This window comes from Mirounga leonina, unplaced genomic scaffold, assembly GCF_011800145.1.
Source record: "Mirounga leonina isolate KUSES-001 unplaced genomic scaffold, KU_Mleo_1.0 Mir_166, whole genome shotgun sequence".
NCBI classification, from domain to species: domain Eukaryota; kingdom Metazoa; phylum Chordata; class Mammalia; order Carnivora; family Phocidae; genus Mirounga; species Mirounga leonina.
Window position 1 is genome coordinate 26,677,353 of NW_023270418.1, and position 70,661 is coordinate 26,748,013.

Below are 70,661 nucleotides of genomic sequence, written 5' to 3' on the forward strand. Positions count from 1 at the left end.
CCTATCATTTAGGGGTTTTTATGGAGGCTCCATTACATAGGCACAATTGATTAAATCATTGACCCATTGGTAACTCAACTCAATCTCCAGTTCCTTTCCCCTCCCCAGAGGTTCAAGAGTGAGGCTGAAAGTTCTGACCTGCTAATCACATGGCTGGCTCCTCTGGCAACCAGCTACCTTCCCCTTCCTGAAGCTATCTAGGGACCCACCTAGGGTCACCTTATTAGCATAGACTCAGGTATGTTTGAAAGGGGTTTGTTGTGAATAACAATAGATTCTTCTGTTACCCCATTGCTTAAGAAATTCCAAAGGTTTTAGGAGCTCAGTGCCAGGAACTGGGGGGCTCAGTTGGTTAAGCGACTGCCTTTGGCTCAGGTCTTGATCCTGGAGTCCCAGGATGGAGTCCCGCATCCGGCTCCTTGCTAAGCAGGGAGTCTGCTTCTCCCTCTCACCTTCCCCCTGTTCATGCTCTCTCTCTCAGATAAATAAATAAAATCTTAAAAAACAAAACAAAACAAAGCAGAGCAAAATTAAAAGAAGTATTGTGTCTTTGATTTGAATTTCCCTGATGGCTAATGATGATGAACATTTTTTCATGTGTCTGTTAGCCATTTGTATGTCTTCTTTGGAGAAGTGTCTGTTCATGTCTTCTGCCCATTTCTTGACTGGATTATTTGTTTTTTGGGTGTTGAGTTTGATAAGTTTTTTTATAGACCTTGGATACTAGCCTTTTTATCTGATAAGTCATTTGCAAATATCTTCTCCCATTCCGTAGGTTGCCTTTTAGTTTTGTTGACTGTTTCTTTTGCTGTGCAGAATCTTTTTATGTTGATGAAGTCCCAATAAATTTTCTACAAAAATCACTAAGCTGAAGCTCTTAATGTAGACCTTGCCCTTTTAAAAAGCTGGAGGTGTGGATAAGTTTCTATTAGCTAGTATAGGAACCAGAGGCATTCAGTTTCTCCCTCTGGGTCAAAGGTTCAGAGAACTGGTTCTGCAAGTTTGGAATTCTGGTTGTATATCAGGGTTTGGATCCTGAGGCTACCATTTACCAGTTGTGTGTCTTTGGCCAGTTATCTAATCTCTCTATGCTTTAGTTTCCTCTTCTGTAGGTGGGGTTAATAATACTACCCACTGTTACTAGTTGTTGTTTTTTTTTTAATTAAATAGGCTAACATTAGTGAAATGCTTAGACAAGTTCCTGACGAATATAAAATATATATTGTGTTTCTTTTCTTTTTATTTTTTTAAAGATTTTATTTATTTATTTGAGAGAGAGAATGAGAGACAGAGAGCATGAGAGGGAAGAGGGCAGAGGGAGAAGCAGACCCCCTGCTAAGCAGGGAGTCCGATGTGGGACTCGATCCCTGGACTCCAGGATCATGACCTGAGCCAAAGGCAGTCGCTTAACCAACTGAGCCACCCAGGCGCCCTTTTTTTTTTTTTTAAAGATTTTATTTATTTGACAGAGAGAGATAGTGAGAGCAGGAACACAAGCAGGGGGAGTGGGAGAGGGAGAGGGAGAAGCAGGCTCTCCGCGGAGCAGGGGGATCGATGCGGGGCTCGATCCCAGGACCCTGGGATCATGACCTGAGCTGAAGGCAGACGCCCAACGACTGAGCCACCCAGGCGCCCCTATATTGTGTTTCTTAAGTGAAACAAAACAAAACAAAATTACCCTAATGTAGGTTAGGTTGCCTATGTAAATGTGTCTCTCAAAATACTGAGTGAAATACTTTTCCCTGTGGTTGGAGATCCAAACCCTTTTTGATATGATCATGCTAATAAAGAGAAAAATGATGCAACGAAGAGAAGAATGTAAAAAAGAGATGATATGTTGTCCTACAGCACAGTCCTACACAGCCCAGATAACTGCGTGTGTTTTTCCTGTTAAACATCCTCATCAAATTCCTCATCGGTGTTGACTCAAGGCAACTATTCTTAACCAGCTCATTATATGTAAGTGGAAATGTTCAAGTCACAAAGTTAGATAAACCTTTGCCTTAATTTGAGACTCCTGGTATTGAAGAAAAGCAAAATCATGTTAAAACATTATCCAAATGTAACCAGATATCTTAGCAGACATGAAGTAACTTGAAAACAGATAAAAGTATTGGAAGTTTGCTCCATCTCATAAGGGAACTAACTTAGAAGAGGAAGAAACCATTTGAAGTCAGGTAGGATTTTATTTCTCTTAGACTGGATTGTTCCAACTCACCTTTGGTGTTAATCCAGTGTGTTTGCAATGGCACAGATTCCTACCAGTTGGCCAAAGAAAATCCAAGCCTATTCTAGTACCCCTAACCCTGTGGGCTGAAGTACATGAGCTAATTTGATATTGCTATATGGCTTGACGAGTGCTACTTGTTATGAGAGACAATTGGAAGCACAGTAATAGATGACCACCTTGGGCTGTCCAGTTCCAGTTCTCAAGAGGTGTCTCATCAGCTAGCAGGTATAATTACAGGTGTACTTGACATTTTCCGACTCTTTGAAAGGACACATGGTCCACTGAGGGAGTTGGGGGAGAGATACACTGGAATGGCCTAAGATTCCCACAGTCCTGGCATGGCGTAAAAGAACGTGATTCCCTTAGAGGATAAGAAGACAAGAGACTTTCATGAGGTATGTTTAAATTGCTAATGCTGTGGGGTTTGCATATCTTGGTTTTACAATGAACAAACAGTTTCTGATTCTCAGGAATATTTTATATGTCCATTTTTACAGCACAAGGACATGTCCTTCTATATATTGTATGAAAAGAGTATAATTATTGGTAAGATTAATGTAACAGTACTGTACCATCTTTAAACTTCTTTCTGTGTCTAAGAATTTGGAACCTTGTATTACTTTGTTAGGATAACTCAAAGTTTCAAATGTTTGAGTCCTTGTGGGGGGCGCCTGGGTGGCTCAGTCAGTTAAGCGTCCCACTCCTAGTTTCAGCTCAGGTTGTGATCTCATGGGTTGTGGGATCAAATCCCACGTGGGGCTCTGTGCTCAGCGGGGTGTCTGCCTGCAGATTCTCTCCCTCTGCCACTACCCCCCTATTCACTCGCTCTCTCAAATAAATAAAACGCAAATGTTTGAGTCTTTGGGATCTGATTTGCAGTATTAATACCAAGAAAATACCTCTGAAAGCTCACAAAAAGCTAGTATGACCGAGTGTTGGAGTGATTCATGTGGTTAAGATTGAGTGGTAATATTTGATAAGTTTTATCAAATTTGGTCAATTCTTGTCAACAAAACTTTACAAAAGTGTTGTTCCTGCAAACATTCCATGAATGTTTATCAATAGTATCTTTCTAATCTTTCTAAAGCCTAGTTGTTGACCAGAATATCATTGTTCAAAATTAAGTTCAATAGTATCAGTTGAATATATGTCCATTATTTGTGGGGTTTTCCCCAGGAGCGGCCATGTGTAGAAATTCTTTAAGTTGACTGCATTAGCAATAGCTTGAAAGAAATAAATTATAGAATTAAGATGGAACTGTCCTTAGAACCTAAACAAGTTGGGGTGCCTGGGTGGCTCAGTTGGTTAAGTGTCGGACTCTTGATTTTGATTCAGGTCTCGATCTCGAGCCCTACCTTGGGCTCCGGACTGGGCTGGAGCCTGCTTAAGATTCTCTCTCTCTTTGTCCTTCTGCTCCTCTCCCCCTGTGTTCTCTCTCTCTCTCTCAAAACAAAAAAAAGAACCTAAAGAAGTTAGTCAGCAGTTAAGGGGGATATTTGATAGAAAATCAGAATTGGATAACCTTAAGCTGGAAAAAAGGATAATACAGTCAAAAATCAAAACAAGAAAGGATATAAACATGTGAAGGAGAATGGGACTCTTAGTAAAATCTTGTTTCTGTGGTCTTTAGTGGAAGCTGAGAAATTTATCTGGATTTCTGGTTTTGTTTTTGTTTTTGTTTTGCTTGTTTTCAGGCAGTCATCTTCTGTGTACTATCTGCTTTCAGCGGTTCCCTGGAAAAACTGCTTTTACAACTTTTAATGGGTTAATTCTTCCAATTCTTATCATCTGGGGATAAGTCTTTGTGTAAGCTTACAGCTATATTGGCTATCAGGAAAACCCGATAGACTCTCTCACAGTGAGGGCCCAGGGCAGTCTTTTTTAGATTTCTTTTTCCAGAATCACCTGCTTTTTTTTTTTTTTTCATTTTTGTTTAATTGACTGGAGGTGACACATCATGTTACGTTAGTTTCAGATGTACAGGATAGTGGTTCAACATCTCTATACCTTATGCTGTGCTCATCACAAGTGTAGCTACCATCTGTCACCATTCAGCACTATTACAGTATCATTGACAATATTCCCTAGGAGGTACCTTTTATTCCCATGACCTAGTCATTCCCTACCAGAAGCCTGACTACAAAAAATCCTTCAGGTCAGATTTCCAACAGCCCAGGTAAATGGTCATGCTGGGCAACTCTTAGCACCCAAAGGTCTGTGTTTTTCCACGGAACAGTGTTCAATAGCTGAAGATACTCTTTTCCTTTATTAAAAAATCATTCTCGGGGCGCCTGGGTGGCTCAGTTGGTTAAGCAACTGCCTTCGGCTCAGGTCATGATCCTGGAGTCCCAGGATCGAGTCCCGCATCGGGCTCCCTGCTCGGCGGGGAGTCTGCTTCTCCCTCTGACCCTCCTCCCTCTCATGCTCTCTGTCTCTCATTCTGTCTCAAATAAATAAATAAAATCTTTTAAAAAAATCATTCTCTAGTGAGCAGGTTTTATGGGGAAGTAGTGAAAGTATAGTGTGGTGTCTGCCTATTGCACTGTTTAATGACAATGTTTTAGAAGCTTTAGCAATTTATTTTTATTTCTTTATTATGTTATGTTAATCATACATTACATCATTAGTTTTTGATGTAGTGTTCCATGATTCATTGTTTGCGTATAACACCCAGTGCTCATTGCAACACGTGCCCTCCTTAATAATGAAATAATATTATCAATTCGAATGTAAATTTACATTATACCTACAAAAGTAAAACAATATGCCTAAGTAGTGTGCAATATGAATTTTCAACTATGGCTCTAGGACATAATCTGTTCTATTATTTCTCTAAACCAGTGGTTCTCAAAGTCTGGTTCGTGGACCAGCAGCATCAGGATCACCTGGAAACTTGTTAGAAATTTAAATTCTGGGGCTCTACCCAAAATCTACTGAATCAGAAACCTACGAGTTAGGCTACAGTCTGTGTTTTAACAGGCCTGACAGTTAAATCACAGTCTGTGATTCTGATGCAGGCTCAAGTTTGAGAATCCTTTATCTAGACTGGTGTCTCTCAGTCACAGGTACTTTGCCTGCAGTGCACACTTATCGATACCTGGAGACATTTTTAGTTGTCATAACTAGGATGGAGGATGCTCCTGGCATCAGTGGGTAGAGCCAGGGGTCCTGCTAAGCATTCTACAAAAGCACAGGACAGTCCCTACCCCACAACAGAGAATTGTCCAGCCTAAAATATCCACTGTGCCAAAGTTGAGAAACATTGACTGGCCAAGAAATTAAACCTCAGTCAATTTCTGTGTGGGTGGGTGGGTGGGGCATTTCATCCCCCATTCCATAGCCTAATGCCAGGCTTGGGTGGACCAGAAGGAAACAGGTTCTTAATCCAGGTGATTTGCTGGGGCAAAGGAATCCTCCCAGCTCATGTGTCCCTACCAGGAAGAATAACCTGCCACACTCCCAACCAGATTCTCCCATGAACTTCATAGAATTCAGGCATCCTGAAATAACATACTGAGGGCAAGTGGGGCAATACATATCCATACCCTCCCTATCATCTTCTGTCTCTTCTCAATAAACATCCACTCCCTGGTTGCTCCCACTTCCCTCTCTCCATAAACTCACCCATACTCTCCCCATCATGAACCGCTTCATTTCACCTTATGCAGTAAAACACAAAATCTCTTTATTGTTTGGGGTTCAGGTGGGTTTAGGGAAGTGTGGGAGTGAGGAGAGGACAGGCTAACATATGTCTTTTTCTTATTAACTCTCTCTGCTATATCATGTGTACTATGTTTAACCTAACATCTCATATATATTTGTATGTATTTAATGTACTTCTAAAGCAGCAATCAGAAGATAAGATAATCTCTACAAACCTAATGAGCAGAACACACTAGCTGATAACTAAGGAAACAGCCGTAGAAAGGAGGAGAAATAAATCATAATGCCCAGAAAATATTACCCCTCCCCGGAAAATTTGTCAGGGCTCTACTAATATAATCCATGTCCTAGGAATTCCAGGAGGAGCGATTTGGGGCAACATGGAGCTGATGAAGGAGTGTCACAGAGATCCCAGAAGTGTGGGGGGCTCAATTATGTGGGGGCCACATCGGGAATACCTGGGGCTGCTTCCTACTGATAAATCTAAAGAAGCCCACCAGCAATTTTTGTGCAGGGACCAGGGTGGTTATGTTGACCCATCATGCTGCTTCCCCAGAGCCCAAGTAGTGCCATTCCCTTAGTGATGGTTACATTTACAGTTTCTTATTTCCCTCTGTCCACCCAGGCGCAGGCCCCTCTGACATGGTCTTGTGTTCAGGGCTGCTTCACAGGGGCACACAGTGCCACTGGTTCCAGTCACAGGGCATGGGGACGTAATGCAGCCTGTAACACATCTTCTGCATGATTCTGTTATTCTTGTCTGTGTGAGAATACAGGGGGAAGCCAAGTTTGTCTAGAGCCTGGGTCTGGGAATAGACGATGTGAGAGATAAGGCCTTGGTCCCGGTACTCAGGCACGGTCCCCGCCATCCGCATCTCTCCTGTCTGGTCCATCAGGTCCCAGGACACAGGGGTCCCCTGGGGCCCCAGCAGGCAGAAGGTGGGGAAGGTCCGGATGCAGCGCTCGATGAATCTCTGGCTCCTCTCATTGCCACCGAAATGCCAGAATTTATTCACCAAGGGAGCGTGGGTAGCGTCCAGGGAGGAGAGTTTAAACATCTCTTGGTTGCTATTGGAGGTCCAGGAGAAAAACAAAGTCCATGAGTATGGAGGTTTGTGTTTGTTCTTACCTCTATTGTCTCGAGAGACAGAGTAGTCAGGGGAAATAGCAGATGCAAAGTCCCTGAGTGTCGGTGAGCTTGCGGTGACAGAAGGACAGAAAAAGGCCACTGTTGTTGGAGCAAGCTCTCAGGAAGGACAGGATAGATCAAAGAAGTGGGCAGAAGTTTGATAGATTCCAGATGAGAGAGGACATGGTGGAGTATTTTCAGCAGAGGAGGAACATGGTCTGAATTACATTTTTTTTTTTTTTTAATTACTCTGGCCACATTGAAGAATACTGATTGCAGATGGGCCAGAGTGGAAGCAGGGAGCGAAAACGGGAGGCTACATCACAGTGGGAGTTGTGAGTAATGCCGAGTGACTTGTAGCAAACTCACATGGCCTTGGGTTTGCCACCGCTGGGTGATAACTTCTTTACGTCCAGCAGGGAAGGAACCAGTTTCTTTACTGCTTTAGCCATCATATAGAGAAAGCACCGTGTTTGCTTGACTTGGACAGATTTAGTGGCTGCCAGGTTTTGTATCACCTCATTTAGGCTGGGCTGTGAACCTGGATGGGATTATAAGGAGAGACGGTGGCTTAAGTACATTCTGTGGAGAAGCACTCCAGTGGAGTAGGAAGTGTCTGGGATTTACAGAGAACCTAGGCTCAGTGCTGCTGCAGGATTTGGGCAATTTTCCCCATTTTCCGTACGTGAACATGGGCCCAGAAATTCATTAAGCCATTAGTGGCAAAGCAAGACTGGAACCAAGTTTTCTGGACTTCATAATCACGTAGTTTTGATAATGAAAGGAGAGGAGTGTTTTAGAAAAATAGTAGCCCATATCCATTGTGCACTTACTGTGTCCTCAGTGTAGTAGATTGTTGCAGGAATGGCCTACAATCGCCCACATGTCCTTGTATCCATTCCCTGGAGGAGTCATCTCCTGCACTGCATCAAACCTTGGCCACATGATTTGCTCTTGCCAGTGGGGAAGAATAAATTTGAGGCAGGGGAAAAACTTAAAAATGCTTGACCACTGGGGCTAGCCCTCTCCTTGTGATCTCGATTACCTTGAAACCAATACCATATGAATAGGCCTCGGCTAGCCTGCGGAGGTCACGGGCTCCTAACATGCCATCACCATGGCAGCCAACCCTGACAGCCAGAACCATGATTCCAACATGTGCCTGGGCTGTGCTGTGGCAGTTGGCCCATAGTCCACCCACCGACTGACTGTAACTGCATGAGTAAACCCAAGTGAGACCAGCCCAAACTGTTGATTCGCAGAATTATGCGGCTTGCTACACGGCAAAAGTTAACAGACCCATCCAGGTGTTGTAGTAAGAAATTCCTATTCAAGATTTCATTTAATCTTTCCAATGCCCCTGTGTTCTAGAAACTATCACTATCCTCATTTTTGTACATGAAAGTCATAGTCTCAGAGAGGTTAAGTCATGTGACTAGAATCACGTAGCAAGTAACAGGCAGATGCCATTCTAGGGAGTCTGACTCTGGGGGCATGTCCACAACCATGACAGTTGCCCTTCGTGATATGGGAGGTACTTTATAGCACAAGTTGTCATTCCTATTCCAGGAATGGAAGGCCCTAGGGGAAGCTCTGCTTTGGTATCCAGTCATTCAAAGGGATCCTGGATATGTCTGCAAAATATGCCATAAATCCTTGGCTATCAAGAAATTATATTATGGTTCTTTATAAAACCCATTCTTTGCAAGCTTTGAGGGTATTTTTTCCTCCCTTTATGAGTGAGTTAAAAATTTGGCAGCAGGCTGAGGGTCTAGAGCTCAGGGGGTAGGAGATGACTCATAGGGAAAATTGTTCGGGACAGAGAAGTGAGTCTGCACGCATCCCATTTTTCTTACTTTGGATCTGCAAATGCTGTTTCCAGTTGATGACTTCCGGCGAGCCAAGGAATTCCTGACAGTTGTCGAGGTCCTTGGAGTAGATTTGGTAAGTATTGGTGTAGTGATCAAAATCATCTATCATCTCCTATTGTCATTGGGAAAAGGGGAATAAAACAAATTCTTAATATTTCATGATTGCAGTACTTTTTTCTAAATTCCACTCTACAGGAGCGCCTGGGTGGCTCAGTCGGTTAAGCGACTGCCTTCGGCTCAGGTCATGATCCTGGAGTCCTGGGATCAAGTCCCGCATTGGGCTCCCTGCTCAGCAGGGAGTCTGCTTCTCCCTCTGACCCTCCCCCCTCTCATGCTCTCTGTCTCTCATTCTCTCTCTCTCAAATAAATAAAAATCTTTAAAAAAAAAAATAAATTCCACTCTACTGTGAGTTTTTAAAATTGAAGTATAGTTGACACACAATGTTACATTAGTTTCAGGTGTACAACATAGTGATCCAACAAGTCTATAGTCTATGCTGTCCTCACCACAGGTATAGCTACCGTCTCTCACATACAACGCCATGACACCACCACTGACTGTATTCCCTACGCTGTAGCTTTTATTCCCATGACCTACTCATGCCGTAACAGGAAGCCTGTACAAAAGGGAATCATCAGTTCTCCGTATTTATGGATTTGTTTCTGATTTTTTTTTTAAAGATTTTTATTTATTTTTGACAGAGAGCGTGTATAAGCAGGGAAAGCAGCAGGCAGAGGCAGAGGGAGAAGCAGGCTCCCACTCGGCAAGGAGCCCAACTCAGGGGCTCCATCCCAGGACCCTGGGATCATGACCTGAGCCGAAGACAGATGCTTAACTGACTGAGCCACCCAGGTGCCCCTTGTTTCTGATTTTTGTTTTTTGCTTGTTTGTTTTTTAGATTCCACATATGAGGGAAATCATACAGTATTTGTCTTTCTCTGTCTGACTTATTTCACTTAGCATTATACACTTAAGGTCCATCCATGTTGTCACAAATGGCAAGATATCATTCTTTTTATGGCTGAGTAGTAACTCCACAAACACTAAATTTTTTTAATCCATTCTTCTATTGATGGACACTTGGGTTGCTTCCCTATCTTGGCTATTATAAATAATGCTGCTATAGACATCAGGGTGCATCTATCTTTTCATATTTGTGTTTTCATTTTCTTTGGGTAAATACCCAGTAATGCAATTATTGAATCATATGGTATTTCTATATTTAGTTTTTTGAGGAACGTCCTTACTGTTTTCCACAGTGACTGTACCAGTTTACATTTCCACCAACAGTGCATGAGGGTCCTTTTTCTCCATATCCACACCAACGCTTGTTATTTCTTATCTTTTTGATTGTAGCCTTTCTGACAGCTGTAAGGTGATATCTCATTGTGGTTTTGATTTGTGTTTCCCTGATGATGAGTGATGTTGAGCATTTTTTCATGTGTCTATAAGCCATGTGTATGTCTTCTTTGGAAAAGTATCTAATTCAGGTCCTCTGCCCACTTTTAAATTGGATTATTTGTTTTTTGGTATTGAGTTGTGTAAATTCTTTATGGATTTTGGATATTAAGCCCTTATGGTGAAAAACTGAGAACTTTTCCTCTAAAGTCGGGAAGAAGACAAGGATGTCCAATCTTGCCATTTTTTTTTCTAAAGATTTATCTATTTATTTCAGAAAGAGAGAGCACATGAGTGGGAGGGGCAGAAGGAGAGGAAAAGAGAATCTCAAGCAGACTCCACACCGAGTGCTGAGCCGGATGCAGGGCTGGATCCCATGACTATGGGATCACAACCTGAGCCAAAACCAAGAGTCGGACACTTAACCGACTGCACCACCCAGGTGCCCCCCACTCTTGCCACTTTTATTCAACATAGTACTAGAAGTCCTAACCACAGCAATCTAACAAGAAAAAGAAATAAAATTCATCCAAATTGTTAAAGAAGTTAAACTGTCACTATTTGCAGAAGACATGATACTGTACATAGAAAGCCCTAAGACTCCATTCAAAATTTTTTTTTTTAAGATTTTATTTATTTATTTGAGACAGAGAGAATGAGATACAGAGAGCATGAGAGGGAGGAGGGTCAGAGGGAGAAGCAGACTCCCCGCCGAGCAGGGAGCCCGATGCGGGACTCGATCCCGGGACTCCAGGACCATGACCTGAGCCGAAGGCAGTCGCTTAACCAACTGAGCCACCCAGGCGCCCTCCATTCAAAAATTTTTAAAAGTAATAAATAAATTCAGTATAGTTGCAGGATACAAAATTAATACAAAGAAATTGGTTGTTTCTATACACTTATAATGAAGTAATAGAGAAATTAAGAAAACAATTCCATTTACAATTGCATCAGCAAGAATAAAATACGTAGGAATAAACTTAACCTATGAACTGAAAGACCTGTACTCTGAAAACTACAAAACACTGATGAAAGAAATTGAAGATGACACAAACAAAGGGAAAGATATTTCATGCTCATGGGGTGGAAGAATTAATATTGTCAAAATGTCCATACTACTCAAAGTACAGATTCAGTGAAAACCCTATCAAAATACCAACAGCATTTTTCACAGATCTAGGACAAATAACATTAAAATTTGTATGGAACCACCAAGACCCTGGATAGCAAAAGCAATCTTGAGAAAGAAAAATAAAGACGGAGATATCACAATTCCAGATTTCAAGATATATTACAAAGCTGTAGTAGTCAAAACAATACGATATTGGCACAAAAATTAATACGCAAATCAATGAAACAGAATAGAGAGCCAGAAATAAACTCCTGTTTATATAGTCCATTATTCTATGACAAGAGAACAGGAAAGAATATCCATGGAAAAAAGACTCTCTTCAATAAATGGTGTTGGAAAAACTGGACAGCTACATGGAAAAGAATGAAACTGGACCACTTTCTACACCATACATGGAATACATTCAAAATATACTAAGGACCAAAATGTGAGATATACTGTGATATTTTTAAGTACTAAATTGTTGGTATTTTTATTGGTGCATTACAATTATTCCTAAACATTTAAATAATGAGATCAAGAGGAGAGAGTCAAGTATTCAATTTATGATAGAAAATTGTATAACAATATACTCTCTACCCACATATTGCATTAAAATTTCAAATCAAGCAAAGACAATTTAGAAAGCATTCTTCTATACTTCTGTTATTCTCAGTGGGAAGAAGAGGAAAACAACTGATAAGGAAAAGTGTTGCAAGAATAAATTTTACTACAGTTCAAATACTTGCAGAACACACCATTTATGAATGTGACAGTATTAAATTTGGTTGTAGCTAGTTCTGGATTAAAATTGCCACATATACTTAAGCCAAAGAAGATGAAAATTAGAAATGCTTTCTTAAAACAATGCTAGAGTTAAACAAAAGTGTAGTTCCAAAAAGAAAGAAACCACTTATTTAGGAAGATCATCTCAAATTATTAAATAACAGATGAGATTATTATTTATTTATTTATTTATTTTTTAAAGATTTTATTTATTTATTTATTTGAGAGAGAGAATGAGAGAGAGAGAGAGCGAGCACATGAGAGGGGGGAGGGTCAGAGGGAGAAGCAGACTCCCTGCCGAGCAGGGAGCCCGATGCGGGACTCGATCCAGGGACTCCAGGATCATGACCTGAGCTGAAGGCAGTCGCTTAACCAACTGAGCCACCAAGGCACCAGAGATTATTATTTTTTTTTATTTGCTTTCTATTTTTTATTTTTTTTAATTATTCTTAAAAATTTTTTTTTTTACTTAAATTCAATTTGGTTAACATGTAGTGTATTTTTAGTTCCAGGGGTAGAATTTAGTGATTCATCAGTTGCATGTAACACCAAGTGCTCATTACCTCAAGTGCCCTCCTTAATGCTCATCACCCAGTTACCCCATCCCTCCACTCCCCTCCCCTCCAGCTACAGTCAGTTGCTTCCCTATTGTTAAAGAGTCTCTTGTGGTTTGCCCCCCTCTGTTTTTATCTTTTTTTCCCCTTCCCTTTCCCTATGTTCATCTGTTTTATTTTTAAATTACACATATGAGTGAAATCATATGGTATTTGTCTTTCTCTAACTGACTTATTTCGCTTAGCATAATATCCTCTAGTTCCATCCATGTTATTGCAAATGGCAAGATTTCATTCTTTTTGATGACTCATATTCCATTGTATATATATAAACCACATCTTCTTTATCAATTCATCTGTCAGTGGACATCTGGGCTCTTTCCATATTTTGGCTACTGTAGACGTTGCTGCTATAAACATTGGGGTGCAGGTGCCCCTTCAAATCACTGTTTGTATTCTTTGGATAAATACCTAGTAGTGCAATTGCTGAGTTGCAGGGTAACTCTATTTTTAACTTTTTTTAAGAACCTCCATACTGTTTTCCAGAGTGGCTACACCAGTTTGCATTCCCACCAACAGTGTAAGAGGGTTCCCCTTTCTCAGCATCCTCACCAACATATGTTGTTTCCTGCATTGTTAAGTTTAGCCATTCCGACTGGTGTGGGTGGTATCTCATTGTGCTTTTGATTTGTATTTCCCTGATACCAAGTGATGTGGAACATTTTTTAATGTGTCTGTTGGCCATTTGTATGTGTTCTGTGGAGAAATGTCTGTTAATGTCTTCTGCCCATTTCTTTCTTTTTCTTTCTTTCTTTCTTTTTTCTTTCTTTCTTTCTTTTTTAAGATTTTATTTATTTAACAGAGAGAGAGAAAAAGGGCACAAGCAAGGGGAGGGGCAGAGGGAGAAGCAGGCTCCCTGCTGAGCAGGAATTCTGCCCATTTCTTGACTGGATTTTTTGTTTTTTGGGTGTTGAGTTTGTGCTTAGTTCTTCATAGATTTTGGATACTAGCCTGTTACCAGATATGTCATTTGTGAATATCTTCTCCCATCCTGTAGGTTGCCTTTTAGTTTTATTGATTGTTTCCTTTGCTGTGCAAAAGCTTTTTATCCCGATGAAGTCCCAATAGTTCATTTTTGCTTTTGTTTCCCTTGCCTTTGGAGATGTGTCTAGCCAGAAGTTGCTGTGGCAGAGGTCAAAGAGGTTGCTGCCTGTGTTCTCCTCTAGGATTTGGATGGATTCCTGTCTCACATTGAGGTCTTTCATCTATTTTAAGTTTATTTTTGTGTATGGTGTAAGAAATTGGTCCAGTTTCATTCTTCTCCATGTGACTGTCCAATTTTCCCAGCACAATTTATTGAACAGACTGTCTTTTTTTCATTAGATATTCTTTCCTGCTTTGCTGAAGTTTACTTGACCATAGAGTTGAGGGTCCATTTCTGGGTTCTCTATTCTGTTCCCCTTTCCCCCTCTCTTCTTCTGGGACTACTGTAATACAGATATTATTTTGTTCTGTGGAATTGCTGAGTTCCCTAAGTCTACCTTCATGATCTAATAGTTTTCTTTCTCTCTCTTTTCAGCTTCCTTATTTTCCATCATTTCATCTTCTATATCACTGATTCTTTCTTTTGCTTCATTCATACTCATTTTTATGGCCTACACTTGGGGCTGCATCTCGGTAATAGCAGTTTTAATTTTGGCCTGACTAGATTTTAGTTCTTTTATCTCTATAGTAAGGGATTCTTTAGTGTCTTCTATGCTTTTTTCAAGCCCACATAGTTTCTTTATAATCGTTGTTTTAAATTCTAGTTTGGACATCTTACTTACATCCATATTGATTAAATCCCTGGCTGTGAGTACTACCTCCTGTTCTTTCTTTTGGGGTGAATTTTTCTGTCTTATCATTTTGTTCAGAAAAGAATAGAAGAAAGAAACAACAACAACAATGAAAAGACCCCCTAGGTCCTGGGTGTGTTTTGGTCTGCTTGTTAAAAAAAAACTAGATCCCAAAATAAGAAAGAAAGAAAATATATATGTATATAATATACATACATATATGTGTATATATATAAAACACAATACAATGATATATATATATAATGTGTATATATATAAAATACAATACAATGAAAGGAAACAAAAAATGAAACAATAAAGATATAAAGTATGTATAAAAATAAAAATAAAAAGAATAAAAAATAATTGAAAAAATAAGGAAATAACTGAAAAAATAATACTAAAAGACTAAAAGATAAAAATACAAAGAATGCTATATACTGTTTTCCCCAACAGCTGAAGCTTTGCAGGCCTCTATGATCAGTTAACTTGATGTGAACGGGTTGTTTGCGCTGGTGGGAGGCACCAGTTTTGCTGCTTCTTAGGTGGACTCCCCCAGTGTGCAGAGGCCGAGCTCAGTGTAAGCAGCTCCAGACTCCACTAGGTGGTGCTGTTTTGCTCCCTGAAGGCTTTCAGCACTGAAGCGGGGGTTGAAAATGGGGGAGCCAGGCTCTCTAGCCCTGGAGCTGAAAATTCTCGGCGCCCACTCATCAGTGAGCCCTCAGAGAAAAGCAATCAATCACTTTTGTCTCCTTGGCTTTTGTCAGGATTCTGTGTTCACCCTACATGTATCCAAGCATTTTTATCTCAGGCACATGACTGAGTTTCAAAACTCCAAAATTTTAGGGACTCCTGTGGTGGGGACCCGGGCTGTTCCTCCCAGGGAGGGTCTCAATATGCTTCTGCTTTTTGTTGGACCTGTTTGCAAGAAAGCTTCACACAACCACGCAGCCATTTGCAGTTTATAGCAACACAGAGCAGAAAGCCAGCAGCTACACTCCCTGTTCTCAGCTGTCTTCCCCATTCCTACACCTGGAAACTCTGCCGCACTTAGGCACCACCCTTTCTTCTTGCAACCCAGGGGATCCTGAGACCATGCTGTCACACCTGGGATTCTGCCCCGATTAGCCACCTGAGCCGCTTCGCCACCTGAACACCTTTAAGCCGGGCACATCCCCCACTGTAGCAGACTACTAAAAGTTCCAATTCTGCACTCCACTGCTTATAATACTTCGCAGTAGTCTCCTTAAGTAGGCTCCCTCCCTGCCTCTGTATCCTCAACTGTATCACCCCAGATTCAAGTCTCTGTACCTCTTACCTTCCAAACAGTGGTTGCTTTTCCACTTGTAGACTTGTATTTGTTTTTTCAGACCTTGGATTGGTTTCTTGGGTATTTAGAATGATTTGATAACTATCTAGTTGTTTTGGAGGGATGAGACAAACTTAGGGTCCCCCTACTCCTCCATCATCTTAACTCCTTCCGATAACAGATGAGATTATTGGGCAAAGGGGGGCACGGGAAAATATTACCACAGCTCAGGGCAGAATTAGAAAGCTTCTTAAAAAATAATTGGAAAATATGCCCAAAAATACACTGACAAGTCAGCAAGGATACCCACTAATACATTTTGGCCTTAAGATCACATTTAACATAAAAGATTAAATAATTTTATTTCAGTTCAGTTTTTATTACTAATACAAATTTCTTTATATATTATTTAATTTAGTGATTTTCAAATAATTTTATTTCTATGAAAGATATAATATTTGCATTTTTATAAATTTATGATTTTACTGGGTGTTTAAAGATAAGCTTAGGAATTTTTGTCTGAAATGTATTAACTGTTTAGTTTCTCTAGTTTTTAAGTATTTCTCCAAAATGTGGGCACCTGGGTGGTACAGTTGGTTAAGTGTCCAACTCTTGGTTTTGGCTCAGGTCATGATCTCAGTGTTATAAGATCTAGCCCTGCATCAGGTTCCACGCTCAGTGCGGAGTCAGCTTGAGATTCTCTCCCTCTCCCTCTGCTCCTCCCCCGACTTATGCTCTCTCTCTCTTTCTATCTCTAAAATAAAAATAAACAAATCTTTAAATGTTTCCCCCAAATGCATATGGAAATTATAGTTTTATAAATTTACTTTTTATAATCATTCTATTCATCGTTCTCTCACACCTTCCTATCTTGGCCCTTGGCATTTTCTCTGGTTAGAATGGCCTCTTTTTCTTGTCAGCCTAACACTATCTACAAAATATGCACAAAATCCAGTGCAGATGAAACCTCTTATCAGGAAGTGTCTCTGGCCTTATCCTGTAACCTCCATCTCCAACCTTCATAGTTGAATCAGCTTTCATCTGGGCTATTTCTGTGTTGTACATCTTCTGTTCTTGCATACTTCACACTGTTGTTTTATTTGCTTATTGATTTTTTCTTCTAGGCTGTGAGTTCCTTGAAGACAGAGACTTGCCCACCATCACACAATTCATTTCTGTATCCCCTGGGGCTGCCACACTACCAGCCCCTTGGCAGGCACACGGCAAAAATGAACACAGAGGCATATTCATTCCACATCTGGCACCTTACCTCCTCCTGAGGGCGGATAACCACAGTTGTAAAATCAGGCCACTTGTCCACCAGGGCCTTCAGCTTGAATGGATTTCCCTGGTTCATGTGGAAAACAGTCCCGTAAACCTACAGCATCCCAAGTAAGGGAGAGAGGGTTGGCTTGTTAGGAAGGGACAGTAAAGTGCCTTCTTTGATCCAGACAAGGATTATTTCTATGAAATCATGGAATTTCATATTAGAATAAAGCCAAATAGGGCATCTAGGTCAAACAATCTCCATGTACTACATTTTTTTTTTAACCCTCTAATAAGGAGAGCTTTTCCTCCCCATCCAATATAAATCACACATGCATACAGTAAAATGTTTGGACAGATAAAATTTGATGATTTTAAGAATACCACTTCATTTTAGGATTTAAAATGATCTCTTCCAAGACTTTCTTCTATCCATACACATAGAAATACACAATTTTGCAAACATAAAATGATCTGCTATATCGTGTTTTTCCCCACTGAATGCATTGTGGGCATATTTCTGTGTTCGTAAACAGAAAAATTTTCAATTATTTTATAATGGCTGCATAGGATTCCATCGTATGGCTGTATCACAGTTCAATTTATTTGTGTATTGGTGGTAATTTTAGCAATTTCCAACTTTTCACTTTGACAAATAATTCTTCACAGAACGTGCTTGCACAGAAATCCTTGTGTGGACACCTATTTTCTTAGAATATCCAGCAGAGTAGTTGCTGGATCAAAGATTTTGCACATGTTTAAAACTCCTTAACATAAATGACCACATTATTCTCTGGAGAGATTAAATGAACCTCCTCCAACAAGCAGAGGCTACAGCAAAGTGCTCAAGAGAATAGGCTGTGAGGTCCCATGGCTTGGGGTCCAGTCTTGGATCCCCACCCTCATCCTGTTGTATGAGCTGTTCAGAGAGTAGGAGGAGGAGAGAATGAATGAGACCTAACCTGTTGACACTGTGTTTTTGTGGTTTGGGGGTTGGGGAATGCAGCTGTGGGTACCAGCATGGACCTCATGGCACCTGTAAACATGAAGCCTCTGCAGATAGCAGCATGGAAATATGCCAATGCCCAAGGTCAAAAAGATGGTGTATACTTTAATAATTTCCACCATGGATAGATGATGACCAAGGACCATACCAGTATCATTCCCCCCTGCTCTCCACCCCACATAAACTATTGATGTTAGACCAGGGAGAAAGAGAAGGGAAAAAAACTCCATTGAGGGGTGCCTGGGTGGCTCAGTCAGTTAAGCACGCGACTCTTGGTTTTGGCTCAGGTCATGATCTTAGGGTCATGGGATCAAGCCCTGCATCAGGCTCTGCACTTAGTGGGGAGTCTTCTTCTCTGTCTCTCCCTCTCCCTCTCCCTCTGTTCCTGCCCCTGCTTGAGCATGCTCTCTCTCTCTCTAAAATAAATAAATAAATCTTTTTAAAAAGTCTCAGTTGACTGAGTTTATCTAAATTTATTTTGCTTTTAACCATAAATGGAGTCTTGATATAGAAATTCAGTATAGTTTGGCAAAATATAGATGTTATCTTTTTACACATTTGCATTTGGGGCCTGTAAAGTTGATTTGCACTACAATATTATCCATTATGGGATCTGAAAACATGTAGAACCCTTACTCTTTGTTATTCCATGGCCTAATTAATTAAAAATTTTTTTTTCTTGGGGTGCCTGGGTGGCTCAGTCGTTGGGCATCTGCCTTCGGCTCGGGTCATGATCCCAGGGTCCTGGGATCGAGCTCCGCATCGGGCTCCCTGCTCAGCCAGGAGCCTGCTTCTCCCTCTCCCACTCCCCCTGCTTGTGTTCCCTCTCTAGCTGTCTCTCTCTCTCTGTCAAATAAATAAAATCTTTAAAAAAAAAAAATTTTTTTTTCTTTTTTCCTGCTGAACTCAGAACATACCTGGCAGCTACTCTAAGTTGACTCAACTGGAGTTGACACAAGCACTACAATATATTTAATATCTAACACTTAGAGGAATGGCTGGACTTTTTCTCAACCGAGACTCAAGTAAGTTTTGAGTTTTAGGTTATACATCCGTTAAAAGTACCTGGCATACAAATATTCTAGATTTCAGTTAGGGGGAAATGTATATCTTTAATATGCAACCAAAGGAGAATGCTAATCCTTCATGAAAATTGAGGCAGTAAGAGGGCCACCTTATCCTACCACAGAGATATTCCAAGAAAGGACACTTGGGATGCACCAAGAGTTTTCTCAAAATAAATGGGGTCCATTTAACAGGAGAGGTAAAGAGAAATTAAAATGACAAAATTCTACACTAAAGCACAAAGAAAAACTTGTGACCTGAAGAATTTATAAAATAGCTACTCACCATAAAAATATCTTAGGCAACTGTTGGTAGAGTGTCTGACAAATGCAACATCCTCCCCCAAAATTGACTGTCTCTCTGCAAGGTTGCCCGAATCTTAAGGATTACCAAGGGAAAGGAGTCAAATATTAGGTAAAGAGATTAATGATAGTGAGAAACTACAAAAGTGGGTGACTTTAGTTTTGGATCACAGTTAGTCCTTGAACAACATGGGGGTTAGGGACACTGATTCCCCGCATGGTGGAAAACTGTGTATAACTTTTAATTCCCCCCAAACTTAACTATGAGTAACCTACAATTGACCAGAAGCCCTACCAATGATATGAATAGTCGATTAAGAGTCGATTAAGATGCACTTTGTATGTTATATATTGTATTGTTACAATAAAGTAAGTTAGAAGAAAATGTTATTAATAAAATTACAAGGAAGAGAAAATACATTTACAGTAGTGTACTGTATTTATTGAAAAAAATCCACATAGAAGTGAACTCATATAGTTCAAACCCATGTTCTTCAAGGGTCAGCTGTGGCTCAAAGTCATTTTTTTTGTAGTAATTAAAGAATAGTGAAACTTGTTTCATGAGTCTGTTTCTAATAATTAAAAATTAAGCCATGTGATCTCCAAATAAAGTAATGCTAATATTTTTCTCCTTTATACTGAAAGAAGGGAGTAACAGACCTGTGAGGGAGTGAGGGAGGCAAATGCATTTATCTTATCTAAAATGTATGCATCTTATAGGGATGTCTTATAACAGTAAAAATCTAATTTCTATGTCTATAGAAATTTCTTTTTCAGGGAAAAACAATTGTCCTCTAAACACACATACACAATACGCAAAAATACACGGTTGTATTTTGGTTCCACTGGAGTGCACCCTATCCCTTTGGTGCTAAAGAAAAACACAAGCTGGGGCACCTGGGTGGCTCAGTCATTAAGTGTCTGCCTTCGGCTCAGGTCATGATCCCAGGGTCCTGGGATCGAGCCCCAAGTCGGGCTCCCTGCTCGGTGGGAAGCCTGCTTCTCCCTCTCAAACTCCCTCTGCTTGTGTTCCTGCTCTTGCTATCTCTCTCTCTGTCAAATAAATAAATAAAATCTTTAAATGAAGGGGGGGAAGTCAGAGGGAGAGACGAACAAACTGAGGGTTCTAGAGGGGAGGAGGGAGGGGGGATGGGTTAGCCTGGTGATGGGTATTAAGGAGGGCATGTACTGCATGGAGCACTGGGTGTTATATACAAACAATGAATCATGGAACACTACATCAAAAACTAATGATGTAATGTATGGTGACTAACATAACAAAATAAAATTAAAAAAGAAAAAAAGAGATTAGTAGAAAAAAAAATCTTAAAAAAAAAAAGAGTCCAGAGCATCAACCGAGCATGTCATTAGAGCTGCTCTTGCGCAGTTCTGGATGTAGGTATTTATGTGTACATCTTACTTAATCCTGAGATTTCTGATCAGTTGTACTAGGTTAAGGGAGATACTGGGAGTCAGTCACAAAATAGCCTGATATGCAGTCAGTTCAGTGAAACTGAGAAATTTAATTCAAAATAGGAACTGACTTCTTATGAATTTTAGAGGGGACATGATGGTTAACCTCTCACCTGGGAAGTGTTCTTCTCAGGAGAATAATTTAAACATTAATATGTAGTCTCAGTGAACTTTGGAAGAGAACTCTGGACAAAATTCCAATCTTATTACAGAATGGTTTTTTTGGAAAGGAGTAAGGGAGCACTTTTTAAAAAAATCTGTTTATCTGAGAGAGCGACAGAGAGAGTGAGAACATGAGCAGGGGGAGGGGCAGAGAGAGAAGCATACTCCCCACTGAGCAGGGAGCCTGACATGGGCCTGATCCCAGGACGCTGGGATCATGACCTGAGCCAAAGGCAGACGCTTAACCGACTGGGCCACCAAGGCGCCCTGGGGAACACTTTTGTAATTACAGAGCACAAAGCAAAAGGCAGTTAGGTTCCAAGCATACCTATGTTCATAACATAGCACTGAACTTACTATTTATGTTATATTAGGTAAATCACCTGAGCTCCATCTTCTCATCATTGACACAGACATGATAGCAAATATCTTGTCGAGAGGTAATGCAAACTCAGTGAGAGAAAACACCACTAGCAACTGTCACAGACCAGATGCTCTTTTCTTGTTTCACAGGAAGTTTCTATTCCTTACCTACCCCCCCCCCCCCCAATTTTCCACTATCACCTTTAAAGATTCAGGAAGGCTCTTCCTCAGGGCTTTCTCCAGTGTCTGCAGCATCTGGGCACCTTGCAATGGGAACATCGTGGAAGATACTTTAACCTAGAGGGAGAACCAAGAAACAGCAGGAATGAGAAGAAGCTGGAGGCAATTCAGAAAGATGAGTAGTAAGTTCTCTTCCAATGGCCAGGTCCCCCTTCAGTGTCTCTTTATCCGTGGGACCTTCACTAAAATCTTCACCAACTCCAAGGAAGAATCAGACTGGTAGAAAGCACAGGACGCGCTTTCTACATTTTTTAGTTCACTTGCTTACACTCCAGTGTATTCCAGCTATCAGTTTCACTTTAGATTAACAAGCACATTTTTAAGTATAAATAATATCTTTTGAAATTCATTTGCCATTAGTGATTCTCCTGACTCCACCAGGAAAAAGCTGTGTAACACTGGGGAATTTACTTACTCTTTCTGGGCCTTGGTTTCCTCTGTTAACCTAAAAAATAGAACTCTATTTTACTATCAAAAATGGCTTACTTGGGAATAGCAAGGAATTGCAATCCAGGATAAGGAAACTATAGAAAATTGTAGGCAAGTCTGAAGAACAAAGGAGAGGAACACTCTTTTATAGAAGGAACAGAGAAGTTGGGAAGGCTGTTCTAAACAAAAAGCCCATTGGCGGAAAGGAAGGGTTCCAAGTCTGGAGGCTTTTTATTGGCTGAGTTGTGATCATTGCTCATTGTCTGGCTGTTGCCAAGGGAGAAGGAAACCTTTCTTCCTGCTGCCTGTCCAGGTAGGAGCTAGAGTTAAGATGGACTTAGAAGGTGCTTACTTTTTTTTAAAAATTTAATTTAATTTTATTATATGATGTTAGTCACCATACAATACATCATTAGTTTTTGATGTAGTGTTCCACGATACATTGTTTTCATATAACACCCAGTGCTCCATGCAGTACGTGCCCTCCTTAATACCCATCACTGGGCTAACCCATCCCCCTACTCCCCTCCCCTCTAAAACCCTCAGTTTGTTTCTCAGAGTCCATAGTCCCTCATGGTTCATCTCTCCCTCCGATTTCCCCCCCCTTCATTTTTCCCTTCCTTCTCCTAATGTCCTCCATGCTATTCCTTATATTCCACAAATAAGTGACACCATATGATAATTGACTTTCTCTGCTTGACTTATTTCACTTAGCATAATCTCCTCCAGTCCCATCCATGTTGATGTAAAAGTTGGGTATTCATCCTTTCTAATGGCTGAGTAATATTCCATTGTATATATATGGACCACATCTTCTTTATCCATTCATCTGTTGAAGGGCATCTTGGCTCTTTCCACAGTTTGGCTATTGCAGGCATTGCTGCTATGAACATTGGGGTGCATATGGCCCTTCCTTTCACTACATCTGTGTCTTTGTGGTAAGTACCCAGTAGTGCAATTGCTGGGTCATAGGGTAGCTCTATTTATAATTTTTTGAGGAACCTCCACACTGTTTTCCAAAGTGGCTGTACCACCTTGCATTCCCACCAACGAGGTAAGAGGGTTCCCCTTTCTCCACAACCTCTCCAACATTTGTTGTTTATTGTCTTGTAAATTTTTGCCCTTCTCACAGGTGTAAGGTGGTATCTCAGTGTGGTTTTGATTTTAATTTCCCTGATGGCTAATGATGATGAACATTTTTTCATGTGTCTGCTAGCCATTTGTATATCTTCTTTGGAGAAGTGTCTGTTCATGTCTTCTGCCCATTTTTTGACTTGATTATTTGTTTTTTTTCTAGTCCTCTGTCTCTCTCCACCCCCTCTGGGATTCCAATAATTCTGACATTGGAACGCTTCATGGTGTCACTTATTTCTCTGATTCTATTTTCATGGATTCTGTGTTGTTTTTCCCTGGCCTCCTCTTTTCCCTTTTTATCTATTAAATTGTCTTCCAGGTCACCAATTCTTTCTTCTGCCTCACTTACCTTAGCTGTTAGATTATCTAGATTAGATTGGATCTCATTGATAGCATTTTTAAGTTCTGCCAATTCAGCTTTCATTTCTGCCCTTAGAGACTCTATGTTGCCATTAATTGATTTCTCCATTCTAGCTATTGTCTTCACAATTGCCAGCCTGAATTCCATCTCCAACATCTTGGTTCTATCTGCATCCATTTATAAATCTGTGGCATAAGTCATAATCTCTGAGTCTTTCCTATTTTGGGGGTTCCTCCTCCTAGTCATTCTGTTGATTGGTGGTTGAGGGAATGTACAGAGTCCAAATTATTGACCACAACCCAAGCAAGACGCACCTGTTTTCTAGGGACCTTAGGGTTGCTGGCCTCTTGTTTTCCCAGCCTGTCTTTTGGGGGAGTGGTCTATTGCGCTGTTACTCAGGCAGCCCTGTTTGGGCAGAGTTGCCCTGCCCCCCTGTGGCAGGGGATGGGCTCACTATGAACTGCTTTTTGGGGCTTTTGTTCTCTGGTGGCTTTCCCTGGCAGCTTTTTGTGTCTCTTCCAAGAGTTAGAGCAGAAGAGATAGTTTACAACCCTCTGCCTCAGAGCAGAGAGATCGCAATCTGTTCTTCAGTGAGCTCTCCAGGCCACAGTCTCTCTGTTTCTGTCTGTGCTGCTATAAACTGCAGTCCTGGGTTGTGCGCTCCTCTACAGTGTTCCCAGCCCTGCCTCCAGGTCAGGGCACATCTCTGCCCTTCGTGCTTCTAAAACCGCCAGCCGCCCCCAGTTTGCACGCATGGCCCCACTGCTCCAGTTTCCGTCTAAAGTCCTTTCCCTGCTGCTACTGGTCTGCAAGTCTGTGCCCTGTCCCCAGAGCAGGAGGCTGTCACTCACTGGCGGTGTAGGATCCCCACAGCCAGTCTCCCTCCCACTGCTGTTTATCCTCTGATATCTGCCCGCGGAATCACGGCTCCCCGCTTCGTACCTCGAAACCAGCTGCCGGCGATCTTCTGTTTGTAGAGATCCAGCTCTATCTTCTTACATCTCAGGCTGATTTCTTGGGTTCTCAGAGTGGTCTGGTAGATATCTAGCTCAATTCTGGGGACCAGTTGGTACAGGGTCCCCTACTCATCCGCCATCTTTTCCCCTCCACATGTGATGCTGTTTGACAGCATTTTACCCACAGTAGAACTTTTTTTGGAAATTGGAGTCAATCCTCAGAAACCCCGCCTCTGTTCCATCAGTGAAGCTTATGTAATATTCATAAAATCGGGCAAGGAGCCTGATGCAGGACTCCATCCCAGGACCCGGGGATCATGACTGAGACAAAGGCAGATGCTTAACTGACTGAGCCATCCCGGCATCCCAAAGATTTTATTTATTTGTCAGAGAGAGAGAGCATGAGGATGTTAGAGCACAAGCAGGGGGAGCAGCAGGCAGAGGGAGAAGCAAGTTCCCTGCTGAGCAAGGAGCCTGATATGGGGCTTGGTCCCAGGATCCTGGGATCGTGACCTGAGCTGAAGGCAGATGCTTAACTGACTGAGCCACCCAGACGTCCTGATTTACCATAATTCTTAAGGGCCCTAGGATTTTCAGAATGTAAATGAACACTGGCTTTAACTTAAAGTCACCAGCTACATTAGTTCCTAACAGGAGAGTCAGCCTGTCCTTTGAAGCTTTGAAGCCAGGCATTGACTTCTCTCTAGCCATGAAATTCCTAGACAGCATCTTCTTTCAATAGAAGGCTGTTTCATCTACATTGAAAATCTGTTGTTTAGTGAGGCCACCGTCATTAACATCATAGCTAGATCTTGTGAATAACTTGCTGCAGATTCTCTCTCAGCACTTGCTGCCTCCCCCTGCACTTTGATGTTATGGAGACATTTTCTTTCCTCAAACCTCATTAACCAACCTCTGCTAGCTTCAGACTTTTCTTCTGAAGCTTCTTCACCTCTATCAGCCTTCATAGAATTGAAGAGAGGCCTTGCTCTGGATTAGGCTTTGATTTAAGGGAATGTTGTGGCTGGTTTAATCTTCTGTCCGGACAACTAAAATTTTCTATATCAGCAATGAGGTTGTTTTGCTTTCTTATTATTCTTATTATTGTTGTGTCTCAGGGAATAGAGAGGCCCGAGGAGAAGGAGAGAGACATCAGAAGGACAGTCAGAACACACAGCATTTAGTGATGAAGTTCATCATCTTATATGTGCACAGTTTGTGGCATCCCCCCAAAATTACAAATGTAACACCAAAGATCACTGATCACAGAGCACCGTAACAAATATAATAATAATGAAAAAGTTTGAAATACTGTAAGAATTACCAAAATGTGACACAGAGACACAAAGGAAACAAATGCTGTTGGAAAATGGTGCCCATAGACTTGCTTGATGTGGGTCACCTCAAACCTTCAATTTGAAAAAACACAATATCTGCAAAGCACAACATAGTGAAGCTCAGTCAGACAAGGCACACTTGTATTCATCTACTTCTTTCTTTTCTGACTTTAAGTATAGCAACCTTCTTAAGAGTCACATGCAGGGAAAAAAAACTACCTCCCTTGTAATATAACCAGAAGGATTAAATATGATATGTGCAGTCCCCACACATTAAGGGTTCCATTTACCCCCTGCTTCCAGAAAGTGTCCAATCTTTCCTCATTCATTTATTCGTTCAGATCAGAGACCTGCAAGAATTTTTCATATTACATAACAAGTTACCCTTCACAAACTAAGTGCCAGATACATGTTTCTTAAGTTATTCCTTTTCCTTAAGTATATTTGCCCTCATAGTCTGATCACATTTTGATTTGTCTCACTTAAGTGGAGATGAGGTCATAAAGCAATGGTTATCTTTTTTTTTTTTTTTTTAAGTATGAGTCCCCACCTGGAAAATTGTCTCCACACCAATCCTTGCAGGTGTCCCCAGGAACAAATGAAGAAGAGCAGACTCCTAGAGGATGAAATTTCCCTCTGATGCTGTCAGTTCGGCAGGGTTTTGCAGACTGCGTTTAGGTTTGTCTCCTTCAGAAATTACTGAGCAGAGGCCATATAGTGGACCTTGCATGTAAGCAAAAAAATCTGAGTGTCAGCTCTTGTGAAATGCAGCCCTTCTTCTCTGGAACTCTTGTTGAGGGAGCTAGCTCTGCTAGAGTGAGAGGCTGGCCATGTGCCATGTGAATTTCTTTTTCCAAAACACCAGGTTGCTCTTTGCCCCAACCAGCCCTGCCATAATTCTGCAATCCTAAAGCTGTGTGATACCAAAAGACCAGGTACCAGGAGGGGCATGTTGCGTTCCCATTCTCAAGTACCTGCAATGAGGGCAAGGTGATAGGAAAGATAGGGATGAGGTCTGATTTGCAGAATCTGGTGTCTTTTCTTACACATACACAGAAAAGAAAATATTTGCATGGAGTGACTAGAGTTGTTAGGATCCTCCTTTTTAAGGATAAGCTGTGCCCTCTCCCTTGCCCATTTTGAAGGTGTGGTTAAACATCCCAGTGACTCAATGTGGGCACTTCTTAGTCTCACTATTATGGAGGAGGACACTGAGGCTCAGTGTGGCTGAATTAGATAGAATTTAAACCCAGAGTCTTTTCACTCTGAAGTGCCCACTACCCCAACATTATCACAGTCTTAGCACTTGCTTTCCCATTCTCAGGAAAGAAAGGATGGTTCATAGAAAAGATACTTTGAGTCTTAGCTCCTCTGTGTAAAACAACCAAGAAGGGAAGCTTGACACTCTCTGGGTCCTTGTCCTCATCACATTCATCCTTATTCACTGGGTTAGTGGTTGGTTTCATTATAATGGGAAGAAGAGTCATTCCCATCAGAGGAGCAGGGACAGAAGTGACTAGTGTTGAGAGAGGAAGTTGAAAAAGCTTGTGTGCTCCTTCAGTCTATGGACCAGCAGAGCACAGGTCTGCACATATTTCTCTCTGTCCTTTCTAGGAGTCTTGATTCCTAGAATACTAATTCTTAATTTTATCTCCTAAGGTTGAAATCATTACAATCATTCCTTATTCTTTCTCCAAGGCCAAAGGCCACTGAAACTGCTCTGTCCCTATCAGCAGAGTGGGCACCTTGGTCCCTGTAGAGTCCACATCTCACAAAGGCTGACTATAACAAAAGAGTAGTGTCCCCTGTGCCCCAGCCCCCAACACCAGAACCCTGATTCTCTGTCTCCTTCAGCCTTAACACTCAGTCAAGATTTGTGTCTCTACCACCTGTATCTTAAACTAGTCTTTTAACCTCTCTGGGTGGTTTCCTCAGCTGACAAAAATGTTGTATCAGGTAACCAAACATTTTTCATGCTCTTCCTTGACTCTGTGGTTATTATCCTTGCTCTGTTATATGAAATAACAGTTATAAATCTTCTCACACACTTTGGGGTCAAATACAAGGAGAAAGGTTCCAGAGCAGTGGCATTAGTTCTATCTATGTGTTTTCCTCTGGGTGCTGGGTGCAGGTCCAGGTAATGATGATAGAAGCTGCATTGCATAGTGGCTCAGAGGGAGGATGATGGGGCCAAACCAACAGGGTCGAGATCCTGACTGCACCACTTTCCTACTAGATGACCTAGGACAAATTATTTCCTCTTTCCATGGTTCTGTTCTTGTATCTAGAGAGAGGAGTAAATAATGGCACTTACTTGGCAGGGTTTTGAGGAAATATTAAGTCCTTCCCCTGTTCTGCCATAAGTGAGTCTGTGTTTCCTTTCTTACCGAAGAGGTGCCCTTCCTTAATTGGAATTCCAGCTGGTGGGTTGCCTTGTGCCTGCAGATCCTTAATGAGTTCCAGAAGAAGTATGATTTTAGTTTATCCAGCCTTCTCTTATCATTAGTGTGGGAACAATGCTTTTTCCAGCTTTCCAAACCCTAAATATAAGCAGAAATGAGATTACATCTTTCCTTCATTTAGATATACATAATTATAATGGCTTAGACAATAATTGCTCAAAGAAGTTCCTGATACATGGTAAGCATATATAAATGCTTTATTAAATAAAGAAAGGATAATTGAATATAATGCATTATGCATGTACAGATATTTAGTGGAAATAATTCTTTTCTGGTGTTCTAGGTTTAGTACTTTTCCATAAGGCTCATATTGATGAAATGACAGAGAGAAACATTTCTTTAAAAGTTTCCACTGGGGGGAGAGGGGAGGAGCAAGATGGCAGAGGAGTAGGAGACCTAAATTTCCTCTGGTCCCAGGAATTCAGCTAGATAGGAATCAAACCATTCTGAACATCTACGAACTCAACAGGAGATTGAGGAAAAGAATAGCAGCAACTCTCTGAACAGAAAAGCGACCACTTTCTGGAAGGTAGGACGTACAGAGAAGTGAATCTGAGGTGATATTCAGGAAGATAGCGTGGGCCTCCATCAGCCGCTACCAGCAAGTGATAGAGCAGCAGAGCACAAAATCGGAACTTTTAGTAGTCGGCTTTGCTGAGGGACGTCGCTCCAGTGGCTAAGTGGGGGTTGGAACACTCGCTGGGACAGTGTGGTCTCAGGACCCTCGGGGTCACAGAAAGACTGGGGGTGCCTGAGTGTGGCAAAGCTCCCAGGTATCGAAGCAGGGAAGCCAGCTGCAGAGACAGAGCCAAGGAGTGGGCTCTCAGCTCGGGGTTGCCATAAACTGTGATCCGCGGCACAGTCGGGCCACTGCTCCTCCAGCAGGGACCCAACAAGCGGCAGATCCGGGGAGACTCCCCTGCCTTAAAAAAAAAAAAGAAGTGAAACTCATAGAAACAGGGAATAGAAAAGTGGTTGCCAGGAGCTGTGGGGTAGGGGAAATAGGGAGACGTTGGTAAAAGGATACAAACATTCAGCTATCGGATGAGTAAGATCTGAGGAACTAATGTAAAACATGGTGACTGTAGTTAACAGTATTATGTAATTGAAATTTGCTGAGGGAGTAGAACTTAAATGTTCACACACACGTGATAAATATGTGAGGTGTTGGGTATGTTCATTAACTAGATAGTAGGAGCTCTTTCACAGTGTGGGTATCAAGTCACCATTATATACACTTTAAATATCTTAAAACTTTGCCAATTATACTTCAGTCGAGCTGGAAAAAAGAAAATTACAAACCTACAGAAAAATTGCAAGATGATATAATTAGAACTTGTCTATTCTTCACCTGGATTTATCTATTAAGATTTGGACACATTTGCTTTATATACAATTACATGTATAATTACTTTTAATATTTTTTGTTATATCTTTTTAAAAATATTTTATTTATTTATTTGACAGAGAGAGAGCGAGAGCAGGAACACAAGCAGGGGGAGTGGGAGAGGGAGAAGCAGGCCTCCCGCCTGTCAGGGAGCCCGATGCGGGGCTCCATCCCAGGACCCCGGGATCATGACCCGAGCTGAAGGCAGATGCCTAACGACTGAGCCACCCAGGTGCCCCTTTTTGCTATATCTTTTAAAAGTAATACATTTCACAGCTTTTTCCCCTTAAATATTTCAGGGTGGTCAAATAAATAAATAAAATCTTTAAAAAAATATTTCAGGGTCTATATTTTATGTTTTTTAAAATTATTTTTTAAAAAGATTTTTATTTATTTGACAGAGAGAGAGCGCACACAAGCAGGGGGGAGCAGGAGGCAGAGGGAGAGGGAGAAGCAGGCTTCCCACAGAGCAGGGAGCCCGATGTGGGGCTTGATCCCAGGAGCCTGGGATCATGACCTGAGCCAAAGGCAGATGCTTAACGACTGAGGCACCCAGGCGCCTCTATAAATAACTTTTAAATGAAACAATAATATTCACAAGGAGACTAAGTAAATAAAGAATGTCAGTAAATCCCAGAAGAACTGCATTAAGATGAGGACAGAAAACCCTGGGGTTTGTGGTTTAGATGGCAAATACCATCAAGCTATTATATACAGTAGGAGAACCTTCTCTTTCCTCTCCAGACCATGTCCATCTCCCTTAAATGTTTTCTACAGTGATGGTGAGCAAGACCATCTACACAAAAACATAGGATAGCCTAATGAATAATATAGAAGAATAAATGTGTAGATTATATATCTACAGAGGGAACATTATAAGGAAACCAACCTCTATAATAAAACAGTGCTGCATGTCATGGTTAAAGAAAAAAGACTCAGTAAAACTGAGGAAGAACTTAACATTACTTTTAAATAGCCTTTGTAAAGTTAGGTAACTTATGAAGACAGCATCCATATTCCCCTTCCTGCTGCACACCAGGAGGCAGTGTCTCAATCTCATGCATGACATGTAATCCTGTCTTTCCAACTGGTATCATGAGGAATCTTCTTCTCTCTCTGAGTGTCATGAGGTCTCCTATAACTACTTTAGTGACACAGTATCCCTCCTCCCTTGTTGACCACAGGGATGTCTTAGAGAGGGATCTTAGCTTGTACACCTATGGATGTGATGGCTTGTTAGTTTGGTGTGTTAAGGAAATAGACTGTGATGGTCTACAATCTTGGTATGGAGAGCTCTTCCCCTCTTCCTTCTGGCAATTCAGATATACTAAAAAGTCTTAAATTCCAAGTCTCTTGTTTTTTCATGCCTTCCCAAAACAGTATCTTTGGGTATCTGGATTCAGCTAGATAGTAGGTCCAGAAAAAGGATATAAAACACAATCTTTTCTATTATTGTTGCAGGCATCATAAATGAGAGAAAGAGGCAGAAAGAAAACTTGGGCCCCCAGTTTGGGTCTCAGAGGTTTCTAATATTTAAGGACAGGCTAGGACACATATCCTCTCACTGTGGAACATCTAGCCAGCTCTAACATTTGATAATAGGACCAAGATTGCAGAATTGGTTAATGTCGATGTTAATTTCAGGGACTTTGGGGGTGCCTTAAAAATGGTTCAAGATGAGAAGTGCAGCAACTGTGCCATTGCTGAGTGGTGGAGATGGAGGATGTGATTCTAAATATGGGGCCACAAAGGACAGAAAGGTAGGTGGCAGTGTGGGGAAAATGATCTTTCAGGTAGAATTTCAAATAACTCTGGTGAATGTCCTTGCCAGGCATTTCTTGGTTTATGTCTTTCTGTGTTATTACATATCCTAGCTGAAAATATTCTTTCCTTTGCTATAAACCAATTTGGCTTTCAATAGTCAGCATGTTTAATAGGGATCATGAAAAGGGGTAATTTGTGTCTGCCTAGTAATTCAACTGGTGTCCATACTGGGACTCTAGCCAATAAAAATGTATATTTCCTTTTCCTGCCACTGACATTTCTGGCACAAGGACTACTGAACTTATATACGTGGTAAGTGCTAGATTTGTACCCAATTATTTTGAATCCAATTTATAAATTATACTCTGGACATCTTATAGCTTGGTCTCACCCAATTTGCTAACCATTCCCTGCCCGCCCCTCCCCCCCACCTTATAAAGATAATCTTCAGTCCATATTGCACCTATCCTGGTGCTTAATACTAAAACTTACAACTTATGTTTTTGGAGTGCTTAATATGTGCCAGACATTTTCCCAATTTGTTTATATTTTCTCATTCATTTGATTTGTGCAATACACCTATAATTTGGGAACTGTCATTTTCCCTCATTTTAAAGATGAGAATTCTGTGACACAGAGATCTTAAATAATTTCCCCCACTTTATAGAGCCAACAAAAGGCAGATCTGCGATTTTCATTCAGAGTCCAGCTCCACAGTATGTACTTTTAATCACTACACTACACTGCTCCACCCCCAGTGTTTATATAATATTATTGATGTGTTTTGTTTTATATTAATAGGTGATTACTAGAATGTAAGCTTCTCAAGGGATCTATGTTTCATTCAGTATGTGTCCAAATTCCTAGAATAGTCCCTGGCACACAGTAGGAACTTTAGTATTCCATATTAAGTAAAGGTTGTGTAAATGTGATATATTAGCACAATTGAATATTTGTCATTTGATATACATTGATCTCTTTATATATTGATCTATAAATATACACACACACATATAGAGATCTATAAAGATATTCACAAATATATATATAGATTCATCTATTATCTATAGACCTATAGACAGACTGTTTGTGCCCACTATCCCCTCTCAATGTCTTCCAACTGATGGACCCTCTAGTTTAACTTCCACAATCAAACACAAAATTTGTTTATAGCAGGGTGATTATCAGGATGGAAATTGACCCTTTTCAAGAAAGATAACACTGTTCTCACTCTCTTGGGGTTTCTGTGAGGAAAAATGTTACCACTAGTCAGTCTTTCTCTTAAGAACACCCTGAGGATCATATACACCTGATATCATATATTTATGTGCATAATATGTTAACATGATTATTAAACAGAGATCAAAGGGCTACTAGTGAAAGATTCACTTCACAACACCTACTGAAGAGATAGGACACACTTTGGTCAGTAAATAAAGGGGGTCAGGAGTGATGTCACCAAGATGGTGGGATGTGAGGCTCTTGACTTTCTCTCCTCCCAGGGACACGCTCAGAGGGGGCATTTCCCTCTGAGAGAAATCCAGAAACTTGTAGAGCAACTTGTACACATTAGGTGAATGAGAAGAGAGTCACAATGGAATGGATAGGAAGGGCTAAGATATGCTTGCCATAAACTCCACCCCAGCACAGCACCTTACAATTGGTAGGGAACCCCCAACTCCCAGTTTCTTCCTGAGAAGCAAAGGGTTAGACCACATATATAGTACCCAGTTTTAAGGCTACCACCCAAGGGATGGGCCCCCAAATCACCTTTCTCTGAGAGCCAGTGTGGCTTGACATACATGAATCTCACAGGGCCACATCAAACAAAGAAGCAGTTTTAAAATGGGTGCATGAGCACTTTTTTTGCAGCTATCCCTTCCAGGCTCAGCACAGAAGTAGCAGGCAAAATGCCATCTCCCAGTTTCTCCCTGGAAAGGATTTGACCGTATACTTTCCCAGCTGCTGCCTTAGGTTCTGGCTTCTAATCAACTCACATGTGGGAGCTCACTGGGATATTCCCAGCAACCTAAAAGAGCTGGTGGATATATCTTCTGCTTTCTCTCCTGGGATAGCTGCAGTAATAAAACAAAGGCTCCAGCTTCTTCCTGAAAGGAGTTTGTCTACAAATCTACTACCTCATCATCTTCTCTCTATCCTTTTTTTTTTTTTTTAACACCTCATCTTCTAGGGCTGTCCTTTGAGGGACTGACTTCTAAATTACCTACCTTTGCGAACCAGTGAGGTTCAGCATTCATGAATCCCTCAGGAACACACAAAATAAAGAGGTAGCTTTTACAAAAGCTTTCCCAGAGGCTATCCCCTCTGGCTTAGCACAGAGTAAGTAGGCAAAAACACCCAGTTCCCAGTTTCTCTCTGATAGGGGCTAGATTGTAATATCTTGACTTTTCCAGGTGCTGCCTGGATGTTGGGCTTCTAATTAGCTTGCATTGGAAGCTGAAGGGGCTGGCACATAATGGCTCTCTGGGAGCCTAAACAGGCATGTGGGTAATTCCCATGCTGTTGGGACACCAACAGATCTTGACATACCCTAATCTCCTGGGAACCACAAAAAGCAAAGACAGTGGTTTGTGCAAACACAGAGGCTTGAGGAAAATAAAGGCTCAGGTCAAGCTTATTGACAAAGATTATTTCCTACATGAGGCAAGTCTGTCAAGATTGGGAGACATGGCTGTTTTATCTAATGTGCAAAAACCAGTACAGAGAGTTAAGGAAAATAAAGAACAGAGGAATATGTTCCAAACAAACAAACAAACAAAAAAACCAATCTTAATGAAACATAGATAAGTAATTTACCTGACAGAAAGTTTCAAATAATGGTCATAAAGATGCTCACCAAGGTCAGGAAAGCAGTGCATGAACAAAGTGAGCATTTCAATAAAAAGACAGAATATATTTTAAAAGTACCAAACAAATCACAATAACTAAACTGAAAAATTCAATAGAGTGGTTCAACAATAGTCAAGATCAGATGGAGAAAAGGATCAGCAAACTCAAAGATAGGTCAGTGGAAATAATCTAATCAGAGGAGCAAAAATAAAAAAATAAAAAGAGTGAAAATAGCTTAACCAATTTATGGAACACAATCAAGTGGACCAATATACCTATTATAGATGTCCCAGAAGGAGAAAAGAGAGAGAATAGCACAGAAATGTGTTCAAAATAATAATGGCTAAAAACTTCCCAAACTTGGGGAAAGAAATAGACACTAAAATCCAGGAAACCCAAAGAGAACCAAAAAAAAAATTTTTTTTAATCCAAAGAGACCCACACCAAGACACATTATAATTTAATTGTTAAAGAAAAAGTTACTTTTACATAGAAGGAAGCCCTAATAAGACTACAAGCAGATTTTTTTCAGCAGAAACCTTGCATGCTTGAAGGGAGTGGAATGATATATTCAAAGTGCTGAAAGAAAAACAACTGCCAGCCAAGAACTGCTTTACCCATGAAAGTTTCCTTCAGAACTTGAGGGGAGATAGATTTTCCCAGGCAAACAAAAGCTGAAGGAGTTCATTACCACTAGAGCAGCCTTACAACAAATGTTAAAAGAATTTCCTCAAGTTGAAAGATATTCAGTACAAATGGAAACCAAAAGAGAGTAGGAGTAGTTTTACTTATATCAGGCCAAATAGACTTTTAGTCAAAACTATAGCAAGAAAGAAAGGTCATTATATAATGATAAAAAGGTCAATTTATTCAAAGAATATAACACTTAAAAATGTATATGTACCAAACAGTGGAGTGCCTAAATATATAAAGCAGATATTGACAGATCTGAAATGAGAGATAGAAAACAATAAAAATAATAGTAAGGGACTTCAATATTCCACTTTCAACAATGAATAGATCACCCAGGCAGACAATCAGGAAAGAAACATTGGATTGTAGCTACCTATTAGACCAAATGGACCTAACAGATACATACACACATTCCATGATACAGTAACTGAGTACACATTTTTCTTAAGGGCACATGGAACATTCTCCAGGATAGGTTATATATTAGACCACAAAACAAGTCTTAACAAATTTTAAAAGATTGGAATCATACCCAGCATCTTCTCTGACCACAGTGACATACAACTAGAAATCAGTAACAAAGACAAAAACTGGAAAATACACAAGTATTTGGAGATTAAATAATATGTTCCTGAACAACAGTGAGTCAAAAAATTAATTAAAAATTTTTTCAGACAAATGAAAAAGGAAACACTATATGCCAAAATGTATACAATGCAGCAAAAGCAATTCAAAGATAAAAGTTTATGATGATAAATGCTTAACTTAAGAGAAAAAGATCTCAATCTAATCTCACACCTCAAAAAATTAAAAAAGAAGAAATAGGCACAAAATTAGTAAAAAGAAGAAAACTACTTGAGCATAAATATATAAAATAGAGACTTAAAAATAATAGAAAAGATAAAAGAGACTAAGGGATTTAAAAAAAATTTTTTTATTGTTATGTTAATCCCCATACATTACATCATTAGTTTTAGATGTAGTGTTCCATGATTCATTGTTTGTGCATAACACCCAGTGCTCCATGCAGAACGTGCCCTCCTCAATACCCATCACCAGGCTAACCCATCCTCCCACCCCCCTCCCCTCTAGAACCCTCAGTTTGTTTTTCAGAGTGAGACTAAGGGATTTTTTAAGGATAAACAAAATTGATTAACTTTTAGGTAGACCAACTAAGAAAAAAAGAGAAAAGACTCAAATGAATAAGACCAGACATGAAAGAAGAGAGATTACAAATGATGACACAAAAATGAGAAGAATCACAAGAGACCACTATGAACAATTATTAACCAACAAATAGGATAACCTAGAAGAGATTGATAAATTCTTAGAAACATGGGGCACCTGGGTGGCTCAGTCATTAAGTGTCTGCCATCAGCTCAGGTCATAGTCTCAGGGACCTGGGATCGAGCCCCACATCGGGCTCCCTGCTCAGCGGGGAGCCTGCTTCTCCCTCTCCCACTCCCCGTGCTTGTGTTCCATCTCTCGCTGTGTCTCTCTCTGTCAAATAAATAAAATCTTAAAAAAAAATTCTTAGAAACATGGAACCTATAAAAACTAAATTATAAAGAAGTATAAAATCTGATCAAACCAATTACTAGTAAGGAAGCTGAATAATCAAAAACTCCCAACAAAGAAAAGCTCAGGACCAGAGGACTTCATTGGTGAATTCTACCAAACATTTAAAGAAGAATTAATGCAAACCTTTCTCAAACCCTTCGAAAAAATTAAAGAGGAGGGTACACTTCCAAACTCATTTTATATGGCCGACATCACCCTGATACCAAAGTTAGACAAGGACACACAAGAAAACTAAAGATCAGTGTCCCTGATGAACATAGATGCAAAAATACTCAACAAAATACTAGCAAGCCACATTCAACAACACTTTAGAAGAATCATACACCATGAGCAAGTGGATTTTATCCCTGTATATTAGCCCACAGCTAACATCATACTCAATGGTGAAAAGCTGAAAACTTTTCCTCTAAGATTAGGAAAAAGAGATGTCTACTCTTGCCACTTATCTTCAACATAGCACTGCAGGTTGGGAAAAGAGATAAAAGCCATCCAAGTAAGAAAGAAGTGAAATTGTGTCTACTGGTGACATTATCTTATGTATAGAAAACCCTAAAGATTCTACCCCCCCCCCAAAAAAACCCTACTAAAACTAAGAAACAAATCAGTAGAGTTGCAGAATACAAAGTCAGGACACAAAAATGAGTTGATTTCTAGACTCTAACGATGAATTATCAGAAAGAGAAATTAAGAAAGTCCCATTTATAGTAACAACAAAAAGAATAAAATGCTTAGGAATAGTTTTAAACAGGGAGGTCAAAGATCTGTACACTGAAAACTATAAAACATTAATGAAAGAAATTTAAGAAGACACACATAAATGGAAAAGGATTCTGTGTTCATGGACTGAAAAAATTAATATCGTGCAGATGTCCATTCTACGAAAAGCAATCCTTATCAAGGCAATCCTTATCAAAATTCCAATAGAAATAGAAAAAACAATCCTAAAATTTGTATGGAACCACGAAAGACCCCAAATAGCCAAAAAGATTCTGGGAAAGAAGAAGAAAGCAGGAGACCTTATACTTCCTGACTTCTATGTTAGAAAACTATAATAATCAAAACAGTGTAATATTGGCATAAAAGCAGACACATAGATTACTGGAAGAGAATAGAGAGCCCAGAAATAAACCCATGCATATATGGTCAGGTAATTTTCAACAAAAGTTCCAGAAATACATAATAAAGAAATGACAGTCTCTTCAATATATGGTGTTGGGGAACCTGGATATCCACATGCAAAAGAGTGAAATTAGACCACTACCTTACACTATACACAAAATCAACTCAAAATGAATTAAAGACATACACATAAGACCAGAAACCATAAAACTCCCAGAAGAAGACTTAGGGGAAAAACTCCTTGACATTGGTGTTGGTAACAATTTTTTGGATTTGACACCAAAAGCAAACACAGTAAAAACAAAAATTAATGAGTGGGACTACATCAAACTCAAAAGTTTCTGCACAGCAAAGGAAACCATCAACAAAATAAAAAGGCATAGTATGAAATGGGAGAAAATATTTGAAAACTATATATCTAATGAGAGATTAATATCCAAAATATATAAGGAACTCATATAGCTCAAGAGCAAAATAAAACAAAACCCCATATAATCCAACCAAAAAATGAGCAGAGGACCTGAAAAGACATTTTTTCTGAAGAAGACACACAAATGGCCAATAGGTACATGAAAAGATGCTCATCACTAATCATCAGGATAGGTAAATCAAAACCACAGTGAGATATTACCTTCACCTGTCAGGGTTTGTGTTACCAAAAAGACAAGAGATAACGAGGCTAGCAAGGATGTGGAGAAAAGGGAACCTTTGTGCACTGTTGGTAGGAATGTAAATCATTACAGCCACTATAGAAAACAGTGTGGAGGTTCTTCAAGAAATTAAAAATAGAACTTCAATATGACTCAGCAATCCTACTTCTGGGTATATAGATCCAAAGGAAATGAAATCACTACCTAGGAAAGATTTCTGCATTCCCACATTCACCACATTGTTCACAACAGCCAACTCATGGAAACAAGCTAAGTGTCCATTGACAGATGAATGGATAAAAATGATGTGATGCAAACACACACACACACACACAATGGAATATTATTCATCCATAAAATAACAAGGAAATCCTGCCATTTGTGACAACATGGATGAATCTGGAGGGCATTATATTAGTGAAATGAGCCAGACAGATAAAGACAAATACTATGGTATCACTTATATGTGGAACCTCAAAAAAAAAAAAAAAAGTCGAACTCATAGAAATATGAGTGGTTTCTATGAGTTCGAAAAATGGTGGTTGCCAGGGGCTGGGATGTGGATGGCATAGGGAGAGGCTGGTAAAAGTGTTCAAACTTTCAGTCTTAAGATGAGTTAAGTGCTTAGGACCTAATATATAGCATGGTGATTATTGTTGATAATTCTGTGTCACTAAAATTTGCTAAGAGATTAGATCTTTTTAAAAAATTTTTATTGTTATGTTAATCACTTATACATTACATCATTAGTTTTTGATGTAATGTTCCATGACTCATTGTTTGTGTATAGCACCCAGTGCTCCATGCAGAACGTGCCCTCTTTAATACCCATCACCAGGCTAACACATCCTCCCACTCCCCTCCCCTCTAGAACCCTCAGTTTGTTTTTTAGAGTCCATCATCGCTAAGAGATTAGATCTTAAGTGTTCTCTCTCACACACACAAAAGTAAGTATATGAAATAATGAAAGTATTAACTTGGTTGCGGGAGGCCTTTCACAATGTATATGTGTATATATGTATATATTACCACGTTTTGTACTTTAAATATATTACAATTTCATTTGACGATTATACCTCAGTGAAGCTAGTTGAGGGTGGGAGGGGGAGAGGGAGGGTAAAGAAAAGAGAGAGGATAATTACACTATACCCTTAAGATAATGCCACATCTTGGCAAAAGTGTCGGGATATGCTCATTAGCAATACTCTGCTTGTAAGATAGGAGTTCCAGGAGAAGCATTAGGGCAGAATGCAGCTGAATAGTGTCACTGAGATCCAGAAGTGTAGGAAACTGAGCAAGACCGCGTCCACTACAGGAAGGTCTGGCCATGCCAGGTCTGCTGGACCCAAAGGGAAGTCCGTGAGTGGTTTAAGAGCAGCAAGGACTGTGTGATTCTGTTGACCATTTGTACTGCTTCCCAGAGCCCAGACAACACGTACCACCTTACTGCTAATTACAATTTATTCTTTCTCTCTGCCCACCCATCCACTCTTCCTGCCACATCAGCCCACCCAACACTGCTTTGTGTTCAGGGCTGCTTCACAGGGGCACACAGTGCCACTGGTTCCAGTCACAGGGCAAGGTGATATGATTCAGACTGTGACTCATTTTCTGTATGATTTTGTTGGTTACAAATGTATGGTAATAGGTAGGGTAGTCAAGTTTGTCCAGAGCATGGATGTGAACATCCATGAGATAGGAGATGAGACCCTTGTTCCGGTACTCAGGCAGAGTACCCCCCATCCGTATCTCGTCTGTCTGGTCCATCAGGCTCCAAGACACAGGGGTCCCCTGGGGCCCCAGCAGGCAGAAGGTGGGGAAGTTCTGGATACAGCGCTCGATGAATCTCTGGCTCCTGTCATTGCCACCGAAATGCCAGAATTTATTCACCAAGGCAGCATGAGTAACATCCATGGAGGAGAGTTTAAACATCTCTTGGTTGCTGTTGAGAACAAGGGAAAAGAACACCCCGTAATATCACACATACTGCGGAGTATTATATTTGTTTTCCCCAAAACTGTCTTCAGACAATGCAAATTGGAGTACAGTAAAGGCATAGATTCTGTAGCCAGATTGCCTGAATTCATAATCTTTTTATAAAATGGAGGTATTAACACAGTTGTGATATTAGTAGCACCCCTGTTAAATAGTATAAGAGCTATCACGTGATAAGTACCTAGGACTTGTGCCACACGAAAAATAAGAATTACACAAAAATAAAGCATTATTTTTGTCAACATTGCTGTTACTCTCCACTTAAGATGGGAGAATTGATAACATTCCTGTTCTACACATAAGAATAGGTAAGCAGAAAATAAGTAAGTGCCTCAAAGCATATGCTAGCAAGCTATAAAGCCAGAACTTGGTATCTTGTAATCCTGGAATCTTTGGATTCTCCTTGGCCACTGTGGGAGAGCTGAAGTCCAGGGAGAGGCAGGGATGTGGAGTGCAGGCAGCCCCCACCTTACAGAACATTGAAGTCTGAAGGCTGCTGCAGAGGTGGAGAAGTGTTGGGGAGGTGACCTGGAAAGAGCCCGCAATGTGGAAGCAGGAAATGTAGACATGAGCCCCAGTTATGCCCTTAACCATCCACGTGACCCGAACAAGCTGTTTCATCAACTGGACCTGTTTTCCATCAGGAAGATGGGGATAATGTCTCCTACCTTCTCTATCTCATGGGATGGACAAGACAATCAAATGAGATTATAGATTTGGATGTGTCTTTCAGATGTAAGGTGCAATACAGTGTGAATAAGGCTTTTCCAGGCATATTAACACACAAGAGGGCCATAGGATTGGACATCTCCAGATCAAATCCCTGTATCAGTTTTAATTCTATTCAGGCATAAGTGGAGGGAAATATATAATATGTTTAAATTCTTTTTATTGGAAAACTTTTGCTCTGAGAAGTAAATTCATTGCATATTTATGAGGCATCTACTTTGTTTTCTGTTCTGGCTACTGAAAACTTATTGGTGAACAATATAAGGAGTGTCCCCTGATCTTGTGGAGTTTGAATTGTTGCAAGGGAAGAATCAAACAACAAATAGGTCAATAAATACACAAAAAAGCTGATTTCGGATAGTGATAAGTGCACTGAGGAAAATAAAAATTGGGTTTCGTGATGAAGAATTATGGGAAGGGGTGGTTTTAGGTTGCTCTGAGGAGAACTCTCTAAGGAAATGATATTTGAGAGAATGAATGGCAAGAAAGAAGCAACTAGGGGCACCTAGGTGGCTCAGTTGGTTAAGCGACTGCCGTCGGCTCAGGTCATGATCCTGGAGTCCTGGGATCAAGTCCCACATCGGGCTCCCCGCTCAGCAGGGAGTCTGCTTCTCCCTCTGACCCTCCCCCCTCTTATGCTCTCTGTCTCCCATTCTCTCTCTCAGATAAATAAATAAAACCTTTAAAAAAAAAAAAAAGAAGCAACTATGCAAAGATCAGAGGGAAGGACATTTTAGGGAAGAACAGATGCAATGATCCAAAGGTATGTGTGAGTGTATGAAATCAAGTCACAGAAAAAAGGCCAAAGCTGCTGGTAGGAGGAAGCAAGAGGGACAAGATGAAGTCCAAGAGATGGTGGATTGCAGGTCTCATAGGACCCTAAATGTCTGTAATGGGCATGTGAGCTGAAAAAAAACACAAAACACTGATGACTTTTAAGTGGATGAATTGATATAATCCATGTACAAAAGGATCATCCTGGAAATTGATTGTAGGGAGGCAAGAGTGAACATAAGGAAAGAAGTTGGGAGGCCACTTCCATACAGAAAGATGAGAGTAATGCAGAGCATCTTTTTTCAAACTCACATGACTTTGCGTCTGCCAGATTTAAGAGGTAAGTTCTTTGCCTCCAGCAAGGAAGGGAGCAGTTTACTTGCTGTCTCAGGCAACATATACATAATGCCTTGTTTTTGCGTGACCTTGACCAATTTAGCAGCTGCAAGATTTTGTATCACTTCGTTCAGACTGGACTGCGAACCTAGACAGGGGTAAGGTAAGGTGAGAAATAATTGCCCATGTAGATGCTACAGAAGCTTGCTGGTGGAAATATACAGAATTTAAAGTCAGGCAGTATTGCTTCTGGTGTTGCCTTTAACCATGTGACCATGCCCAAGTCACTCTCGTATGCAAGCAGATAATACTAGACATCCTGACTACATCACTGTGAAATCAGTGGAGAAATGGTATCTTAAAAATAGTAGCCAACCTTGAGTGTGCACATAATTCATGCCCACGTATTGGTCTAATACCACATTTAATTCTTCCATTGACCCTATGTTTTAGGTATTTTACTACCCTCATTTTTTTTTACATATGAGGAAACTGAATAATAGATAAGTTACATCACTTGCTCAAATCACAAAGCAAGTAACAGGAAGAGCAAGGATGCCACCCTAGAGAATCTGACTCTGGAGGGCATGCTCACACCCATGGTTGTTCTTGTGACCTGGAGGTTCTCCCTGGCACAAGGAACTGTCATTCTTATTCTAGGAATGGAAGGCCAGAGGGGGAGCTCTGCTTGCACACCTAATCACACTAAGGGACCCTGAATATGTCTGCAAAATATATCATGAATCCTCAGCTAACAAGAAATTCCATTACTCACAGTTCCTTGTGTCAAGGCTATAGTTTGCAATGTTTGAATTCTATTCCACTGAAGAGGGGGTAGCAGCTGATGCAAAGAATGAACATCAAGCTGAGTGGGGTTTCGTAGAGCTTCCTACCCCTACAAAGACTGTAGGGGAATGTTCTCAGGATGAAAAGTGACCCTGCAGTTGTAGCCATGAACAGTCACAGAAGCCAGCACACATCCCAGATCCCTTACTTACTTTGGATTTGCAAATGTTGTTTCCAGTTGATGATACCTGATGCACCAAGGAATTCTTGACAGTTTTGGGGGTTCTTAGAATAAACTTGGTAGGTGTTGGTGTAGTGATCAAAATCATCTGTCATTTCCTGTTTGGTTAGGTAATGTGGAATAAATAAAATTGAATATACCCAGTGATTAGAATACTTGGCCTTTGTATTTCATTATACTGTGCTATTTTATAAACATATAAATATTGATATTTTTCTTGATGTATTCTCATTATTCCTGAATCATTTACATCATGAGAGCAAGTCAGGGATTTAATCAATTATTCAATTTATGGTTAAGAAAAACTTGCTAAACTAGGTATTTATATGTTGTGTTACAATTTCAAATCAACCAAATGTGCACTGGTTTAGAAAGCATTCTTCTATAATTCTGTAATCCTCAGGAGAAAGAAATTACTGTCAAAGGCAAGCTTCCATTGCAAGAGTAAATCTTATTCTATTTAAAAGAGTCTCAAAAAAAAAAAAAGTCTCAGAACATATGGATTATAAACATAACAATATTGAAATTGACACAGGTAACCTTGTATTGGAATTTTCACTTTTATGTGATATAGCTACACAAAACAAAGACACATGATGTCCTTATTTTTTCTTTTAAATTGTTTATTTAAGTGCAATCAATATACAACATTATATTAGTTCCAGGTGTACAATACAATGACTCAACACTTCTATACATTACTCAGTGCTCATCATGATAAATGCACTCTTAATCCTCTTCACCTACTTCACCCATTCCCCCCACCCCCACCCCCCGCCTCTGGCAACCACCAGTTTTTTTTTTCTGTATTTAAGAATCGATTTTTTGTCCCTTTTTTCTTTGTTTGTTCATTTGTTTTGTTTCTTAAGTTCCACATATGAGTGAAATCATGTGGTATTTGTCTTTCTCTGACTGACTTATTTAACATTATACCCTCTAAGTCCATTCACATTGTTGTAAATGACAAGGTTTCATTCTTTTTTATGGCTGAGTAATATTTCATTATATATATATGTATATATAATATATCCATACATATATAAAAAACACTTTTTCTTTATCCATTCATATATTGGTGGAGAATTGGATTACTTCAATATCTTGGTTATTGTAATAATCCTGCAATAAACATAGGGGCACATATATCTTTTCAAATTATTATTTTCACTTACTTTGGGTAAATACCCAATAGTAGAATTATTGGATCATATGGTAATTTAATTTTTAAGTTTTTGAGGAACCTCCTTATTGTTTCCGTAGAGACTGCACTAATATACATTCCCAACAGTGTACAAGGGTTCCTTTTGCTCCACAACCTCATTAACACTTACTTCTTGTGTTTTTCATTTGAGCCATTCTGATAGGTATAAAGTGATATCTAATTGTGGTTTTAATTTGCATTTCCCTGATGATTAGTGATATTGAGCATCTTCCATTGTGTCTGTTGGCCATCTGTATGTCTTCTTTGGATAAATGTCCGTTCAGGTCCTCTGCCTATTTTTTAATTGGGTTATTTGTTTTTTTGGTGTTGAGTTGTATAAGTTCTTCATATATTTTGGATATTAACCCCTTATTGGACACATGATGTCTTTAAAATGTAAACCACAGAAGACATGAACAGACACTTCTCAAAAAAAGACATACAAATGGCTAACAGACACATGAAAAAATGTTCATCATCATTAGCCATCAGGGAAATTCAAATCAAAACCACATTGAGATACCACCTTACACCAGTCAGAATGGCAAAAATTGACAAGGCAAGAAACAACAAATGTTGGAGAGGTTGTGGAGAAAGGGGAACCCTCTTACACTGTTGGTGGGAATGCAAGTTGGTACAGCCACTTTGGAAAACAGTGTGGAGGTTCCTCAAAAAATTAAAAATAGAGCTACCCTACGACCCAGAAATTGCACTCCTGGGTATTTACACCAAAGACACAGATGTAGTGAAAAGAAGGGCCACATGCACCCCAGTGTTTATAGCAGCAATGTCCACAGTAGCCAAACTGTGGAAAGAGCTGAGATGACCTTCAACAGATGAATGGATAAAGAAGATGTGGTCCATATGTACAATGGAATATTACTCAGCCATCAGACAGGATGAATACCCAACTTTTACATCAACATGGATGGGACTGGAGGAGATTATGCTAAGTGAAATAAGTCAAGCAGAGAAAGTCAATTATCATATGGTTTCACTTATTTGTGGAACATAAGGAATAGCATGGAGGACATTAGGAGAAGGAAGGGAAAAATGAAGGGGGGGAATCAGAGGGGGAGATGAACCATAAGAGACTATGGGCTCTGAGAAACAAACTGAGGGTTTTAGAGGGGAGAGGGGTTGGGGGATGGGTTAGCCCAGTGATGGGTATTAAGGAGGGCACGTGCTGCATGGAGCACTAGGTGTTATATGAAAACAATGAATCGTGGATCACTACATCAAAAACTAATGATGTATGGTGACTAACATAATAAAATTAAATTAAATTAAAAAAATAAAGTGTAAACCAAAATGCACTATTATTTAAAAAAAATAATTTGCATTCCCCAAAAAATTGAAACACAAAATTTGTTCAAAAATATCTTCTCAAATTTAACAGATGAGAGTTGAGTTTATTTGAAGATGAAGGAAGGAGTCAGGAAACAACTACCCAACAAGGGTAGAATAGCTAGAAAGTGCTTCACAGAAATGCACTCATAGCTTCATCTTTTATATCAATAATTAATGTAAATGTCTTCATTTTTATAGTCTGTTTAGTTCAGTGTTTTTGAAAAGCACTATATATATTTAAATTTTATTTGAAAATTTTATATTAAAATGATATTATATGATTACATATTTTGCATGCATAAATTTTTACTTTATATTTTCCAATATGCTTATAACATATTTGTATTTGAAATGTATTAAGTACTTAGTTTGAGTGATCTTTAGAAGTTGGCACTGAAAATATATTCCTAAATAAAGGCATTGCAATTTGTTCTTTATATTTTCTTAACATTCTTCATATTTATCTCGACATATTTTTAGGTGTTATTTTTTCTGTTTAGAATGCAGCTTCTATTCTTGTTAGCCTGCCAAAAACCTATTTATCTTCAAAATCCAGTCTTGGGGAAATGTCTACCTGGAAGGCCCTCTGATCCTTTATTTGCATACCCTGACATCTGTGGTTTTAATCATCTCTTGGACAGTACTGCTTGTATCTTGTATGTTGTATGTTCTTATATGTTTTTGTACATTTTCACTCCATGTTGTAATTTATTCACTTATCTGTCTTTTCCTCCAGGCTGTGAGCTTCTTGAGGACAGGGACTTGCTCACCATCACACAATTCATTTCTATATCACCTAGGTCTACCACATTGCCAGGTGCTTGGTAGGCACATAGCAAACAAGAAAACAAAAATGTACTCATTCCACATCTGGCACCTTACCTCCTCCTGAGGGCGGATAACCACTGTTGTAAAATCAGGCCACTTGTCCACCAGGGCCTTCAGCTTGAATGGGTCTCCCTGGTTCATGTGGAAGACAGTCCCATAAACCTGTGCCATCCCAAGAAAATCGGGGGGTCAGCTTATTGGGAAAGGATGGTACAGTGCCTTGTTTGATCAGGGCAAGGATTATTTCTATGAAATCAAGGTGATAATTGATAGGGCATGTGGTTTAAATCACCTTCAGATTCCACTTTATTACTCCAAATAGAAAGAGGTTTGGGGGTCAAACCATGAGAACATTATATGAATACAGTTAAACATTCAGATAAATTAATTAAAAATCATCCACTATCACATTGTAGAACTTAGTGTTGTATCTTTCCATTTTATTTCATTTATTGACAAATACACATACAATTTTTAAGCAGTGAAATTAACTAATATATATTAGTTTAACACATGTCCCCCCCCACACACACACACTATACTATGGGCATATTTCCGTGTCAAAAAACACAAATTTATATAATCATTTTTAAAGACTGCATAATATCCATCATATGAAAGAACCCCAGTTCAGTTTTTTTCTGCACCTATTAAGAGAAGATCATCTGGCTTTTTTTCTTTAATCTATTGATACAATGATATACACTGATTGATCTTTGATTGTTGAACCTGCCTTGCAGTCTCATGATAAATTCCCCTTGGTTATAATGTATTATCCTTTTGATATATTGATGGATTTGACTTGATAGTATTTTGCTGAGGATTTTTTGCATCTATGTTCATGAGGAATATTGTTCTCTAGTTCTCTCTCTTTTTCTTTAATAAAATCTACCTCTGGTTTTGATATTAGGGTAATTCTCGACTCATAAAATGAGTTGGGAAGTGTTTCCGCCTCTGATATTTTCTGCAAGAGTATGCATAGAATTGATATTATTTCTTCCTTCCATGTGTGGTAGAAATTGCCATGAAAGCCATCTAAGCAATGGTATTTTCTTTGTTGGAAAGTTTTAAATTATGAAATCAATCTCTGCAGTAGATACAGGATGATAAAGGTTATATTTTTCTTCTTCAGTGACTGTTGGTAATTTTTACTTTCCACAGAACATAAATTGTGAAATCTATGGGCACAGTGTTGATAATGATATGTCTTTATTATCCTTATATTGTTTATGGGGTTGGTATTAATAGCCCCTATTTCATTCCTGATTTGATTTGTGTCTTCCCTATGCATCTCGGAGTCAGAAGTTTATCAATATTATTGATCTTTTCAATGAGCCAGATTTGATTCATTTTCTTGATTGGTTTTCTCCTCTCAAATTCATTGGTTTCTGCTCTTATCTTTTATAATTTCCTTAATTCTGTTTGCTTTGGAGTTAATTTATTCTTTTTCTGGTTTTTCAGGTGGAGACTTAAAACACTGATTTGAGACCATTATTTTTTTCAGGAAAGCACTTAATGCTATATATTTCCCACTTATCACTGCTTTAGCTGCATCCCAAAACTTTTGATATGTTGTGCTTTCATCTTTATTCAACTCAGATATTTTCTAATTTTCCTTATGACTTTGAAGTATGGTTTATTTAGAAATGTGTTGTATATTTCTAAAATTTGAGTGTTTTTCTAGATACCTGCCAGTGTTTTTTAAAGTTTAATATCGTATTACTGAAGGACATACTTGTTATGATTTCAGTTCTTTAAAAAGTCTTGAAAATGTGATCTATCTTTGTATACATTCCATGTGCACTTGGAAAGAATGTGTATTCTGCTATTGTTGAGGGATGTATTCTGTAAATGTCAATTAAGTTGGTTCATAGTATTTTTCAGGTCTTCTATATAGGTTATAAGTTTTCTGCCTATTCTATAAATTACTTAGGAGTGTTAAAATCTTCAATCACACATATGGGTTTATCTATTTGTTCTTTCAGTTCTATTGGTTTTTGTCCCATGTCCTTTGAACCTCTGTTGTTACATGTATACATTTCAGCATTTTTAATGTCTTCATCGTGAATTTATACCTTTATTAAAATGGAGTGGCACTCTTTATCCCTGTAATATTCTAGTCCCTTTGCAATATATATTATTGCCCCCCCAATAAAACCCCACCTCTTTATATACAAGATCATTGATCCATTTCTAAAATAAAATTTCTATCTTGTCCCATATTAAACATAAGCTTTTGGAGTTTGACAAAATAGAAATTGGCCTATCATTAATTTCAAAGAATCATAATGGTTAACTTTTGTCAGGCACTCGATTGTTTAGAAAGAATAAGTTAAACATTAATGTGTTATTTCAGTCAACTGTGAAATTCTGGGAAGTCTTCCAGTGTTACATAATACAATTCTTGGAATGGCACAAAGATGTTTTTGGATCATCACACAGCAAAGATCACAGTGGATTTAAATCATATGAGTGCCACTCGCTAGTGGTGTGATCTTGGTCAAGTCTTAAAACTGAGCTTGCATTTCCTCTTTGGTTATATAGATATAACAGACTTGCCTTCCAGTGAGGTGATGTAAGCTAAATGAGATGTAAGACAAGTGAGTGCCTGGCACAGAGTAGGTGCTCAGAGAATGCTTGTTTTCCTTCCTACTTCTGTCATAGGCAGTTGCTAGTCCTTTTTCCCCCCTAAGAATGTTCTGTCACCTTTAAGGACTCTGGGAGGCTCTTCCTCAAGGATTTCTCTAGCATCTGCAGCACTTGTGGGCCTTGTAAGTGGAACATCTTGGCCTTAACCTAAAGAGAAGATCAAGAAATATTAAGGAATGTGAAGCAATGGAAAACATACAAAGACACAAAACAGATACAACAGGCAGTTCTAACTAATGGTCAGACCTTTATTCTTGTTGTTTTATTGGTGCCCTATTCACTGAACTCCTCACTAACTCCTGGGAAGAATAAGACTGGCAGAAATCACAGGTGCATCTTTCTAAAACCACTTTTTAATATTTTCTAAACTTTTAAAAATCTTTATGAAATTTTTATTTTAATTTTTATATCACCCAGCATACCAATAATTAAGGATGCACTAAGATGACCATATATACTATCTAAATATGCATGAACATCTTTGAGATTAAGTTCACATCCATGACAAGCCTGAGTCTGCCATTTAGAAGCTATGTGATGTTGGGCAAATTACTTAACTCCTCTGTGCCTTGGTTTCATTTATAAAATGGCAATGACTATAGTGCCTGTCCCATAAAGTAGTTGTGCCAGTTAAATAAATCAATACATGTGAGGTGCTTTGACCAGTGCATTTGAGCAAACACTTTTATTCCTCTTGAGTAAATATGTAGAAGTGCATTTACATGGTCATATAGTAAGCATATGTTTAACTTTATAAAAAACTGCCAGACTGCTTTTCCAAAGTGGCTGAACTATTTTATATTCCCTTAGCAGTGTTTGAGTTCCATTTGCTTCTCATTCTCTCCAGCACTTCTCCAGATGATTTTCTTATGTAGCCATTTTCAGGAATCATTGCTATAATAGGTAACAGATAAATCTCCAACAATACCCTTCAGGGGTCAGAGAGAGGAAGATAACTAGGCTCACCTCATCCCACAAACACAACTAGGTAAATATCAAATCATCCTAAATACCCCAGAAATCGACCTGAAGACTGGCAGAACAAACTCCACAACTAGAGAGAGAAAAGGCCACACCAAGGAAGGTAGAAGTGTGGAGATGGGGTTTGGGGGAGAAATGGATCAAGGGTGCTGTATAAGGGAGGTAGGTATGGTCTCAGAGAAAGGTGAGAGAGAGAGAGAGAGAGGAACACATGGGTATGTACAAGGAGAATGTCCAAAGCTGTTGGCTTGAAAAATGAGAGGAGCTAATTTTTGTGAGCTCTTGCAACCAGCAGGGCTTAAAGCCGAGTTTTAAAGATCAGCAGGCTCAGCTGGCACCATTTACCTCCCCCATGCTCAGCACAAACACAAAACCAACTGTGGGAAGCAAGTCAGCACAGACACTGGCTGCATGCTTACACCAAGGCCCACCCCCCTGCACTCTGGCAGGACTGCCCTTCTCAGTCAAATTTGCCTTGGTCCCAACATGACAGTCCCGTCCTCCAGAAGGCCAGCACAAACCCCTGCCCACACTACATCTCCTGACCAGAGAGTTCTGCAGGGTCTCAGTTCTGGAGTAGGTGTCAGGTCTCATTTCATAAGCAGACCAGAGCACACCTATTTAAAACCCACCACACTCAGGCTGGGGACCAAGCAATACCCACTGCATGCAAGGACTCTCTGCAGATGACTGGCCTGAAGCATCGAGCAGCTAAAACAACAGCAGAACACATGCAGCACACTAGAAGTCAACCACAAGAGAAAAAGACCATAAATACATGGAGGCTAAACAACATGCTACTAAACAATGAATGGATCAACCAGGAAATCAAATAAGAAATTTTAAAAATACATGGAAAAAATATAAATGAAAATACAGTAGTCCAGGAGAAGAGGCAAGATGGTGGAGGAGTAGGGGACCCTGTTTCAACCAGTCCCCTGAATTTAGCTGGATGTCTACCAAACCATTCTGAACACCCATGAAATCAGCCTGAGATGTAAGAATATATACTTGGATCTTTGCAAGCAGAAAGGCCTCCCTGGTGGAGAGGTATGAAGGGTGGAGTGTGAATCTGTGGGCAGATATCAGAAGATAAACAGAAGGGGGAGGAAGCTTCCATAAGCTGATGCATGGAAAGTGATATAACACTGGAGTGCAAAAGCATACCACATTGGGGACCAGGCACAAACTTGCAGAGCGGTAGCGGCTGGGAAGGGCTGTACAGCAGCCCCCAGACAGGATCCAGGAGTTGCGGGTGCATCCACGCAAACCAGAGGCAGCTCATGGTTTTAGAAGCACAAAGGGCAGAGACATGCCCTGGCCCTGGGATTGACCTCTGGGAGATTTGCTGTGGGCACACACCATCCCGGGAGGCTGTGGTTTTTAGCAGGGCAGACAGAAACGGAGACTGTGTGTCTTGGAGGGCTCAGTGAAGAGCAGACTACGATTTCTCTGCCCTGGGACAGAGGTTTGGGTGCGGCCATTTTTGCTCTGACTCTCAGCCGCCAGAGAACAAAAGCTCAAAAAATCAGTTTTCACTGAGCCTATCCCCCCCAACAGGGGGCAGGGCAACTCTGCCCAAACAGAGTTGCCTGAATAACAGTGCAGCAGGCCCCTCCCCCAGAACGCAGGCTGGAAGAACAAGAGGATGACAACCCTAAGGTCCCTATAAAACGGGTGCATCTTGCTTGGGTTGTGGTTAATACTTTGGACTCTGTACCTTTCCTCAACCACCTTTCAACAGAATGACTAAGAGGAGGAACCCCCAACAAAGAAAAGAACTAGAGACTATGGCCTCTGCTACAGACCTAATGGCTATGGATATAAGCAAGATGTCAGAGATAGACTTCAGAGTAGCAATTATGAAGTCGATATCTAGGTTTGAGAAAAATATTAGCAACAATATAGAATCTCTAAGGGCAGAAATGATATCTAATCAGGCCAAACTTAAAAATGCTATGAATTAGATGCAATCCAAACTGGATACCCTGACAGCCAGGGTAAATGAGGCAGAAGAACAAGTTAGTGAGCTAGAAGATAAGATGATAGAAAGGAAGGAAGCCGAGGAGGCCTGGGATAAACAGCTAGAAACCCATGAGAACAGACTTAGAGAGATCAGTGATGCCATGAAACATTCCAATGTCAGAATTATTGGGATCCCTGAGGGGGTGGAGAGACATAGAGGAATAGAAGGTATATTTGAGCAAATCATAGCTGAGAACTTCCCTAATCTGGGGAATGAAACAAGCATTCATGTCCAAGAGGCAGAGAGGATCCCTCCCAAGATCAATAAGAATGGACCATCACCCTGGCATATAATAGTAAAACTTGCTAATCTAAGAACCAAGGAAACTATCTTGAGAGCAGCTAGGGGGAAGAGATTTCTTACGTATGGAGGGAAGAACATCAGAATAACATCAGACCTGTCCACAGAGATCTGGCAAGCCAGAAAGGGCTGGCAAGACATATTCAGAGTACTAAACGAGAAGAACATGCAGCCAAGGATACTTTATCCAGCAAGGCTGTTGTTCAGAATGGATAGAGAGACAAAGAACTTCCTGGACTGGCAGAAACTGAAAGAATATGTGACCACCAAGCTGGCCCTGCAAGAAATATTAAAGGGGATTCCATAAAAGAAGAAAGACCCCAAGAGTAATATAGACCAGAAATTTACAGAGACAATCCATAGAAACAGGGACTTCACAGGCAATATGGTGGCACTAAAATCATATCTTTCAATGGTCACTCTCAATGTGAATGGCCAAAATGCTCCCATGAAACAGCGCGGGTTGCAGATTGGATAAAAAGACATGACCCATCCATATGCTGTCTACAAGAGACTCATTTTGAACCTAAAGATACCTCCAGATTGAAAGTGAGGGGATAGAGAACCATTTATCATGCCAACGGACTTCAAAAGAAAGCTGGGGTAGCAATTCTCATCAGAGAAATTAGATTTTAAGCTAAAGACTGTAGTAAGAGATGTAGAGGGACACTATATCATACTTAAAGGGTCTATCCAACATGAAGATCTAACAATTGTAAATATCTATGCCCCCAACATGGGAGCAGCCATCTACATAAGCCAACTGTTAACCAAAATAAAGAATCATATTGATAATAATACTTTAATAGTAGGAGACCTCAAGACTCCACTCTCAGCAATGGACAGATCATCTAAGCAGAAGATCAACAAAGAAACAAGAGCTTTGTATGACATCTTGGACCAGATGGACTTCATAGATATATACAGAACATTCCACCCTAAAACAATGGAATACTCATTTTTCTCGAATGCACATGGAACTTTCTCCAGAATAGACCACATACTGGTTCACAAATCAGGTCTCAACCAATACCAAAAGATTGAGATTATTCCCTGCATATTTTCAGGCCACAATGCTTTGAAACTGGAACTCAATCACAAGAAAAGATTTGGAAGAAATTCCACTTAACACTTGGAAGTTAAAGAGCATCCTGCTCAAGAATGTTTGTGTCAACCAGGAAATTAAAGAAGAACTTAAACAAGTCATGGAAACCAAAGAGAATGAAAACACATTGGTCCAAAACCTATGGGATACTGCAAAGATGGTCCTAAGAAGGAAATACATAGCCATCCAAGCCTCACTCAAAAAAGTAGAAAAATCCTGAATGCACAAGCTAAACTTACACCTAAAAGAGTTGGAGAAAGAACAGCAAATAAAACTTAAACCAAGCAGGAGAAGAGAAATAATAATGATTAGAGCAGAAAGCAATGAAATAGAAATCAGAAAAACAGTAGAACAGATCAATGAAACTAGAAGCTAGTTCTTTGAAACAATTAATAAGATCGATAAACCTCTGGCCAGCCTTATCCAAAAGAAAAGGTAAAGGACCCAAATTAATAAAATCATGAATGAAAGGGGAGAGATCACAACTAACACCAAGGAAATAGAAACAATTATTAGAAATTACTATCAGCAATATATGCCTGGAACAAATTAAGCAGCCTGGAAGAAATGGATGCCTTCCTGGAAACTTATAAACTACCAAGACTAAAACAGGAAGGAATAGACAATCTGAATAGACCAATAACCAGTAACAAAATTGAAGCAGTAGTCAAAAACCGCCCAAAAAACAAGAGTCCAGACCAGATGGCTTCCCAGGGGAATTCTCTCAAACATTTTAAGAAGAAATAATACCTAGTCTTCTGAAGCTGTTTCAAAAAATAGAAACAGAAGGGAAACTTCCAAACTCTTTCTATGAGGCCAGCATTACCCTGATCCCAAAACCAGGCAAAGACCCCATCAAAAAGGAGAATTATAGACCAATATCCCTGATGAACATGGATGCCAAAATACTCAACAAGATCCTAGCCAGTAGGATCCAACAGTACATTAAAAGGATTATCCCTCAAGACCAGGTGGGATTTATTCCTGGGATGCAAGGGTGGTTCAACATTCACAAATCAATCAACATGATAGAGCACATTAATAAATGAAAAGACAGGAACCATATGGTCTTCTCAATTGATGCAGAAAAAGCATTTGACAAAATACAGCATCCTTTCCTGATTAAAACTCTTCAGGGTGTAGAGATAGAGGGTGCATTCCTCAATTTCATAAAAACCATCTATGAAAAGCCCACAGCAAATATCATTCTTAATGGGGAAAAGCTGCGAGCTTTTCCCTTAAGATCAGAAACATGACAGGGATGCCCACTCTTGCCACTATTGTTCAACATAGTATTAGAAGTCCTAGCATCAGCAATCAGACAACAAAAAGAAATAAAAGACATTCAGATTGACAAAGAAGTCAAACTCTCTCTCTTTGCAGATGACATGATACTTTATGTGGAAAACCCAAAAGACTCCACCCCTAAATTACTAGAACTCATCCAGCAATTCACTAATGTGGCAGGATACAAATCAATGCACAGAAATCAGTTGCTTTTCTATACACTAACATTATACCTGTAGAAAGAGAAATTAGGGAATCGATTCCATTTACAATAGCCCAAAAACCATAAGATACTTAAGAATAAACCTAATCAAAGAGGTAAAGGATCTATACTCTAGACACTACAGAACACTTATGAAGGAAATTGAAGAGGACACAAAAAGATGGAAAAACATTCCATGCTCGGGGATCGGAAAAATAAACATTGTTAAAATGTCTATGCTGCCCAGAACAATCTACACTTTCCTTGCCATCCCTGTTAAAATACCATTGGCATTTTTCAAAGAGCTGGAACAAACAATCCTAAAATTTGTATGGAACCAGAAAAGATCCCAAATTGCCAAAGGAATGTTGAAAAAGAAAAACAAAGCTGGGGACATCACATTGCCTGACTTCATGCTATATTACAAAGCTGTGATTACCAAGACAGGATGGCATTCGCACAAAAACAGACACATAGATTAGTGGTACAGAATAGAGTCTCCAGAAATGGACCTTCAACTCTATGGTCAACTAATCTTCCACAAATCAGGAAAGAATATCCAATAGAAAAAAGACAATCTCTTCAATAAATGGTGCTGGGGAAATTGGACATCTACATACAGAAGAATGAAACTGGACCATTCTCTTACACCATACACAAAGATATAAATCCATCAAAATGGATGAAAGACCTCAGTGTGAGACAGGAATCTATCAAAATCCTAGAGGAGAACATAGGCAGTAACCTCTTTGACATCAGCCACAGCAACTTCTTTCATGACAAGTCTCCAAAGGCAAGGGAAACAAAAGCAAAAATGAACTTTTGGGACTTCATCAAGATAAAAAGCTTCTGCACAGCAAAGGAAACAGTCAACAAAACAAAGAGACAACCCACGGAATTGGAGAAGATATTTGCAAATAACATTACAGATAAAGGGCTGGTATCCAAAATCTATAAAGTACTTCTCAAACTCAACATCTGAAACACAAATAATCCAGTTAAAAATGGGCAGAAGACATGAACAGACACTTCTCCAAAGAAGACATACAAATGGCTAACAGACACATGAAAAAATGTTCATCATCATTAGCCATCAGGGAAATTCAAATCAAAACCACATTGAGATACCATCTTACACCAGTGAGAATGGCAAAAGTTGACAAGACAAGAAACAACAAATGTTGGAGAGGTTGTGGAGAAAGGGGAACCCTCCTACACTGTTGGTGGGAATGCAAGTTGGTACAGCCACTTTGGAAAACAGTGTGGAGGTTCCTCAAAAAATTAAAAATAGAGCTACCCTACAACCCAGCAATTGCACTCCTGGGCATTTACCCCAAAGATATAGATGTAGTGAAAAGAAGGGGCACCTGCACCCCAATGTTCATAGCAGCAATGTCCACAATAGCCAAACTGTGGAAGGAGCCAAGATGCCCTTCAACAGACAAATGGATAAAGAAGATGTGGTTCATATATACAATGAAATATTACTATGCAATGAAATATCAGAAAGGATGAATACACACCATTTACATCGACATGGATGGAACTCGAGGAGATTATGCTAAGTGAAACAAGTCATGCAGAGAAAGAGAAGTATCATATGGTTTCACTCATAATTGGAACATAAGGAATAGCACGGAGGACATTAGGGGAAGGAAGGGAAAACTGAAGGGGAGGAAATCAGAGGGAGAGATGAACCATGAGAGATTATGGACCATGGGAAACAATCTGAGGGTTTCAAATGGGGGGGAGGGGTCCGGGGGATGGGGTAGCTGGGTGATGGGTATTAAGAAGGGCATGTGTTGGGGTGCCTGGGTGGCTCAGTCGGTTAAGCGACTGCCTTCAGCTCAGGTCATGATCCTGGAGTCCCGGGATCGAGTCCCGCATCGGGCTCCCTGCTTGGCAGGGAGTCTGCTTCTCCCTCTGACCCTCCCCCCTCTCATGTGCTCTCTCTCTCTCATTCTGTCTCAAATAAATAAATAAAATCTTTAAAAAAAAAAAAAAAAGAAGGGCATGTGTTGTAATGAGCTCTGGGTTTTATACGGAACTAATGAAGCATTGAACACTACATCAAAAACTAATGATGTACTGTATGGTGACTAACATAACATAATAAAAAATAGTCTAGAGATAAGGAAAATAAATTATTTATTTTAGTTAAAAAAAAAAAGTAGTCCAAAACCTTTGGGATGTAGCAAAACAATCCTAAGAGGGAAGAATATAACAATACAGGCCTATCTCAAAAGCAAGAAAAATCTCAAATAAACAACCTAACTTTACATCTAAGGAGCTAGAAAAAGAATAGCAAAGCCTAAAGCCAGCAGAAGGAAGGAAATAATAAAAACTAGGGCAGAAATAAATGATATAAAAACTAAAAAAAACAGTAGAACAGATCACTGAAGCCAGGAGCTGGTTCTTTGAAAAAATTTATAATTTCCTTCATACATTAAACTATTAATAAGCATAAAAAAGAAAAAATTAATAAAATTGATAAACCCCTTGCCAGACTTGTCAAAAAGAAAAGAGAAATGACCCAAATAAATAATATCATAAATGAGAGAGGAGAGATAACAACCAACACCACCGAAATACCAACAATTGTAAGAGAATCTTATGAAAAACTATATGCTAATAAATCGGACAACCTAGAAGAAATGGATAAATTCCTACAAACATATAAACTACTAAATTTGAAACAGGAAGAAATAGAAAACCTGAGCAGACCCATAAGCAGCAAAGAAATTGAATCAGTAATAAACTCCCAGCAAACAAAAGTCCAGAATCCAATGGCTTCACAGGTGAATTCTACCAAATATTTATTTATTTATTTATTTATTATTATTATTTTTTAAGATTTTATTTATTTATTTGAGACAGAGAGAATGAGAGACAGAGAGCATGAGAGGGAGGAGGGTCAGAGGGAGAAGCAGACTCCCTGCCGAGCAGGGAGCCCGATGCTGGACTCGATCCCGGGACTCCAGGATCATGACCTGAGCCGAAGGCAGTCGCTTAACCAACTGAGCCACCCAGGCGCCCGAATTCTACCAAATATTTAAAGAGTTGATACTTATTCTTCTCAAACTATTCCAAAAAATAGAAAAGAAAACTTCCAAGTTCATTCTATGAGGCCAGCATTACCCTGATACCAAATCCAGATAAAGATGACAATAAGTAAGAGATCTCCAGGCCAATATACTTGATGAACATGGATGCAAAAATTCTCAATAAAATACTAGCAAACTGAATCCAACGACATTTAAAAAATCATTCACAATCAAGTGGAATTTATTCCTGGGATGCAAGAATGGTTTAAACAAATCAATCAGTGTGATACACCACATTAATAAAAGAAAGGATAAGAACTGTATGGTCCAATAGATGCAGAAAAAGCATTTGACAAAGTACAACATCCATTCATGATTTTAAAAAAAACCCACAAGAAAGTAGGGTTAGAGGAAACATATCTCAACATAATAAAGGCCATATATGGAAAACTCACAGCTAATATCATCCTCAGTGGTGAAAAACTGAGAGCTTTTCCTCTACGGTCAGGAACAAGACAGGGATATCCACTCTCACCACTGTTATTTAACATATTACTGGATGTCCTAGCCACAGCAATCAGACAACAAAAAGAAATTAAGGCATCCAAATCATCAAGGAAAAATTAAAACTCACTCTTTGCAGATGACATGTTACTATATATAGAAAACCCAAAAGACCACTGAAAACCTTCTAGAACTGATACATGAATTCAGGAAAGTCACAGGATACAAAATCAATGTATAGAAATCTGTTGCATTTCTACACACCAATAATAAAGCAATAGGAAGAGAAATTAAGGAATCCATCTCACTTACAATTGCACCAAAAACAGTAAGATACCTAGGAATAAGCCTAGCCAAAGAGGTGAAAGACCTGTACTCTGAAAATTATAAAATGCTGATGAAAGAAATTGAATGGTGCCTCAGTGGCTCAGTCGGTTAAGCGTCTGCCTTTGACTCAGGTCATGATCCCCAGGGTCCTGGAATCCAGCCCCACATCGGGTTCCCTGCTCAGCGTAGAGTCTGCTCCCCACTCTCCCCCTGCTCCTCCCCCCATTTGTGCTCTCTCTCTCTCTCAAATAAATAAATAAAATCTTAAAAAAAAAAAAAAGAAATTGAAGGGGACACACAAAAAAGGAAAAATATTCCTTGCTCATGGATTGGAAGAAGAAATATTGTTAAAATGTTTGTACTACCCTAGGTAATCTATACATTTAATGCAATCCCTATCAAAATACCAACAACATTTTTCACAGAGCTAGAACAAACAATTCTAAAATTTGTATGGAACCACAAAAGACCTAGCCAAAGCAACCTTGAAAAAAAAAAGCAAAGTAAGAGGCATCACAATCTCTACTTTAAGTTATGTCACAAAGCTGTAGTGATGAAGACAGTATGGTACTGGCACAAAAGTAGACACACAGATCAATAGAAGACAATAGAAAACCAAGAAATGAACCCACAACTATATGGTCAATTAATCTTTACCAAAACAGGAAAGAATATCCAGTGGGGAAAAGACAGTCTCTTCAACAAACAGTGTTGGGAAAACTGGACAGCAACATGCAAAAGAATGAAACTGGATCACTTTCTTACATCATACACAAAGATAAATTCAAAATGGATTAAATACCTAAATGTGAGACTTGAAACCAGAAAAATCCTAGAAGAGAAGACAGGCAGTAACTTGACATCGGCCATAGCAACTTCTTTCTAGATATGTCCCCAGAGGCAAGAGAAACAAAAGCAAAAATGAACTATTCAGACTTCATAAAAATAAAATGCTTCTGCATGGCAAAGGAAACAATCAACAAAACTAAAAGGCAACCTATGGAATGGGAGAAGGTATTTGCAAATGGCATATCCGATAAAGGGTTAGTATTCAAAATACCAGCTATATACCAAAGAACTTATAAAACTCAACACCTAAAAAATGAATAATCCTATTAGAAATGGGCAGAAGACATGAATAGACATTTTTCTGAAGAAGACATACAGATGGCCAACAGGTACATGAAAAGATAGTCAACATCACTGATTATCAGGGAAATGAATATCAAAACTTCTGTGAGATATCACCTTACACCTGTCAGAATGGCTAAACTCAACAACACAAGAAACAACAGGTGTTGGTCAGGATGTGAAGAAAGGGGAACACTCTTGCACTGTTGGTGGGATTTCAAACTGGTGAAGCCATTCTGGAAAATGGTATGGCGGTTACTCCAAAAGTTTAAAACAGAATTACCCTACAATTCAGCAATTGAACTACTAGGTGTTTACCCAAAGAATACAAAAATACCAATTGAACTACCAGGTGTTTACCCAAAGAACACAAAAATACTAATTCAAAGCGATACATGTACTCTCAATGTTTATAGCAGCATTATCTACAATAGCCAAATTTTGGAAAGAGCCCAAATGTCTGTCGACTGATGAATGGATAAAGAAGATGTGTGTACACACACACACACACACACACACACAATGGAATATTATGCAGCCATCAAAAGGAATGACATCTTGCCATTTGCAATGACATGGATGGAGCTAGAGAGTATTATGCTAAGGGAAATAAGCCAATCAGAGAAAGACAAATACCATATGATTTCACTCATGAAATTTAAGAAACAAAATAAGCAAAGGGAAAAAAGAGAGAGAGAGAGAGAATCCAAGAAACAGAGTCTTAACTATAGAGAACACATTGATGGTTACCAGAGGGGAGGTGGGTAAGAGGATGGGTGAAATAGGTGATAGGAATTAAGTGGTGCACTTACTATGATGAGCACCAGGTGTTGTATGGAAGTGTTGAATCACTATATTGTACACCTGAAACTAATATTAGACTGTATGTTAACTAACTGTAATTTAAATAAAAACTTTTTAAAAACCACAATACCTTCAAATCATTAAAGCAAGATTTGTAGAGCTAATTCCCAAGGCAGACCAAAAGACTGAGGTCAAAATGTATTTCAATAAATGCAATTATCTGAGGGACTTACAATGTGGAGTTTTACCCACATTGTAGGAGTGTTATCTTGGAAAATAGCAATGGTTAAAGAAATCCCTCCATCTACTTTGTGTTCCTGGAAGGGCTTATCCATCTTTCTTCCTCCTACCTGCCTTAATAAGACTCACTGATGCCCCACTTACTTACCTATGACAAGGCCAGACACCGACCCTCCAAATTCCCAATCTCTGCCTTATAAATGATTAACTGAGCTGAGTCATCCAATGATATATCAAAACAAACTGCTTGTTAACTAAATGTTGGTTAAATTTCTCTTCTTCCTCTAGACTGAGTCAGCATATAACCCCTTCTTAACAGCCCCTACCAAGAATAGGCTAAACTTGGGTAAAACATTCTCTGAGCTGTATTGGTCCTGCCCCTTCTACATCCCACTTCCCCACACTGGATTTTTCAGCCCTGTTTACTCTTCATAAATGGTTAATTTGACTGTTTATCCTCATTGATCCATCAAAACAGTTGTGTAAACTTTAATTAAGCATCTCCCCTCCACACCGGCCTCTGGACTTTGAGCCACCCTCAGCCTGAGCCATCATTGGCATGCAGAAAAACACTCCATGAACTTTGCTCACTCCTCTCTATAAAAGAATAGCTCTTCTCTGCCTGACCTTTCAGTTGTTCGTAGATCATATAGCCTTAGGGTTCTTCCTTTTGAAATTGATCTATTCATCCATTCATTTATTCAGTCACTCAATAAATCTTGATTGAGAACTAACTGTACTGGCTTTGTAAGGCCTCACCCCAGGTAGGCTGAACTACCTTTCCTGGAATTCCCTTCCTTGCCTGGTTCCAGCTACAGTGGGCCACATGAGAGGTTCCTGGGGGAGATTTGGAGGACAGAGTTGAAGCATCGGGCATTTAGTTGCTAACTTCATGACATGAGGCTGTGCCTGGGCTGGCAAGTGCTTCACTGTCCCTTGGGTTTGCCTTCAGCTTCTCTGTCATCTGAGCCAGGGTGTTTAGCCCCCTAATGAAGGAACCTGTCTTCTATAGGACATCCAATCTACCAAGGTGAGAGCCTGCAAGAACTGACAAGATTTCCATCCCTGTGAGCCTCAGCTTTAACATGGTGGGAAATTCTTGGGTAAATTAATGTTTTGATTTTTTCATATGTGCTCCCTTTTCCCCATGTTCTTGTCAGTTTTTTGGATTCTTGACAGTGAAGCAGTCCCTTCACTTAACCTTGAATTCCCTTCATGATTTGAGGGGAGATCTTGACCAGAACCACTAGGGCAATGATTGTATTTTTTTTTCTTTTTTTCCCCAGCTTTACTGATATATAATTGAAACTAACATTGTGTAAGTTTAATGTGTGCAATGTGATTATTTGATACACAGATACATTGTGAAATGCTTGGCACAATAATGTTAACACCTCCATCACATCACATAACTACCTCTGTTTTTGTTGTGAGAACATTTAAGATCTATTCTTTTAGCAACTTTCAAGTATTATATTAATTATCATCACCATGCTGTACATTAGATTCCCAGAGCTTATTTATCATAGAACTGGAAGTTTGTACCATTTGACCAACATTTCCCCATTACCTCCAACTCCCAGTTCCTAGCAACCACTATTCTACTCTCTGTTCCTTTCACTTTGGCTTTATTAGATTCTGTACATAAGTGAGATCATATAGTATTTGTCTTTCTCTGACCTATTTCACTTGGCGTAATGCCCTCAAGGTCCATCCATGTTGTCATAAATGGCAAGATTTCCTTCTTTCTCATGACTGGATAATATTCCATCGTGTATGTATACCACAACATCTGTATCCATTCATCCATTTGTGGACACTTAGGCTGTTTCCATGTCTTAGTTATTGTCTATAATGCTGCAGTAAACCTGTACAGATATCTCTTGGAGATTATGATTTCATAACCTTCATATATATATATATATATATATGTTAGTTAAGTGTCTATTTTTAATTTTTTGAGGAACGCACATACTGTTTTCCATAGTGTTTTTACACCATTTGACACACAGTAAAGAATCAATAAATGTTGGCTGATTGAGTTTATGAAGTATTTATATCAACATAACCATCTATTTAGTCACTGCACTTACCAAGGGTAAAGACTCATTCATTCAACAGGTACCTCTAGAAGACCTACTGTGTGCTGGGCATGGGAACTTGGAAAAGGCCTCAGACTAGGATAGATGCAGCTGTGCTGTAGCTTGGATGGTATCAAGACAGTAGAAGTATAATATTTTGAAGATTAATCTGACATTAGCTAGGAGTATCTCACAAAAAGGTCACATGACAATAAGAAGCCAAGTTGAATTTGATGCCAGATTACTGGAGATGTAATATTGAAAACCTTCAGCACATGCATGCACACACATACTAAAAACACAAATATGATGTTTAATAAACACATTTGACTGAAATAGGAGATTCAAGGGAGCTGACACATTTTGGTGGTTGCCTGCTTTGATAATGGACAAAGGCCTATAAAGGACACTTTGAAACCTTTGATGAAACCCTTCCAATATTTGGAATTTATCCAAAGAAAACAATGCAAATGAACAATGCTCTATAAACAATTTTGTAAAACAATACTAACTTATGGAGAAGTACTAGACACAATCTCAGACAATTTACATAAATAATGAACTATTATTATTTTACAACTCTAAGGCCCATTAACATGAAAGCTATGATATATATGCTGCTATATGGAGAGTCTTAAGATGAACATTAAAAAAGCAGAAAATGACAATACATAATTTCTAATCAGAAAATAAAATAAGACAAAATCAGAGACGGAGATTAGGGTCGGAGGGATGGAGACACTTAACTATAGGAAACAAACTGAGGGTTGCTGGAGGGGAGGTGGGTGGGGGGATGGGGTGACTGGGTGATGGGCATTAAGGAGGGCATGTGATGTAATAAGCACTGGGTATTATATGCAACTGATGAATCACTAAACTCTACCTCTGAAACTAATAGTATACTATATGTTAATTAATTGAATTTAAATAAAAATTTAAAAATATGAAAATATAGAAGGAAACACCAAATAATATTATAAGAGTGTTATAGCTAAGACTTTTTAAAATTACATTTTTTATGGTTTTAAATTTACAATTAATCTCGTCTGTATTGTAGTCCTCTTACTAGAATCTACCTCATCCCTTTGCAGCTTTAAGCAGGGCACTTAATTTCCCTGGTCATCATTTATCCACAGAAAAGTTCTGACTACCTCAGAATGTTACTAGAGGATGAAGTAAGATAATGTTTACATAATATGTCTATAAATTGTGTTATATGTCACCCAAACCAGCATATTCCTTCTAGAGGCTGTTAGATTGTCTCCCCTCTATCAACAGCTGGCTCCCTAATCTCCTCACATTTCTTTTTCAATTCAGAGCAAGAGCCTGGCTTTATACTGTCAAGAATTTCTTGCAGAACTAGGGTATTGCTCTATACACAGTAGGTGCCTGATACAGGTTTCTGAAATGGAAGAGCTTCCTTTTTGCCTGGCATAATTTTCAACCCAAATGGGTTCAGAAATTCTTAGCCACATCCAACAGTAGCATTTTGATTCATTCTACTTCAGTGGAGGAAGCAAAAAGAGATGAGGGGTCCCAGAACAATGATTTTCCTTTGTTCTCACCTGCAAAGCTGTCAATCTTAGTCTCTGCAGCAATCCCCAAGTAAAGACAAGAAGCTGCAGGCTGTTCTAGGATGTGAAATATACCATCTGCACAACCTTCTGGCAGCAGGGTATGAAATTTAGTCCCTCCCTCAGGACCCCATGTTCAGAGAGACAGCTCCAAAATATCGATAGGTTGGCAGAATGACCTCTCGAGGCTCAGCTGTTCTCTGGTCTTAAAGGTCCTTCCATTATTCAGCACCTCTGTCTGGACTGTGAAATCAGCTGGCTAAGCACAGAAAGGTAGGTGGACCTCTATAAAATATACCTCTTTTCCTTCCTTCCCCTTTCACAAGCACCAACAAGAAGAGACAGATATTATTAAGATGTGACTTACAGAATCAGAGTTTTTAACTGTAAGTAAAGGAATTACTTATTTGGGGGCCCCTGGGTGGCACAGTTGGTTACGCATCCAACTCTTGGTTTTAGCTGAGGTCATGATCTCAGGGTCCTAAAACCGAGCCCCATGTTAGGCTCCACTCTCATTGCAGTCTGCTTGAGTTTCTCTCTCCCTCTCCCTCTCCCCCTGCTCCTCTCCCACTGCTCGCATTCCCTCTCTCTCTTAAATGAATAAATCTTTTTAAAAAGCTAATAAGAAAACCAAACTTTAAATGATGGCCACATAATTTAATTCAGTAGAGTATCTCAAAACTCTTGAGAGGGCACCCAGGATCAAAGGCTGAGGGCTTTTGAGAGGTCCTTTGGAAAATTTTGTCAGAGGAAGGGGAGGATACCAGAGAAGACACTTTTCAAATCAGCCTTCTTATTTTCAAGCACAGGAGCATGGAAAAGTAGGATTCTTTCATGAAAGAAGTCTTCAAAGAGGAAAACGTTGCTTTGAAAAGGTTATCCTGGCACTAATGATTGACACTGGATGATTTTAATTCTGAGAGGTCTGTCACCATAAAGGCAAAACATAACACCAAAAGTTCAAGCTTCCATTTTTCTGTAATATGGAGGAGGAAAAAATATTATACAAGGGTGGGTTAAGTAATGCATGGAACCCAAACAATTGGATGTTTTTGTGCTAATATAAATTATAATGCTTGTGTTTGAACTGGTATTTTTTTCACTGACCATAAAAGCTTGAAATGGACAATGGCACTAATCAACAATATTTTCTAGGAGTGCATTTCCACTGATGCCAACCACAAGGAGCAGACTTAAACCCCACACTTCTCAGTGGCTGAAGGTTTTCTTTATCTTTTGACACATGCAAATTAAATGGCATTTTTTTTCTGAATAAAATATAAAGTGAGAACCGATTTTCTTCATGTAGCCTTGGTCTCGGTTTGGGGACAGTGTAATCCATTCTCATCTCACAAGACTGTTCCGTCACAGTCCAAGAGACAGTGTCCCCCTCTGGACCCAGCACACCAAATCCTGGAAAATTCTGGAGGCAGCATTCAATATATTTCAAGCTCCTCCCATTTTTTCCAAAATTCCACTGCTCATTCACAAGCCCCACGTGGGAGGCATCTAAGAAGATGTTCTGAAAGCTTCCTTTCCTGTCAACAAAAGAATGTGCATTTATTCAGCCAACATTTACAAAATGCCAGGATTGCAGAAAATAAATATGACATCAACCCTTTCTTTGAGGATCCCACAGCCTAGAAGAAGAAACAGATGGACAAAAAACTACTACTAATTCTTTGTCTGCTTCAAAATGTTCCCAAATAATTAAGAGGGATATAACCCTATGTGCTTTATGATACATTTCATAGCAGAGTGTGGACTTTATGCCTTGGACTGAAAGTTTAAAACAAGGGAGTGGTATGATCATACTTGTGTCAGATAAATGACTCTGATCACCATGTGTAGGTGAGTTAGTGATTCTGAAGAAAAGCAGATATTGCAATAGCCTGAAGCAGATAAGGAAATCCGCTAGAGATAGCAGTAGAGTTGATTTGAACAGGATTTAAGAGGCCAAAGGAGGAGGAGGAGGAGAAAGAGGAAGAAGAAGGAGAAAAGTAGGTGTCTGATATGGGTATTAAGATCATCCTTGCAGGGGGGATCTGATTTTAGATTTGTATTTCCATCTGCCCAGAAAGGTTCTGAACCCTGAATCTATACTCCCACACTTTACTCCTGTCTCCCAGATTTCTCCCTACTGTCTCACCTTCAAGGACTCAGGGATGCTCTTTTCCAGGGATTCATACATAATCTGCAGCTTCTGGGGTTCTTGAAGTACAAACATCTTGTATAGCACCTCAGCCGCCTTTTCTCAGGAAGATGACCTAAGGAAACAACATACAAAGATACCTGGAAGGATGAGACAGGTGTCCGGGAAAAGGAGGAAGGAGAAATCACCTAGGACATCATACATTGCCAGACATAATGGGTTTTAGAAATTATCAAGCCCAAACCTTTCCCTTAGTAAATGAGAAACTAAAGCCCAGAGCTGCAGCTAGACATCAGGGCTCCTTTCTACAGGATCTTTCTACAATTCCACAGAAAGTACCATAACACATCTGGTGAAATGAATCTCCCCGTGCTCATTGATTCAAATCAGGCCAAGACTCTGAGCAGCAAATGTCATCCGCTGTCCAGATGCAAATGAAGAACAATGAATCTTTCAGAAAAACTGTCCCAGGGGACCCTGAGGTCCCTGGGCATGAAACACTTGCTCTAATGTTGCCATAGGATTAGTATTTTCAGGCATCATGAAAGAATGCAATCTTCTGGAAAAGATCATAAAGACCATATTACATGTAGTTGCTTTTTCCTGAGGAACAAAATCATAGGAAGGAAAAATTATTGATCAGGGATGATATTACCCAAGTATAAGTTGGCAAAATATAGAAACTGGAATTATACCCTAGCAATCTTAAAAATAGAGCAAACCTTTTCATTCAATAATTTCACTTTAGAAACTCATCCCAAGGAAGCAATAATAGATACCTATTATTTATTTGAAGTAAATACAAAGAAGTTCATTGCAGTATTATGATACTGTAAATTTAGAAATGATCCAAAACTGGGGTACGAGGCTGGCTCAGTCAGAAGAGTATGTGACTCTTGATCTCGGAGTTGAGAGTTCGAGTCCCACAGTGGGTGGAGAGATTACTTAAATTAATAAAACTTAAAAAAAAATAGAAATGATCCAAAATCCATTATAGAGGAATGCTTAAATTAATAGTGGCATATCCGAATTATGGATTAGTGGGTAGCCATGAAAATGATGTCTTCAAAGTGTGTTTATTTTTTATTTTTATTTATTTTAAGATTTTATTTATTTATTTGACAGAGACACAGCGAGAGAGGGAACACAAGCAGGAGGAGTGGGAGAGGGAGAAGCAGGCTCCCCCCTGAGGGCAGCCCCAATGTGGGGTTCAATCCCAGGACCCTGGGATCATGACCTGAGCCGAAGGCAGACGCTTAACCGACTGAGCCACTCAGGCGCCCTTGTTTTTGAATAGTATTAAGATTCTTCTACATCTTTCTTCCATATGGTTAGCCAATGATGCCAGTACTATTTATTAAATAAATCACCCCACCAAAGCTTAAATACCTCTTTTGTCATATAATACATATATGTATTTGTATCTATTCCTGTATTGGATTTTAGTCTTATGCTGTTTCAGTGGCTTTATGGTAACTTTTAACATCTCTTTTCCTATCCTTTTTCTTAATTTTCTTTTTTTTCCTTATGGTTTTATATTATATTCGTATGGACTTAAACAGAGTTTTCCAGTTCCCCAACAAGTATTCCAACTACCTACTACAATTGTGATCTGAACTGGATTCACTTGTTAAAAATAATTTTGAGTGGATTGAGATTTACATGTTACTAAATCTTTTCATTTAGAAACATGATATGTATCCCAATTTTCTCAGTTTCTGTTTTACTACCATTTGGTAAAATTATACTGTTTTCCTAGGGTAAGCCAAATGAAATAAAAACCATTCAATTTATTCTTGGCTATTTTATGCTTGTCAGGACTGTCAGTGGAATTAGTTTTCCTTTTCCATTTCTGAGTACTATTACTTTGCTATTGATTTTTTATTTCTGTTCTTAATTTTTTTAAAAGATTATTTATTTATTTATTTGACAGATAGAGACATAGCGATAGAGGGAACACAAGCAGGGGGAGTGGGAGAGGGAGAAGCAGGCTTCCCGCCAAGCAGGGATTTCAATGTGGGGCTTGATCCCAAGACCCTGGGACCATGACCTGAGCCAAAGGCAGACGCTTAACGACTGAACTACCCAGGCTCCCCTCTATTCTTTTGTTGTTGTTGTTGTTGTTGTTATATTTTAATCAGAATCAACATTAAGTGGCATAAAACATCTATCTCTTCGCTCTTCTCAATCTCATGACCTTAAGACTCAAATACAACACAAGCAGTTTTCAGAATTATTTTGGCCGGCCTCCCCAGTCCCAAAGGAGATTAAAAAGTAATAATGTAAAAAAGTTAAGGTCAAGGTGTCTTAATATCACAGCTAATGACTAACCATTTGCTTACTGGTGGCTTCTGCTCCATCCTAAAGCCTGCGCCCCTCTATTCTTAATTTCTAAACATGCCATACAAGATTCTTTAAGATACTGTTTGTTTATGTGTTTTCCATCAGAGCCTCTTTGACTTTGCCAACACATAATACTATAATATGTACATACAGATGATTTGCTTCTTTTTTCCCCACATAGTATTGGTTTTCTAGTTTCTTGTCCTATTGCATGTGCAGAACCTAGGAAGATAATACCAACTAAGAACAGCAGTATCTCCATCCTTGTCTCATTTCTGACATTAATGAGATGGCTTTAACAATTCACATTTGGAATTATATTTGATCTGTCTTTACATGTTGAGAGTATTTTCCCACGATGCCTATTTTCTCACAATTTATATTTGGAATAGTGACTGAAATGTATAGGTTTCTTTTGTATTTGTTTCTTCCTTTTCTTTTATTTTTGGCAGTTGATTACACTCACACAGTTTTTCATCCTTTAACACTTCATCCTTACACTGAAAGATCTTCTGAGTCTAAGCCATTCTTGCCTTTCTAAAATAAACTCTATTTGTTCACATCTACTATTCATTTGATATAATACTGGATATTTTAATCAGAATGCTTGCACCTGTATTCATAAACAAAAGCGTTGAATAAATACCTTTTATACCTCTTTTGACCAATTTCAGATTGGGGGTCTTTCTAGCTGTTACCATGGCTTGATACTGAAATTGTGTGTTAATTCTTGCCTTATGTAGAACTTAAATATAAAATTATCTGATTTTGGCCACCTGATAGTGGATAGACATTTCATTTCCAATTGTTTCTATTAGTATATTGAGGTGTTTTACTTCTTTGAAGATCAATTTTGAAAATGGATGGAAATCATCCATTTCTTTTATCAGTAAACGTGTTGCCTCGGAGTCACATCTAACCTTCCATTATAATTCCCTTGTTCCCATCGCTGTCTCCTTCCTCATCTCTAGTACTGTCTGATTTTTGGTTTTCTTTCTCTTGTTTTTCCTTAAAAAGTCTCACCAGGAGTTTATCTTGACTTTTTTTTTTGACATTTAAATGGAGTTTATGGTTTTGTCTGCTTTTTGTACTATGTCTCATTCTCCATTTCATTATTTTCAACTATTGTTCTTACTGACTGCTCCCTTTGCTTTCTTTTGGTCACTTTGATATTCTCTTTACAA

General features: G+C 39.4%; 3 protein-coding genes and 1 long non-coding RNA gene across 4 annotated transcripts in view; 1 reads left to right on the forward strand and 3 right to left on the reverse strand.

Moving 5' to 3' along the window:
• Positions 1-2,486: 2,486 nt before the first annotated feature.
• Positions 2,487-32,836, forward strand: LOC118015878. Its single transcript, XR_004680714.1, has 2 exons — positions 2,487-2,625; positions 31,475-32,836. It is a non-coding gene; the product is annotated as an uncharacterized LOC118015878 (long non-coding RNA).
• GLYAT (glycine-N-acyltransferase) lies at positions 5,918-21,803 on the reverse strand. Its single transcript, XM_035012916.1, has 5 exons — positions 21,726-21,803; positions 17,158-17,265; positions 8,879-9,005; positions 7,392-7,563; positions 5,918-6,961 (listed from the first exon to the last, which is right to left on the reverse strand). Exons 1-5 carry the CDS (start codon positions 21,801-21,803, stop codon positions 6,559-6,561), a joined length of 888 nt encoding a protein of 295 aa, XP_034868807.1. The 3' UTR covers positions 5,918-6,558.
• A 7,190-nt stretch (positions 32,837-40,026) lies between the features above and the next one.
• Positions 40,027-58,484, reverse strand: LOC118016301 (glycine N-phenylacetyltransferase-like). Its single transcript, XM_035013737.1, has 7 exons — positions 58,416-58,484; positions 49,434-49,523; positions 46,782-46,889; positions 43,320-43,446; positions 42,365-42,469; positions 40,956-41,010; positions 40,027-40,429 (listed from the first exon to the last, which is right to left on the reverse strand). The coding sequence occupies exons 1-7, from the start codon at positions 58,482-58,484 to the stop codon at positions 40,027-40,029; spliced, it is 957 nt and encodes a 318-aa protein (XP_034869628.1).
• A 7,421-nt stretch (positions 58,485-65,905) lies between these two features.
• LOC118016303 (glycine N-acyltransferase-like protein 2) overlaps positions 65,906-70,661 on the reverse strand; it is a 12,910-nt gene continuing 8,154 nt past the window's right edge. The window contains exons 3-4 of the mRNA XM_035013738.1: positions 67,124-67,249; positions 65,906-66,520 (exon numbers count right to left, since the gene is read on the reverse strand). Of these exons, the coding sequence (XP_034869629.1) occupies positions 66,121-66,520; positions 67,124-67,209 (486 nt within the window). The 5' untranslated portion in view covers positions 67,210-67,249 and the 3' untranslated portion in view covers positions 65,906-66,120. The remainder of the gene's footprint in view (positions 66,521-67,123; positions 67,250-70,661) is intronic.

Bases quoted from the DNA above. Each gene is read 5' to 3' on its own strand.
- GLYAT (XM_035012916.1), bottom strand. From the start codon at position 21,803: ATGTTCCCATTGCAAGGTGCCCAGATGCTGCAGACACTGGAGAAAGCC. The intron at 17,266-21,725 runs GTGATAGTGGAA...GGGATGCTGTAG, and splicing joins GCCTTCCTGAATCTTTAAAG to GTTTACGGGACTGTTTTCCA. The intron at 7,564-8,878 runs GTAAGAAAAATG...AATCCCATCCAG, and splicing joins ACAGCATTTGCAGATCCAAA to GTTCACAGCCCAGCCTAAAT.
- LOC118016301 (XM_035013737.1), bottom strand. From the start codon at position 58,484: ATGTTCATCAAGTATATTGGCCTGGAGATCTCTTACTTATTGTCATCT. The intron at 49,524-58,415 runs GTAATGCTGGCC...TCTTCTCTTTAG, and splicing joins TATCTGGATTTGGTATCAGG to GTTAAGGCCAAGATGTTCCA. The intron at 40,430-40,955 runs GTAAGGTGGGGG...TGTTCTCAACAG, and splicing joins CCTTCAGACTTCAATGTTCT to CAACCAAGAGATGTTTAAAC.